Source organism: Podarcis pityusensis, assembly GCF_964106645.2.
Source record: "Podarcis pityusensis genome assembly, chromosome: 15".
NCBI lineage: Eukaryota > Metazoa > Chordata > Lepidosauria > Squamata > Lacertidae > Podarcis > Podarcis pityusensis.
The window spans coordinates 34,848,990-34,919,708 of NC_138040.1; the positions used below are offsets into that span (position 1 = coordinate 34,848,990).

Here is a 70,719-nt window from a genome sequence, read left to right on the forward strand (position 1 = left end):
ATTATTTCCTCTCTTTCCAATGTTCAGAGGTGATTGCGGTTTCCTGTGTAGACAAAACAGTACCATTCGTGCACAAGGAGGAAGTATGAGCAGATCTGGGGGAAATCCAAAGTATACAGAATATTTAGAAAATATTTAGAAGAGGAAGAACCTAATGAAGACATGCTCCATGGCCATGCAATATTGACTGACTGTGTGGCTGTATACCTGGAGAAGGGCACGTCTGACCGACTGAAGTGCTGAACTGAGCACTCTGCTGCAACATTTTGTTACAGGCCCAGTGCTTTTTTTTCTTGGTGTACTCAAGAGTACGCAGTACCAGCACCATTGTGGTTTTTTAAATTAAAACAAAAAGGTTAAAAGTGTGGCATTTATTGCAACAACTTCATGGTGAGTACCGGCACCCTTTTCTCTCTTTTTCTTTTTTTAATAAAATCTCTGTCTTTTTTTTTTATAGAAAGAGCACTGTAGAGGCCCCACTTATTCTAGTCTAAAGTCCAAGTTCAGTCCTCAGTATCTCCAGCTGAAGGGATGAGAAGGCCTCTCTGTTCAACCACCTCTGCAATCATGGTCATGTTAAATGTTTATTGTGACCCTGCATAATATTTCATACAATTCAGTTAGTTTCTAATGCTTAGCCTAGGGATGGGAAACCGGTTAGCCTTCTCAAGGATGCTGGACTCCCACCTCCCATCAGCCTAAGCCAGCATGCCCAGTGGTTAGGCCTGATGGAGGTTGTAGTCACACCCCCCATCAGCCCTAACCATTGGATTACACTGTGATTGGGATCTGCTTTCTCATCTGAGTTTCCAAATGAGTGGGGTGTGTTTTGGGAGAGAGGCTTCCTATTTCTCAAGGTTTGAGGATCGGCAAATGTGGGAGGGAGTAGCTTTTCCGAACAAAAATCTCAACAAGATCACAGAGGATCTTTTTATTTTTTATTTTTAATGATGAACTGCATCCTTCCAGGATGCATAGCGGGTGCTTTCTGATGCTTTCAGAATACTCACCCCTCTCTCTGTGTCCATTCATTTCCATTCATAAAATACTTGACCATTTACTTGACAACCACAAGGAACAGAACATGAAAATAGCCCCTCACAATATTAATCTGAAATTCGCTTCCTCTGAAATCTTCCAGCATCCCATCTCTAGGCTATTAAGGAAGCATAAAAAAAAAAAACCCCGAAAGAGGGAGAGGGAGGGAGTCAGCAGCCAGAGGCAATAATAGTTAAGTGCAAAGGCAGGAGATGCTTGCAGCTGTTTATTAAGTTGTGCAAAGCAGATTACAACCGCCGCCAGAGTCTCTGCAGAGCTAGCTGGGCTTGGCTTGGATGGAGTGGGATTGGATGGGGAGGGGTCTCAGCTGCTGAGATTTAGCCCCACGCTAGGAATGGGTGGTTTGAGCAGCCCTGTTCCAGAGAGCATCAGCCGGCAGATTCCCTCCACTGAAGGCAGAGCAGAATTGGAGCAAAGTTCTTCTTGGGGGACCAGTCAGGAGGAGGGGAGCTTGTTGGCACTTCTGAACATGTGAGTAAGAGCTCCCGTTTTAGGATCCTAAGATGGTAACTTCTGTAAATCCCCAAGCGCTTCCAGTTGGAAGAGGCGAATTGGAAAGCGAATCCTGTGGGAATGAGGGAAGGGGGCTGGGGAGCCTGAATGGCTGCTTTACTTCTTGGGAAATGATCACACACCCAATTGCAGGAGTGATATTTCTGGTCAAGGTGGAGGGGAAACATCCCTCTCTAATAGACAGTTTCTTAAGAGTATCAGCACTGTGTGTACCAGCCTCTAATGAATGAGCCCCTATGTATATTAAAAACAACTACTACTATATACGTAAAAGTCTCAATAGGTTTGGCTTTGCAACAAGCCTGTGAAATCAGTCATGATGCTGTTTTGCAGATGGGAAACAGAGGCAGACAGATAGCGACAGGGACTCCGCCTTAGATCTCCTGGATGCATGGTCCATGAATCTGTGCTGGAATTTCTGGCCTTTATGAACAGGGACGATTGTTTCAGAATAGCGATGACCCGCTGAAACAACACCAGGTACCTGTAATCCCAGGGAGGGGAAAACTGACTGGAAAAGGCCCCACCAGGGGTAGCTAGAGGAGTGCTGTTCAGATGTTGTTGCCCTACTCTAGTTCCCATTAGTCCCACTCTGCACAGACATCTTGAGGACTCCATGCTGGCTGCCCCAGTGTTCAGTCTCTGAAATCAGGGGTGCTTTGCCCACCCACTGCTAAAAGCTACAGGGCCAAGCTAGGTGTCTTTGTGTGGCCTCTAGTTCTGTTTTCTTGTAGTTGGGGAGCAGAAATGACACGGGTTGGTAGGCAGGCAAACAGTTCTTTTGCAGTTTCTGCCAAGGATCAGCTCACCTGTTTTTTGGGACTGGCACAGACTGTGCAGAGTTGGCCCTAACAATTCATTCACTCATAATCTTTAAGTGTTTGTGTAGTTGTGTGTGTACGACTCTGCGGACACAGTGTGGGCACTTTCAGACTTTTGCTTATTTGCCGTGGGATTCAATTACATCCTAGCAAATTCAAATTGCTCGGTTTTTTGATTGTGCAACAAATGTGCTTCGCATAAGATGGGACGTTTTAACACTTAAGAAAGGTGTTGGGGAAATACACAGGACCGTGTTGGAAACCACTTCCTTTGACGCAATCTCATCTAACCTCCCCACAAACAAATCAGAGCAATTGCTCCCTGACTATTTAATGCCATCTAATCTCCCTGCAAACAAATCAGGATGAATGCTCAGTAAACAGGTTGCCTGGGAGCATGTGGGCACGCAGATAGGAAGGGGTCTCAGCTTCCCTGCCCACCACACCCTGAATCTCATGGCTCCAGGCTCAGTCTGTTTGCCTTGTCTCCGGTTTTCTCTTTGTCCATCTTTGCTGGTACGACGGCAGCAACAGGCAGAACAGGACAAAAGCAAACCGCTCTCTCTTCATAGGGTCCTTGTTGACTGTGGACCTTCCCCAAACTCTAAAAACAAAACAAAATAAAACCAAAAGTGGAGGTTTATTGGCAGTCCTTTTTTACAGCCTTAAAAAAGATTTTTTTAAAGGAGCACATTGTTGCTTTGTAAAATAAGCTAGTTATAACAACATTTAGTAGACATAAGAGAGTGTGAAAAGCACAAAGGATTTTGTTGTAACCAAGTCCTGATATTTTATCATGTGTTGTTACTGGATGCTGCGAAAAGTCCCAGTGCTGCTGGATAATATGCTAAGAGCTGTGCTGGCACCTCTGATTAAAATTTCCTTGCAGTTCAGCAGCTTTCTCTCTTGTAGTTTTCTTCCCTTATAAATCTCCCCTTTCTCTACACGCTACCCAGTCCAAGCCAAACTAAGCACTCTGCTCTCAAAACGCACAAGGCCTTTCATGAAGATCATTTTGATTGAAGGCTCATCCACACTTGTCCTGTACCTAAAAATCATAAGTGTGAGTGGTTTTCTGTTTGCCTCTTTGCTTCCCCTGGGAAAACCCACTCTGTAGCTACTGCTGAACCAGAGCAAATATCAATTTGCTCAGATTCAGAGGTAAGGAGCAGGTTTTTCCAGGGGAAAATGGTGGAAAAAATGGGAGTGTGGACAGGCCTTTTTTTTTTACTTTGTATTCCACACTTCCTCACGCCGCTAGTTGTGAAGATAAAGGTGAGAATCACATATTTGCTGCCCTGGGCTTCTTGGAGAAAGGCTGGGGATGCAGGGATAAGTTTGGAAATGTTGATGTTGACTGCTAGAAAGAAGTACATAGCCTAGTCTGGTTTACTTGTTGAACGATTCCATAGGAAGACTCTGACCTCTCTCTGTTTCAGCCATTTCCACCATTGAGGCTCTGGCGTGGGAGGTGACGTTTGCAGCTGAAGAAATGCATTTGTGCCCACGTCCCACCCCCAGGAACGAAACGGCAGCTTTCCTAGATCCCCAGCCTGGAATTGGAGCTGACAGCAAGGCCTTTCAACCAAAATCAGCAAGATTGGCTGGATTGTGAAGGCTGCTTTTGGAGCCGTTCATTTTAGACTTGGAAGAATTGGTGAGCCAGGGGAGCCTACTCAGTTAGCGTGTTTTGCTAACTGGATGGAGACTGGGAAAGGGCATTTGCCCAAGAAACGTCCCATGAAGCAACGCTGTCAGCAGGAGACAAAGCTGTTACCTTTCCCTGGGTTCTTGGTTCTGCTCCTGCTGCTGCTGCTTCTGGCTTTGCCATCATTTGCCCATCCCGGGCCCACTCCCACCGATGAGAGCGGAGAGATTGTGGTAAGTCGTTCCTGGGGTATGGTGCCCCAGATCCAATGTTCTCTGCCAGCTAGCATGAATTTTAAGGTTGTGCAGCAACCAAAGAATCCAACGCAACATTTGCTCGAACGAAAATTTGTGCAACAGACTGAAAGCCGATTGATTACTGATTCTTTTTAAAACATGCACTCCCTGCTTTTCCAAGTAAACCCTCTCAAGGTAGGTGTTAGGTTGTGGGTGAACATATCAGACGACACAGCGGTTCTTCAAACAGCTCTTGTTTATTCACAGGCCTAGAACAGAACTGAACTAAAGGGTTCAGCCAACCTGCTTATATAGAGCTCCACTACAAAGCAACAGTAACAACTTTCTGTAACTATCCAATCACTGAACATCACTTTCAATTCCTTATTTGCATATGTGGACCTGAGTGAAAACTATCTACAGTATCCCCCTGCTGGGCCAGGGTGAGAACTTCAGTACATGACAGTAGGGTTCCAATAATCCGGAGCCCCAAAACCCGGACAAGTTTGGGGCACCTCCCCACCACCCTGCAGCTCCCTTGCTTGCCCCCTCCCTGCCAATTACCCCTCCCTCCCTCTCGCCCGCCTGCTCACCACCTCCTCCCCTCCCCTCTCTTTGGTCTCCTGCCCTCTGAAAGATGAGAGGTTGAGCGGCCCCGGGAAGACTGTGCCAGGAAAGCCCTCTGGGGACTCCACTGGGCCTAGTGTCGCCCACGGAGGGCTGTGGAAGGCCCGGTGGTTGCCAAAAATCCTACCAGCCACCCCCCTCCCCACCCAAAAATTTTAAAAATAAAAATAATTAGAAAATACAAAAATCCATTGGGAGGGGCAAGCTGGCCACCAAAAGAGGACATGTCCGGGAAAACCTGGATGTATGGCAGCCCTATCTCAAGGTGACTTACATAGTAGTTTATGAATCAAAATACACCAGTGTTTATATACATATATATGACAAGATTATGATTATGGTTTATTGAATTTATATACCGCCCTATACCCGGAGGTCTCAGGGCAGTTCACAGAAAAGATCAACATAAAAACCACAATATATATAATCAAAATAAAAACAACAACCCAATAACACCTGCTCCGCCCTCCCCCAAAAGAGCCACATTTTAAAAGGGCATAGGATGTCAATCAGATCAGCCAAAGGCCTGGTTAAGAAGGAACGTTTTTGCCTGGCATCTAAAGGTGTATAATGAAGGCGCCAGGTGAACTTCCCTGGAGAGAGCATTCCACAGACGGGGAGCCACTGCAGAGAAGGCCCCGTTCTCATGTTGACGCCTTCCAGATCGCTCAAGAAGGACGACCTGTACAAAAAAAAACACACCCGTGGGGCATAGGAAGGTGGGGGTAGTGGGGGCATACCGCCCCAGGTGTCTTTGCTGAGGGGGGTGACATTCAGTGTGCCGCCCGCTTGCAACTCTCAAGCCGACCCCGAGTCGTCGGGGGGAAGGGGGGAGCTGCAACACTTCGACGGCAGCATTCTCCTCTTCCCCCTTTGTTTTGACGGCTTGGGAGTCACAGGCGGGCAGCGCGCCGAATGTCCGCCATTGGTGGCTCACTCCTTCCCCATGGGCGACTTGCTCCACCCCTGGCTGAAGGGCATACGCGCCGCTCCGAGCACCCAAGCAGCTATCCTGCGCCTGGGAGGGCACCTTCCGTGCCTCACCCCCTTCGGGAGTACGCCCGCCCTGGGCAGCGAGGGCATATGCTTTGCTGCTTCAACCCAGGAGTAATAAATACACATTCAGCAGATACTATGAAATTTATTTTCCACAAATCCAACTCTTGTCAAAGGGCATCATAGCAAAATAGGTATCAATGGGCAGAACCACTTGAAACAGAGAAGTCTTCAAAGCCTTCCTAAAAGACTGGAATGTGGTACTTTCTGGGCTTCCCATAGCTGGCCGCTTTGAGAACAGGATGCTCGATTTGACAGGTCTTTTCTTTATTTTTTTTTGCCTGGTGTATTCTAGCCTTTTCTGACTTGGTCCCCTCCAGATATTTGGGACTACAACTCCCATCAGCCTCGGCCTTCTTGGCCACTGGGCAGGGATGACATGACTATTGATTTCAGCTCCCGGCAAATGAATCCGTGAATCAGACAAATAACACAAAGGGACAGGACTTTGGCACGCAGTGGTTCTCAACCTGTGCGTCCCCAGATGTTGTTGGACTACAACTCCCATCATCCCTGAGCTCTGGCCTTGCTAGCTAGTGATGGGAGTTGTAGTTCAAGAACATCTGGGGACCTACAGGTTGAGAAAGGCTGGTTAGAGGATTTGATATCTTGGAAAGAAAGGTGAGAAAGCTACATTGACCAGAGATTGTGTTTTCCCCTAGGAGTGGCTGACCCAATATGGATACCTTCCTCCAGCGGATCCCGTAACAGGCCAGTTGCAGACTTGGGAGGCAGTAACCAGTGCCATTCGTGTAATGCAACGTTTTGCAGGCATTGCGGAGACTGGGATTCCAGGTATAGTTCTATTTTTAAAAAGCAACTCTTAAGAATTCTAGTTCCTGTTATTTCTCACCGGCTATGTTCATGCTAGACTTGTATTGAAGCACTAACCTTGTAGCTCGTACCAGCATGCTGGCCAGTATGTGAAGTTTCAGTAGAGACTCTTGGTTGTGAGTCCCCCCTTGGTTGTTCGAACCCCGCATTGGGTAAAAGATTTCTGCATTGCACGGACTTGGACTGGCTCCTTCTTTGGCACTTACTTTATGGTCTTTCAGGTAGGAGATTAAGACCTCCCTCCCAGCCCAGCCCTTTTAAATTCCTAATTTTAAAATCTAAAATCAGTTTTCATTGTTTCCTGGGGTTGCTGTGTGATTTCGTTACCCTGATTTTATTCTCTGCTTTATAGTTTGTTATTTATAGTCATTGATTGATTGATTGATCGATCGATCTCCCAACTGGGATAGCTCAGTCAGTGGAGCATGAGACTTTTAATTCCAGGGTTGTGTGTTCAAGCCCCACATTGGACAAAATATTTGAGCATTGCGGGGCGTTGGACTTGATGACCCTTGTGGTCCCTTCCAACTCTATAATTCTATTCAATAATTCTGTTCTATTATATAGATAAATAGTTGCCCAGAAAACTTTTCTGTTGTTTATAAACAAACAGATAGATAATGAACAGCTCTAAAGCTGGATTCCAAAAATCTCCAGTTGTATCCCGTATATGTGAGCTCTGCAGATGTAATCCCTTGAGTCTGGAATTGATCCAAGTACAGATAAGACCAGGATTTATGCCCAGAAAGGCTAGACTAAAGTAGAATTCCAGGGGGTGGGGGTCAGAATATGCACCCCCCAAAAAAACAAAACCTCTAATCTTCTAAGGCAGGCGTAAATGTGATTCCTGGCCCGCCAACTTTTGGGACTGCAGCTTCCATCATCCCTGACCATTGGCCTTCTGTCTGGGGCTGGTGGGAATTGAAGTCCCAAACCATGCTGCCTAACCCTGTTTGAATAAAACTACACATAGTTTTCCACTGTTACTCCAAGTCTGCAAGGTACTCTTGAGGCCAAGTTGAATTGATGAGTTTCAGAGGGCTTTCAGAGATGACCAGAATCTTAAATATCATGGCATCCAAATCCAGACTTGTGGTCTGTTCCCCTCCAAAGAAACCGTGGCTGGAACGCAAGTTTTGTTCTTGGCTTATTGCTTGTGGCTTGTTTGGAGGAAACAAGCCCAGATTTGGATACCAGAACACACCAGACTCTGGGAGCAAAATGAGCCGTGTTTGAGCACACTGTATGAGCACACCTTAAACCTGTGCCTTAAACCACAGTTTACATTTTAATTATGGTTCAATGTCTGCATGCAAGCCAACTCTGTGCCCGGGTTGTGCCACTTCAGATTTTACGTGGGCGTGCACACAACAAATACTCCTCATTCCCAAAATGTAACCGTGAGCATTTGCCTGCAGTCTGATGTGGTACCGTAAGTCTCAGGCACTGATTCCCTACCTTGGTAAAAACTAGGCTCAGGTAGGCAGCAGGGAGACCTCCTGATGAGTGCATTCCCAACTGCCCCAGCCGTATGTGCATATGCATGATGGGAGCTGTAGTCTATTAACATCTGGATGGCACCATATTGGTGACCCTTAAACTTGAGGGATGCAAGATTCTGGACTAGGAACATAGGAAGCTTCTACTGAGTCAGTTTGCTGGCCGTAACCAGTGAAACACGGTCCAGGATCCAACCAGAATCCGAAGGTTCTGCTAGGAGTCAGTCCAACAGGGCCAAGGCAGGGCATGAGGCAGGAAACCAGGCAAGGACAGGTACAGGATCTCAGGCAGGATCTAGCATACAGCAATGTTGCTCTTGCAACCTGGGGCGGAGTCCGACAGCCTTTTATCTTTGTTAGGGTAGCGGCCAGTCCTAATCCCCCGGCAACTCACCTCCCTGTTTTGCCCGAAGGCGAGCACTCCTCCTGCAAGTACTCAGGTCTCTCCTTCTCTCAGACCTTAGTCTCTGCAGCTTGGGAGACGTTGGTGGGTTACTAGACCCAGGGGCCACCTCAGCCTCCCCTGACCCAACTGGTAGTGGAGCAGCTGTAAGTGATGACAATAAGGTAATCCCCGCATCTGGACCCAGGGCAGGCTCAGGCCCCTGACTTGGCCCAGCTGGTGTTTGTTGCAGGGGAACCTGTGCAGACTGGAACTCTTCAGGACCAGGCCCCAGACTTGGTTCAGATGAAGCCTGAGGCAAAGGATCCAGTTCATACTGAGTCTCCTCTGGTTCTGAGTCCGAGCCTGAGTCCTAGGCCATCACAGTCAGACTGTTGGTTCATCTAACTTAGTATTGTCTACACTGACCGACAGCAACTATCCAGGATTCCAGACAAGAATCTCTCCTAGCCCTGCCTGGAGAGTGACCCTTGGACCTTCTGCATGCACTGCGGATGTCCTACACTCTGAGCTACATTTCTATCAGCGCCGGATTTAGAGTGGCGCAGGTGGTTCCCCCGCACAGGGCACCAAGCCCAGAGGGCACAAAATAACAACAACCATCTATATTTATATTGGTACCTACTCAAAGTGTGTGTGTGTGTTGTCCTCATTCATGGCACCATATTACAGAGCCCTCCCCTGTTTCTATTTCCCTTGAACTCAAACAGACGATGCCACGTTGGCTCTGATCCGAATGCCCCGCTGTTCGCTTCCTGACGTTATCAGCACCTTCCCAGAAAAGCTTCCTCTGCGGAGGAGCAGGAGCAGGAAAAGGCGGAAGAGAAGGAAGAGTCGGAGCAAGCGGAGCGCAGGCTCGGTTTGGACAAAGCGGAACATTTCCTGGAAGTAGGTATCGGCATTGTTGTTTCCAATGTATTTATTTGCTCCATTTCCCACTAGCAATTGTTGTTGCACTGTGTCTCCCATCAGCCCTGGCAGAGGCTGATAGAAACCCAGCAATATCTGGAAGGCTTCAAGGTCCCCATCCTTGTTTCGGTATGCCTGAAAGATGAAGTAAGCTGGTGGTGCATGACAAATGTGAAAACAAAGAAAGGGTTTCTGCATGCTAGATAGTCTACCTGTTGGGCTGAACTGAGGAGAAATGGTGGGGACCGTCTCCCCCTTCTCCTGAACCTTCATGAGAACAGGAGGACAGTATAGATTTAGAACAGTGGTTTGCAGAAGGGCATACTGTAGTTCAGAAGCTGGGAAATGTTGGAAGAGGAACAGCAGGAAGAAGAAGCACCAGGGGAGAGACAGCTGACAGACTCAGTGTCTTTGGAAAGTATTCCTGACCCCCTTCTCCCAAGACCTGGTGGGCATTGAGGGTAGTGGGAGGGATCTAACTCCCCAAAGCCTGACACTATCAGGTCGCTATGTGGGCCTTCACTTGTAACTTGTAACTAGCCTTTATTGGCTGAAGTTAAAACAGCAAAATCATAAAATCATACAAAGTCATCCAAATTCATTAATAATCCAAATACATACAATATATCAAAGACTAAATAGCAACCACTGAATAAATCAGGCAACTTTAGGTTTCAAGATCTCAGCTAAGTACTCCAAAACAATCTTGGTAGTTTCGGAAGTATCATCCCTCAACAAATATTGGATTACAGACTCCTTGCAAATCATTTTTTTTGAGCTGTGAGGGGGTCAGGAGGAGATCTCTGCAATGGGCCTTCACCAATGGACCTTCCCTTAGACGAGTTTTTGATTTGATCCAAGAAGGGTCTCCTCACCTTCCATTCTGTTTCTGGTCCAGGCCAAAGAGGTGAGGGATCTGGTTGCTTCCCATCTGTACATTGTCTCCAACATAGAGTGAAGACCTACCCACGGGAAGCCCGCCTCAGCCGAGAGACCATGCGTGTATTGATGTATTACGCCTTGAAGGTATGGAGTGAAGCTACACCCTTGAACTTCCACGAGGTGGGCGGCCACACGGCTGACATCTCTGTGGAGTTCCTCCGCCTGGACCACCACGATGGCTACCCTTTCGATGGGCCGGGTGGAATGGTCGCTCATGCCTTCTTTCCTGGAGACCCTCAGAGGGCTGGCAACGTCCACTTTGATGGCGACGAGGAATGGACATTCCGTTCACCAGGTGACTTGGCTTTCTTTGCATGGTGGGCTGGGGATGGAAGAGTCAAGGTGCGTTTCACCATAAAGAGAAGGGAAACAGTGGCAGTGGAGGCAGGGCCACTGCCACAACTAGAAGAGGGATTTGTCTTCCCAGTTTCCTTTTGGGATATTTAGTCACTATCCACTTGATGGTTGAGGCTTACAAAGTGCTTTGCACTGGGCTTTGCCAGCACTGACCATCAGTGGACATCATCGTAACGTCATGAGATGGGCCTTCTTTGCAGTGGCTCCCCGTCTGTGGAATGCTCTCCCCAGGGAAGTTTACCTGGCACCTTCATTATACACCTTTAGACACTAGGCAAAAACGTTCCTCTTTAACCAGGCCTTTGGTTGATCTTACTGACATCCAACACCCTTTTAGAATGTGGCCCTAGAGCTGGCGAAATAGTCATCCACTTAGAATCACTTAAACTGCCTGGGTATTTAATTTGGTGCTGAAGTGATAGCAGAGTTTGGTGTCTGTTGCACTGGGAAGGTTGATGAAGGCTTCCTTGCACCATTTGCTCTGTAGACACATTTTCAGCAGTTCATCTGCTCTTGATTGTTTTGCACCTGTCTGGGACCCTTCAGGTCTTCCACTGGTGCTTGTGAGGACTCTGAGCCCCTTCCCCACCACTCTCTTAGTGGTGACAGTTACCTTTTCTTTCCTCGAAATCACAGAGAGCTTCCTCTTTCAGCCCTATGCGCTTTTCAAGGCTCAGATGCCTTCTAGCACAGGGGAAGTTAGTCTCTGTGCATTGCTTTCTCTCTTTCTGTTTTTCAGGGGTAGGGGGCTGCTCTGGGGTTAGGGAGCAGAGAAATAACCACATGGTTATGACACTCATTCAAAAATCTAAACGTGCCCACAGATCTGAAAATGTTGGTGACCCCAGCCATGGTTAGATTGGTACTGAATGGACATGTATGCCTTGTGCAAGCCATTGGGCTAAATGGACTTCTTTCTTTCTTTCTTTCTTTCTTTCTTTCTTTCTTTCTTTCTTTCTTACTTTCTTTCTTCCTTCCTTCCTTCCTTCCTTCCTTCCTTCCTTCCTTCCTTTCCAGTTTCCATTTTTTTTATTTATGCTTTTCAAGTTTATACATTTCACCAATTTTATACATTTCACTAATTTTACAATCATTCTGACATTTCAAAACTTGACTTCCTTCCCCCTCTTTCTGCAGTTCCTCAAATTTATTTTTAATATCTTCTGCATATCCAAATTAACTTAATTTACTCATTTATTTATCTTCTTTAAATATATACTCATAGAAACCTGCAGGGTAATACAGTGGTACCTCAGGTTAAGTACTTAATTAGTTCCGGAGGTCCGTACTTAACCTGAAACTGTTCTTAACCTGAAGCACCACTTTAGCTAATGGGGCCTCCTGCTGCCGCAGCGCCGCCGGAGCACAATTTCTGTTCTCATACTGAAGCAAAGTTCTTAACCTGAAGCACTATTTCTGGGTTAGCAGAGTCTGTAACCTGAAGCGTACGTAACCTGAAGCATATGTAACCTAAGGTACCACTGTACAATAATCCTGCCAATGTCCTTATCTGTTTACAGTTTGTTTGTAAATAGTCAATAAACCATTTCCATTCTTTTATAAAAAGTTTGTTAACTTGATTTCTTATTCTTCCAGTAAGTTTTGCCATTTCTGCATATTCCATAAGTTTTTGTATCCATTCTTCCTTTCCTGGGACTTCTGCTTCTTTCCATATTTGGGCAAGTAACATTCTTGCCGCTGTAGTTGCATACATGAATAAGTTTCTATACATTTTAGGTGGTTCTGTCCCTATAATTCCCCAAAGAATGGGCTGTTGTTTTTAACAAAGGTTATTCTGTGGTTGGTTTGCCTTGGCAATGTGTTTGTAATTCTCCTGATAAGTCACGCTCTTCTTTTGGCAGATGACTTTGGCACCGACCTTTTTGCTGTGGCAGTTCACGAGTTTGGCCATAGCCTTGGGCTGGCACATTCACCTTCCAAACATTCGATCATGCGCCCCTACTACCAGGGACCAGTGGGAGACCCACTGCAATACCAGCTGCAAGCAGATGACCGGACTGAGATACAGAAGCTTTATGGTATGTGCAGTGGGTGGATTGCTGAGCAGCATGGACCTACTCTAGGGAGGACTTCATCTAAGTCTCTCTAGATCATTGGGACCTACTGAGAGGTCTCTGGGTGATTTGTAGTAGATTGGCAAGGATTCCTGACTCCTGGTTGCTGACTATTTTGCGACAAAGGCCACATTTGCACCACACATTTAAAACGCTATGATACTGCTTTAACAGCCGTAGCTTCTCCCAAGGAATCCTGGGAACTGTAGTTTGTTAAGGGTGCTGAGAGTTGTTATGAATCATAGAATCATAGAATCATAGAGTTGGAAGAGACCACAAGGGCCATCGAGTCCAACCCCCTGCCAAGCAGGAAACACCATCAGAGCACTCCTGACATATGGTTGTCAAGCCTCTGCTTAAAGACCTCCAAAGAACGAGACTCCACCACACTCCTTGGCAGCAAATTCCACTGTCGAACAGCTCTTACTGTCAGGAAGTTCTTCCTAATCTTTAGGTGGAATCTTCTTTCTTGTAGTTTGGATCCATTGCTCCGTGTCCGCTTCTCTGGAGCAGCAGAAAACAACCTTTCTCCCTCCTCTATGTGACATCCTTTTATATATTTGAACATGGCTATCATATCACCCCTTAACCTCCTCTTCTCCAGGCTAAACATGCCCAGCTCCCTTAGCCGTTCCTCATAATGCATCGTTTCCAGGCCTTTGACCATTTTGGTTGCCCTCCTCTGGACACGTTCCAGTTTGTCAGTGTCCTTCTTGAACTGTGGTGCCCAGAACTGGACACAGTACTCCAGGTGAGGTCTGACCAGAGCAGAATACAGTGGCACTATTACTTCCCTTGATCTAGATGCTATACTCCTATTGATGCAGCCCAGAATTGCATTGGCTTTTTTAGCTGCCGCGTCACACTGTTGGCTCATGTCAAGTTTGTGGTCAACCAAGACTCCTAGATCCTTTTCACATGTACTGCTCTCAAGCCAGGTGTCACCCATCTTGTATTTGTGCCTCTCATTTTTTTTGCCCAAGTGCAATACTTTACATTTCTCCCTGTTAAAATTCATCTTGTTTGTTTTTGCCCAGTTCTCTAATCTGTCAAGGTCGTTTTGAAGTGTGATCCTGTCCTCTAGGGTGTTAGCCACCCCTCCCAGTTTGGTGAGGGGTGAGACCCCTGTTCCCCTTGCAGAGTTGCAATTCCCAAAGTGGTTTAACAATCAATCTCTGGGAATTGTGTAGGCGAGGGTCTCCTAACATCTCTGTAATGATAACTAGAAGTATACAAAGGTACAGTTAATTTTCACGATCTTTACCTTTAAGTAGATAACAAGCTTACCCAAATTGATCAAAACAGATGTCTTCATCTGCCTGTCCTGGATAGGGTTGCCATATTTTTTAAAAAGTAAAAAACAACTAGGACACCCTGAAAGTTTTTTTACTTTGTTTTTTTAAAAAACTCAAAGGTTGTTCAGCTTTTTTTAGACAAATCCCAAGGTTGTTTACAAAAACGCCCCAAAACCGTGATTTTTCAGTTTACTTGCCAAAGATCCAAGACAAACCATCGCCCGTGTCCTGGAGAATGAGGCTGGATCTAGACACATTAAAGAAGCATTTCAGTTAAAAGCGTTGTAAACTTTGTAGGAGAAATCGAGTTAGCAAAAACAGACCTCCACAGCGCCATCTGGTGTCACAGTGTTAGAATGCATAAGCGTTTTTTCTTTGCCATTGTAGCTGAGTTCTGACTTCTTCTTCTTCATCCCTTACTGCCAGCACTGGAGCAAATCATCCCACTGCTGCTTGCAGAGGCAGACAGAGGCAGAAGCTATAGATCCATTCCAGCCTTTTTATTCTGCCTGCATCTCTCTCATGTCTGCTTCCTTCCTCCTGCCTTCATCTCTCCCCCACTGCTGCTTCCCTGCAGGTCACGACCACTGATGGGGGTGGGTTGCCCTTTGGCACTCTCTCCTCCTTGCCATGACCCCTGGCTTTTTGAAACATTACGGTGTGTCTGGGTACCCCCAGCACTCACCAGTGCATGTTTATGTACACCGCTTAGAGACTGTTAGAATTCCTGCTCCGTGATTGCAGTCATGGGATTGTTGTCTTTCACATGACGGTATATGTTTTGACTCCACAGAGTGGGAAGTGACGGAGACAGGATGTTTGTGTTACTGTGTTCCGTGAAGTGGGACAATTGTCCTTTGTTCTTTCTCTTTACTGTCTGATTCTAGAGAGAGAGGGAGCCATGTTTAAGTGCTTTGTGTGTGTTTATATGTAAATAAAGTAGATTAGCCAAAATGCTGAGTTGCTGAGGTCTGTTACGCAAATTCTGCGGATCCCTAAGTGTGCAGATGTCTGTTGGCATTGGTCGCTGTGATGTTCGGGCAAAAGAAAGCTTTTGAAGCTCCCAAACGATCAACCAGGAGGGAGGGAAAATGCCAGTCGGGCATGTATCTCTGCAGGGGTCCTACTCGAGTGTAGGACAAGCTCCTGACAGAGACTTCAGTAACTGAGCAGTATATTTACCTAAAATAAATACGGTACATCTTGGGGTTCTGGGAAGAAACAAAACAGATCTCACTGGACTGAAGCCTGTCCTCCCCTTCTCTAGATAACATATTGTAGCGGGTCAAATAGGCCTCTTACAGAGGATTAGGGCCAAAGAGTGTTAATCTTGCACATCTCTGATCCGTCAAACTGTATGCCCGTATTTGCTCCAGCTGGGCAAATTCCTAACAGAGCCGCACTTAGATTAATAGACTTACCGTTTTTTCCTAAGATCCATGGAAAGGCCTGTTAGGATTGCCCAGTCTGTCCTTCTATAGTCAGAGAATCCTGACAGCTCCTTCGGTGAGTTGCAGAAAAACATGTGCAGGCTGGGAAAAACTAGTCCTGAATCTGGTTTGGAAAATGAAATCCTTGGGCTTTTGCAAAGACGTCTTTAGGGATGTGAAAAAGCAGAGCCGTGCTTGTATTCCAGAGTCAACTTCTCGTACTCTGGCAGATGAAATGGGATATTTTTACTTTGGCTGTATCTTCTTCTTTGGCGATCACCCATAGCCGAGTAAGATTGTCTTCCATAAATACGGTCTTAACAGTGAGTCCGTAAGTGATTGTGGAGGCCAATTCTGGATCCACACGTCCTTCCACAGTGGGGACATGGGTTTCCAGGCAGGAGTTGATCACGGTGTGGATTTGCCAAGCGTGTCTTCCTCTTAGCACGTTTCTCCCTTTCGTCCTGAGTTCGAGCATCTTCAAAGCCCATGACAGCTGTTCTCCTATTGGAGCACTCCCAGGCCAGTGTTTCCCAGTTGTCAGTGTTTATGCTACATTTTTAAAAATTTGCCTTGAGAGAGTCTTTAAACCTCTTTTGTTGTCCACTAGCATTACACTTTCCATTTTTTTATTTAATAAATAATTTTTTATTAATTTTTACACATATTTTCCAGCATAACATCCTTTTAAACATCATTTTGAATGTTTTGGCTATTACAGAATGGGGCTGTGTACCAGCAGATAATACGCGCTTTGGGTGTGCCTGGTAAAAGCACCTCTGAAACCACCCTGTGATAAATTCGTAACTGTTAACGCTGCAACCAGCCTTATATTCCCAAACAAAACAAAGCGACCCCTCACATTTTGAGATGCAGACTAAAAGCAGTATGAATTTGGACAATAAATAAGCAAGTCATGAGCCATAACCGATGATGGGCAGTGCTAGAGTAGGCAACATTTAAAGCTCTGCAGGACTGCAGGATTTAACCTTTGCCAACCCCTCTAAAGCAGGCTTCCTCACACTTGGCCCTCCAGATGTTTTTGGCCTGCAACTCCCATGATCCCTAACTAGCAGGACCAGTGTCAGGAATGATGGGAATTGTAGTCGCAAAACATCTGGAGGGCCGAGGTTGAGGAAGCCTGATCTAAAGGTTTCTGAATGTTTTCCAGTGCTGGGCTGGCTGATGGGACTTGTTGTCCAAAACATCTGGAGGGTGCCAGATCACATGATATTAGGCCAAGGGCCTGCATGCAGGTCAGGATGTGGGCCACCCACTCCAGATACCCCTCACTCCAGTTTGGTGTAGTGGTAAGCTTGGCCATGAAGCTCGCTGGGTGCCCTCAGGCCAGCTGCCAACACTCAGCCCAAACTAACTCACAGGGTTGTTGTGAAGATCATATGGAGCTGGGGGGGGGGGATGCATGGCACTCTGACCCCCTTGGAGTAAAGGTGGGATAGAAGATGCCATAATAAATAAATAAAATAAAATAATTTATTATTTATACCCTGCCCATCTGGCTGGGCTTCCTCAGGCACTCTGGGCAGCTTCCAACAAAATATTAAAATAGAGTAATGCATCAAACATTAAAAGCTTCCCTAAACAGGGCTGCCTTCAGATGTCTTCTAAAAGTTTGGTAGTTGTTTTTCTCTTTGACATCTGGTGGGAGGGCGTTCCACAGGGCGGGTGCCACTACCGAGAAGGCCCTCTGCCTGGTTCCCTGTAACCTGGCTTCTCACAGCAAGGGAACCGCCAGAAGGCCCTTGGCACTGGACCTCAGTGTACAGGCAGAACGATGGGGGTGGAGACGCTCCTTCAGATATACTGGACCAAGGCCGCTTAGGGCTTTAAAGGTCAGCACCAACACTTTGAATTGTGCTGGGAAATAAATAAGCAAGCAAGCAAATTGTGTATTTACGTTTGCACATCCATGTTCTCTTTCTCTTTCTTTCTCTCTTTCAGGAAGTCGAGTTCTTCATTCTACGGAGAAGCCAGAGGTAACCTCGCTGCTCCCAGATCTTCTCTCCTTGCCGCACGACTTCCCTGCCCTCAGGTTAGAAAGGGCCCTTTCTACCACATACCTTGGGGAAAGGGATAGACAAAGGGTTCTTTACCGCATATGCATGCACTGGACCCCACTCGACACCGGAGATGTTGTTCCCAGCAGCTATACATCTGCAGTATCGAGTGTGATGCTGCAAATGACATCACAGAGCAGGTGTGGGGAGCTTTTGGCCCCCCAGATGTGGCTGAGTTACAGTGTCCATCATTCTTGGCCATTGGCCGTGCTTGCAGGGACTGAGTTGTATTTCAGCAACATGAACTACATATAAAACATGTATGGCTAACTTGCAACCCAAGTATAGCTCCCTAATTGATTTCTGGCCCTCATTCACACACAATAATTCAGCTGCTGTGCTGGCGACACACACACGCACACACACACACACACACACACACAGTGGAACCTCATGCCGTAAACCCAGAAGTAAATGCTTCCATTTTTGATAGCGCTTCGGAAATCGAACTTCCGAGGCGGCTTCCGTATTGGGTTTTTTGTGTTAATTTTTCTGTTTTGAGGCTTCCATATTGAGTTTTTGAATGTTTCGGAACTCAAATGGTCTTCTGGAACGGATTACGTTAGAAAACCGAGGTTCCACTGTACACACACACACACACACCAATTCTTTGTACAAAAGTCAAACTCACATTTGTTGCTCTGCCCACTAGGTTTACTGTGTGAAATGTCGGACTGCTGTCTGTTGAGCACATGGCATATAAAAATAAAAATAGGCATTGCAATGTTTTTCATTGGGTAAGCATCTTCCCGTTTCTTGTGTTAACAGAGAATTCTGCATCATAAATCTTCCTCCTGTCTGAGGGTTTTATGCAGTTCAAAATCATACCCATTAACAAAAGCGGACGCAGGCTTTTTACTTGTTTTTTGTTTGTTTAGAAAATCACCTTAATAGTCTGTAGCTTTCCCCAGTGGAATAATCCTTGTTTCCTGCAGTAAGGTGCTGTGTACGGGCAACTTCCTAGGCTCCTCTCAGTAGACCGGGAAGATGATCAACTGGGCACTTTTCAAATTCCAGCTTTGTCCAAATTCCAATGTGCCATTGCAGCTTTATGCCTTTTGCACATGCTCTGCAGCCCCTGTGTTGACCCCATGGTCACTGCTAACTTTGGTGTAAACAGGCATGGCAGAGTCATCAGTACATCTGGACTGTGGGAGGCTGCAAATCTATCCTCTTCCCTTCAAAACTGCTGTATTGATTCACTGACTGACTCGCTTGGGTAGATCAGCATTCCTTTCATAGCTCTGCGGTTTGGAAGATCAAGATGTTGCTGCATCCCTTTTTATTGCCCCAAATTCTTTCTTGGCCTGGATTTTTTTTAAAAAAAAAATTAAGTGTGCAGGGTGAAATAGCTTCCTCCATGTGGGGATCACTTTCTGTCAGCCTAAACTCCCTCGCAGGGTTATTGTGAGGATAAAACAGGGAAGAACAATGTATACCCCTTGAGGTCCTATTGCCCACTGGAGGGATGTGAACATGAATGCAGAAGGAGAGGCCAACTTTTCCTCCTTGAAGATAAATTTAAAAATACCGCACTGAGAAGTCACATCGCTGCCTTTCCCCCACTTCTTCGTTTCAGGTCCGGGAAGGAATTCCCCGATCGCTGCGCCTCCAACATTGACGCTGTTACTCAGATCAGAGGTGAAACGTTCTTTTTCAAAGGTCTGTGGCATTTTCTGTGACCTTGTTCTGTGAAGTCATTTCTTCCAGCAGTAGCTGAGTGGTATCAGAACATGCTTGCTTTGCATGCAAAAGAAGAAGAAGAAAGCCCCAAATTCAAAACCTGGCAATGTCAGGGCCGGCAGGAAAAGAATCCTGTCTGAAATCTTCGAGAGCCAACCTCAGTCAGCAAACTCTGGAGCGGCCAATGTGATGTTGCTGGACTCCGATGCCCAACAGCCCCAATGAGTATGGCCTTTGAAGGGACGCGGGTGGCGCTGTGGGTTAAACCACAGAGCCTAGGACTTGCTGATCAGAAGGTCAGCGGTTTGAATCCCTGCAACGGGGTGAGCTCCCGTTGCTCAGTCCCTTCTCCTGCCAACCTAGCGGTTCGAAAGCACACCAGTGCAAGTAGATAAATAGGTACCACTGTGGCGGGAAGATAAATGGCGTTTCTGTGCGCTCTGGCTTCTGTCATGGTGTCTCGTTGCGTCAGAAGCGGTTTAGTCATGCTGGCCACATGACCCGGAAAACTGTCTGCGGACAAATGCCGGCTCCCTCGGCCTGAAAGCGAGATGAGCGCCACAACCCCATAGTTGCCTTTGACTGGACTTAACTTTACATTTACCTTACCTACTTGTGCACACTATGGGGCAGGCATGCTCCTGTGTTGCATGGGTGCTCCATAGCTTGCGTGCATGATGTGAGCATGCCCTGTGCCATGTGTGTATGGCTGCCGTGGAACTTTGAGGGGGCCTGGCCCCTTCAATGAATTTTATTTTTGGGGGGTCTGCCCCATCTCTTACTTGGCATGCCTTTTGCAACTTCTGGGAGCGTGTGACCAATAGCTCAACAACAGGCCTTGCAAATGGGCCCTTCCAGCTCTACGATTCTATGATATGGAAGGCATCTTTTATGGCTACCCCAGAGATAGGCGGAACTAAGCTAAATGGACCAATGTATGCAAGGTGCATTCTGATGCTCCTGCTCTTTATGAAAAGCATGGATGGGTCGTGCCTTTCCTTGCCCTGGGCACATCGAATCATCGAGTTGGAACAAGAGACTCTTCTCCCAGTAAGGATGTGTACTGTATGTCATGTAATTCTACTCAATATGATCCAGAGCAGAACTCCAACATATAGTTAGCAGAGTAAAAACTTAAACACGTTGCATGACCAGAGGCAGTTGTATTTCATCCAGCAGAGCTTTACTGCTACTGAAGGCAAATGAACATAATGGTCACAAATCCAATACATTCAGGATTGGCATTGTCCATAAGAAGTCCAGTTGCAGCAGACTTAACTTAAACATAAATAACTTATAATAAGACTAAAACTTAACACTAAGCATACTATATGCAGAACACCACACCAGAAAGGAAAAGAGGTAGAAAGAGAAAAGTGAAAACCAGGCTCCTTCTGGCCTTACTATTATAGTCAGCATGACTTAGACCAGCCTTTTTCAACCTGTGGGTCCCCAGATGTTGGACTACAACTCCCATCACCCCTAGCTAGCAAGGCCAGAGCTCAGGGGTGATGGGAGTTGTAGTCCAACAATATCTGGGAGCCCACAGGTTGAGAACCGCTGACTAGACAGAAGAGATAACTGGCAGAAGAGATAGCCTGTGGTACTCAGCTTCTCTGAAGGAATAACCCAAACATCATGAACCTTTTGCTTGTTCTGCTGTTCCAGAACCCTCTTGAATTAATTAGAATAGGAAAAATCTCTACACATCAGATCAATACTTTCTGTACTAAGAAATGCAAACTCACGGTGTGTTGTGTCTGAGGAAATCCTAGCTGCTCTCTCGCAATCTGTAGCAATGAGAATGGTGTGTGTTTATGACAGAGTGCTTGGAATAGTGGTAGGTCAGCTCACAACATTCTGTCATGTTGCAGAGTGACCAAGAGATATCAAGCTGCTTCTCCTAGCTGGGATGTGACATTGTATTTTTCCTACCCCCCCCCCCACCATATGGCAGGTCAGTACTTCTGGCGCCTGACTCAAGGTCGTCACCTCACTTCTCTGCGCCCAGCCTTGATCAGCGGCTTCTGGCGAGGCCTCCCTTCCACGCTGCGCAAAGTAGACGCCGTTTATGAGAGACACATAGATCATCGCATCCTCTTCTTCAGCGGTAAGGGGTGGGTGTTCCTGTGTGCGAGGCAACTGGGCTGGCTTGCATAAGAAAGTCCAAACTAGGTCCATCTCCTAGAGCAGGGACGTCCATCTCCCAATAGACTGCGATCTACTCACAATGTAAAAAAACTGGCAGTGATCTACTCATTGTCGTAAAAAAACTGGCAGTGATTTTAGGAAGCCAAAGTTGTGGAGATTTGGGTTTTTTCCCTTTTCTGCTTTTCTGTAACGAAATTGCTAAGGGGCCGGAGCTCAACCAGGATCTACTAGGAACACCCCGCGATCTACCTGTTGGACATGCCTGTCCTAGAGCAAGTAATTCTTTGAAGGAGAACTACCTGAACATGATTGACAGATGGTATTTGACTCCGAGTAGGCTTGCTAAGATTTACAAGACAGAATCAGATAAGTGCTGGAAGCGTAGAGAGGTGGAGGGAACATTCCTTCATATGTGGTGGATGTGTAAAAGGGTAAAAGAGTATTGGGAAATGATTTATAATGAATTGAGAAAAATGTTTTAAAGTATTTTCCCAAAAAAACCCAGAGTCCTTTCTGCTGGGGATAACTCAAACTGAAATTCCCAGGTGTCAGATAAGATAATTTATGTATGCCACAACTGCGGCCCATGTTTTGTTATCCCCAAAATGGAAAATGAGCAAGGTCCCAACCAACGAAGATTGGCAAGTTAAGTTGACAGAATATGCACAACTTGCAAACTTAACATATAGAGTAAGAGACCAAGAAGAACATACATTTAGAGAAGATTGGAAAAGGTTTATGGCATATGTGGGGAAAAATTGTGTACAGCTGAAAACGCTGGCATCGTTAAGATAATTCAACAGTATAAATAAGTTTTGATGGATGCAATAATGGAAAACCAATTGGTATAGTTTTTGTAAAATATTCAGGGATATGAGATATGTAAAATGATCAATGGAAAGAGGAGAAGGGAAGTCATTGATATCTTAAGATGTAAAATATTTATCTGTAATTGTAAAACAGAAAATTTAATAGAAAACCATTAAAAAAACCTAGGTCCATCTCACATCCTGTTTCCAACTGATGAGAGCTGGATTTGCCGTAACAAAATTGTTAGTTTTTGAGACACTACAACTTGTTGTGTTTACTGGGACATTCAAGAAAATTTTATTTATGTATTCCCTTTACATCCCATGATTTCGTCAAGCAGCTCAAGGGGCTGCATGTGGTTCTCCTCTCTCCATCCTCACAATAACCCTGTGAGGTAGGTTAGGTTGAAAGAGATGGACTGGCCCAAACTCACTCCATGAGCTTCATGGGTAGGTGGGGATTTAAGCCCTTGTCCCCTAGGTCAACACACTAGCCACTACACAACACTGCCTTGCTATTGATGTCCTCTCTTTCTCTCCCCTGCTCAAGGACCTCTGTACTGGGTATTTAAGGACAACGGTGTGGAAGAAGGCTACCCCCGCCCTGTCACAGACTTTGGGCTGCCCCAGGGAGGCATCGATGGTGCTTTCTCGTGGCCTGTTGACAGGAAAACCTATTTCTTCAAGGGAGATCTGCACTGGTGCTATGATGAAGCCACAGCGCACATGGAAGAAGGATTCCCCGTCCACAGAGAACCCTGGGAACACTTCCCCGCCTCCGTAGATGCTGTGCTGAGTGAGAACGATGGTGAGCTTGTACTTAATTTATATATATATACCGTACTTTTCCGTGTATAAGATTAGGTTTTTTTCTGTTAAAGTTATGCTAAAAAGTGGGGAGGCCGTCTTATACATAGTGTGGGTGTTTGATTGCTTGCTGCCATGGCTGTCAGCGGCTATTGGGCGTGTTATTGGTTGCTGCATCAATGGCTGGTGTTGCTTGGCTGATTCCGCGGCAATTGGGCGGGTGATGGGCAGCTTTTGCTGGCGATGGGACAGACGAGAGGCGGCTTTTGCAACGCATGCGGGGAAGCGATTTTTGGCAATCCTCCCCAAAAGAAGCTCAACAACTCTGTGCCATCTCCCCCCCCCTTTTCTTAAATTTGAGTCTCCCAAAATAAGGGGTGTCTTATACATGGGGGAATCTTATACACAGGAAAATACGGTAATTTTTATTAAATTTTCTGTTTTACAATTTAGAATACTCATTTACACTTCCTTAAAATATAAATGACTTCCCTTCTTCTCTTTCCATGGTTCATTCTGCATAATCACAAATCCCTGCATATTTTACATAAACTAAACCATTCAGTATTCCATTATTACATCCACCAAAGCTTATTTACACTGTTGAATTTATCTTAATTCCCAATGTTTCCAAGTGTGCACAAATTCCTCCCATATATTCAATAAACATTTTCCAATCTTCTCTAAACGTATGTTCTTCTTGTTCTCTTTTTCTATATTCTGCGCATATTCCATCAGCTTAAGTTGCCATTCTTCTTTAGTTGGGACCTTGCCTGTTTTCCATTTTTGGGCTAACGAAACACGGGCCACAGCAGTGGCATACATAAATAACCTTTTTTGACACCTGCGAATTTCAGTCTGTATTATCCACATCAGAAAAGACTCTGGGATTGTTTTTTGGAAAGTACTAGCTTGTACTTACCGTATTTTTCGCTCTATAACATGCACCCGACCATAACACGCACGTAGTTTTTAGGGGAGGAAAATCCGTAGGCATGCCACCCGTAGGCATTTCCTCCATAACACGCACAGACATTTCCCCTTACTTTCTAGGAGGAAAAAAGTGAGTGTTATGGTGCAAAAAATACGGTAATTTTTCTCTGCATTTGACTGGAGTTGCCTGCAGTCCTGTCTAGTGGCTCCCAAATGGTGAAAACACGTTCCGATAATAATGCAATAGCATTGCCAAAGCAGCGCAGAACAACTAAGGAAGTGGAATGATCAATCCGCTGCTAATGCATTATTATCGCGTCAATGACATGTTGCAGAATAAAAGGTAAAGGTAAAGGGACCCCTGACCATTGGGTCCAGTCGTGGCCGACTCTGGGGTTGCGGAGCTCATCTCGCTTTATTGGCTGAGGGAGCCGGCGTATAGCTTCCGGGTCATGTGGCCAGCATGACTAAGCCGCTTCTGGCAAACCAGAGCAGCGAACGGAAACGCCATTTACCTTCCCGCCGGAGTGGTACCTATTTATCTACTTGCACTTTGACGTGCTTTCGAACTGCTAGGTTGGCAGGAGCAGGGACCGAGCAATGGGAGCTCACCCCGTCGTGGGGATTCGAACTGCCGACCTTCTGATTGGCAAGCCCTAGGCTCTGTGGTTTAACCCACAGTGCCACCCGTATCCCTATGTTGCAGAATACAACCCACAAAAAACAGAAACCCTGTCTGGCGGGACCCTTTGTCCTGTCCTCTTAAATATCCCGCTTATTTGTTGCTGATGCTCCTTTTTGTCTTGTTGCAGGAACACTGTATGCCTTTAAGGGCATGGAGTACTGGAAGTTTGAGCCACACAACCTCAAGCCCCAGACTGGCTACCCTCGATCCATAGCTAAGGACTGGCTGGATTGCACAGGAGAACTGTACCCTCCCCGGAGCCTGCCTACCAGCCCTGCGTCAGGAGCCGAACATCGGCCGGATTTGCGGGGTCCACAGCTCGAGGTGGAACGATGTGTGTGCTTTTGCTCTGCCTTTCGTGTGATGTCGTGGGGCTTGCTCAGCTGCCTGCTGGTGGCTCTCCTGGCACTGCAAGGATTTGCCTAGGAAGGACACAGAACCTCATCTGGTGATCACTTTGCTCCACAAGGATCCTCAGCAGCACCGACCCCAATTGCCACGTTGCACGTCCGTGGGAGGGAAGGAAAAGAATAGGAAGAAAGAGGGAAAAGGGAGAGACATCCCCAGGAAAGCACAATGTGGGGAAGCAACTTGGATGCAAGGATGAGATTGCAGTCCTTCAGTGATAGGGGCAGTGGCTCTGCCTATGGTTAAAGGAAATTCTTCAAACGGGAATCCTTTGGTGCAAATGCAACAGGAAAGGGGACACAATGCAAAAGGTTTTTCAGGATCCGGGAGCATCCTATGTGGAACGCCTGCAGTGTTGACATCTGTCTATCTCGAGAGACAGCGGAGTGCGCTTCCAGGGTGAAGTCAAACCACTATGTTAGCAGCACTGAAGTCAGGGCACAAGTCAGGGCAGTATGTATGGAGGTCCTGGGCTGTCCCAGACGAGAAGGCCCACCCCGCCACCCTCACTGGTGTGGTCCAAAGGAAAGCAGGGCAATATGTTGGGCACCAGTTTGGCTGCAGGAGTTGCCAAAAGAAGGCATGCAAGGTGCCATGCAGCCATCTTTGGGACTCCACTCTGTAATTGTGTAGGGTTTACTCTTGAGCCTTTTTTCCCCTCCCAAAAATGTCCCCCAAGGCAGTGGAGGTTTAGGACCAGAGTTCTCCTAGATGGGCTACCTTCCCAGGTTGACAAGCCCCAGGCTGACCCCTATAAACTGTCAATATTTTGCTGGGGGCAGGGATTCAAGAGCCTAACTGGGAAATTTAAGTTTGCTCAATTAAACTGGATTAAACTGTTCTGTTGCCTGTCTGCAACATATCCGCTTTAAAACAACACATCAAAACAGACTTTTTGCCATTTGGAAAGCGGTTGGGAAAGCAGGGTGAAAATATGATTAATGGGAAGACTTTTAAACACAGGGCGAATGCTTATTGACGTATTAACGCCCCATAAACAAATCAGAACAAATACTCAATAAAGATTGGCTATAGAAGCTTTGTGAAAGCAAATGAGGTTGTGTGGAGGAGCCCTTAGAGCTTGAAGATGACCATCCCTAGCTAGTCTTTCGTAGAATTTTTTTGTACGTCAAAAGGCAAAAAGGTGGCCTCCTTCTGTGATGATGCCTTCGCCCCCAAGCGCTTCACTGTGAGCCACTGGCACCAGGGACAGAATTTGTTGTTTTGGAAAGGAAACCATGAGTCACTTTTCACTCCAAGGAGCAGCTCATCGGCAGCCTCTTCCTGTGGTTGGGCCATTAGCGCAGCTGTGGAATGATTCAGAACCGCTTGCCGGGGCCTGCCGGGCTGACTGACAAAGCGTCATTGTAGGCTGAAAACCACAGGGACTCTGTTGAAAAGAATAGGGCTGCCTAAGGCGAGGAGGGGTGAGGGGAGTGTGTGTGCAGGATTTGCTGTTTTTGAAACAGGAATCCCAAAGGGACGGAAGGCCATTCAGCACCCGAGTCACTAGGCATTCCAGACTCTGTTGTAAATTGAGACTTTTAAGAGCTGCTTTTAAGAGGATGTAGATCTGGTGTCCAATCCCCTGCACCTCAAACTCACAGAGACCTGTTCTCTGTAGATACCCCCAGCTTGCCCGTTGCTCACCTTTCTTGTACAGTGGTACCTCGGGTTACAGACACTTCAGGTTACAGACACTTCAGGTTACAGATGCTTCAGGTTACAGACTCCGCTAACCCAGAAATAGTACCTCGGGTTAAGAACTTTGCTTCAGGATGAGAACAGAAATCGCGCGGCGGCAACACAGTGGCAGCGGGAAACCCCATTAGCTAAAGTGGTACCTCAGGTTAAGAACAGTTTCAGGTTAAGAACGGACCTCCAGAACGAATTAAGTCCTTAATCCGAGGTACCGCTGTATTGGATGGGCAAGGTTCTGCCTTGCCAGAGGGACAAAATGGGCACAAGGAGCCTTGGACATTTATCGGCAGTAATTAAAATTAATATCAAATCATGTCATTGTGGGGTTTGTTTGTTTGTTTGGTTATTGTTCATTTCAGTTCAGGAACAATCTAAGCCTGTTTTCATGGTATTTTATGAAAAAAAACATTTGACACTCCTGGAAAGCAGAAGGGGTGGGGTGAGGGGAAACAACCTCAGGACATTAGTGTGAATTTCTATTTTTGTATGCCTTTTTACCTAATATGCACAGTTTAGCAAAACGATTTCTCCCAACGCCATTCATTTTGTATGCTGTCCTCATACACTTCCCCTGACTATATTCTTGTACACATTATTTGTCTGGACAGCTGCGTTGCAAAATTCAGAGAAGGGCAACTTTTGAAGGCTTGCCATGTTTCAGTTCCTACATTGCTTCAGGAAGTGTGGGTTAGAATGATTCACCCTCAAATGCAAAGTGAAATAAAATCCCCCCCCCCCCATTCCCAGCAGAGTCAGACCATTGCCCCAATATTATTTACTCTGACCAGCAGATGCTCTCCAGGGTCTTGGGCAAGTGGAGGTCTTTCACTTCTCCTTCAGAAGAGATGCCAGGCACTGAACATGGGAAGTTCTGCATGCAGAGCATGTGTCCGGTCACCAAGCAACAACCCTTCCCCCTTTTCTGTGCCTGGAATGCTGTGAATGAGCGAAAACATAACTTCAGTCCAAAGAAGAAGGTTAGGCCACAGTGGCTCCATTTTAATAAGGCATAATGGTCGATAACAGGATATGTAAGGCACATGCACCAAATATTTCCGGCTCATGATGTCGACTCGGTTTCACTTCCAGTTTACGAAAAATTGTTTGAAGAGAGGGCTTTCACGGCCTTGGGGCAAGATTTCCACCTGGAAACAGGATAAAGGTGCATGAGAAAAGGACACCCATGGCAGGCACCCATCTATTATGGGTCTCCCACTCCTTCATCCCTGAACACTGGCCATACTGGCTGGGGCTGATGGGAGCTGGAGTTCGAAACATCTGGAGGGTACCAAGTTGGATAGCCCTGGTGTAACGGTACACATAGGGACGCGGGTGGCGCTGTGGGTTAAACCACAGAGCCTAGGACTTGCCGATCAGAAGGTCGGCGGTTTGAATTCCCGCGACGGGGTGAGCTCCCGTTGCTCGGTCCCTGCTCCTGCCAACCCATTATTTTGAAAGCACATCAAAGTGCAAGTAGATAAATAGGTACCGCTCCAGCGGGAAGGTAAACGGCGTTTCCGTGCGCTGCTCTGCTTCACCAGAAGCGGCTTCGTCATGCTGGCCACATGACCCGGAAGCTGTACGCCGGCTCCCTCGGCCAATAAAGCGAGATGAGCGCCGCAACCCCAGAGTCGGCCACGACTGGACCTAACGGTCAGGGGTCCCTTTACCTTTAATGGTACACAATCATTAGCTTTATTCCAAACCCTCCCCTCTTTTCCCCGGCAATGCCAAGAAATGGGCCAAGCTGGTTCTAGGTTTGAGGGGGCCAGGGCAAGTTGCCCTCTGCTGGGCTCCCTCCTCTGGCTCTGGGCCCTGGCAGTTTTACCTTGTTGCAGTGGACAGCTGCAACGCTCTAAGCAGTGCCAACTTGTGGCGTCTTGCAGCTATTTATATTTCCCGCAATGCCTCTTCTGTAGCCTCTAATATTATGAGAGAAAGCTCTTTCTCTTTCTATACCCATTCTCTCTACATTACGGATGATTTCCTCAGCCTCTATTATGTCTACTGCCTACACCACATTTTCCCAACCAGGTTCCTTCCAGACATTTTGGACCACCACTCTCATGGGCCCACGTGATTTCCAGATAAGGCTGCATCACAGAATTGTATCAAAACATTGTGGCGCTAGGCATCTTTTCCCTCTTCAGTTTCAGTAAGAGTCTCTCTCATGCTGTTTGCCCTTTTCACTGCCAGTGCACAGTGAGTTGATGTTTTCATTGGGCTAACCCAGCACAAACTCAAGATTTTATTTTCTGGTTAATCCTCACCAACTCAGCCAACATGACTGTATATGTGAAATGAGGGTGTTTTTCAAGCATCCTTTTCAAGCATGGCGTCCTTGGGCAGCTGCCAGGGTCCTGGGACGGTCCACTACTGAAGCCTGCTCTAGGATCACCACTTAAAAAAAATATTTAAAATCTGACCTGGCACTGTACACATTGCCCGTCAACTGTGTATGGGTGCCATTTCCCACAATGCTCCAGGAGTGATGCTATGGACGAGAGGATTAGATAACTTTACGGACACAGCATATCAGTGCCTACCATAGCTGTCAACCTTTCCCCTTTTTTAAGGGAAATTCCCTTATTCCGAATAGGATTCCTTGCAAGAAAAGGGAAAAGTTGACAGCTATGGTGCCTATCAGCCTTGGAAGCTAAAAGCAATCTTCATTTCTAAAAGGCCAAAAGGCTGCCTCCATGGGAGAAAGGAAAAGTAGGGCTTGTTCCATCAGCTCTGCTGAAAGACAGGCTCCATCAGGCACCTCCTGCCCCTGAGCTCTTTCTATGCCCGCTGGTGATTTATAATAACTACTCTTCAAAAACTGGTGCCTGGGTTTCCTTTTTTCCTCTTCCCTCCCTGTCCCCTTTCCCTTGTGTGTCACATTTTTTTTTAGACTGCCTGCAGGCAGGAACTGTCTCGTTTTAATTGGCTGTATGTAAGCAGAACTGAGAGCCTTTTTGGCTTTAGAGTGCGGTGAAGGTAAAGGGAACCCTGACCATTAGGTCCAGTTGCGGACGACTCTGGGGTTGCAGCGCTCATCTCGCTCTATAGGTCGAGGGAGCCGGCGTTTGTCCAGAGACAGCTTCCGGTTCATGTGGCCAGCATGACTAAGCCACTTCTGGCGAACCAGAGCAGCACACAGAAACACCGTTTACCTTCCCGCCGGAGTGGTCCGTATTTATCTACTTGCACATGACGTGCTTTCAAACTGCTAGGTTGGCAGGAGCAGGGACCGAGTAACGGGAGCTCACCCCGTCACGGGGATTCGAACCGCCGACCTTCTGATCGGCAAGTCCTGGGGGGGGGAAGGGGGGTCTTCACCTGAAGCACATTGCATGTTTGTTTCCCCACACCTGCAAACCCCCCCACAGCTCCTCTTCACAAAGATGTCGCCTGCATACATGCAAAAGCTGTCTCAAATGTGCACACCTCAAGCTTAACGATGGCTTTCGTTTTCAAATCAGATAGAAGGAGGTTTGAGGGTAAATGCATCCAGCAGCAGCATTCCTCAATAAACTACAGGATAGATGTGGGTTGTGGCTAACGTCATGTGTGCGTGGCCTCAAATGTCCGTGGTGGGAGCGCACTGGAATCAGAGTAAATGGCAATGAAATTGCCATTCATTGCCTAAGTTTGGGGATATATATTCATTGCCTAAGTTTGCTTGCTTACCTGTGTGTTCAGGGGATACTTCATCTGAGTGATGAAGTCCTCAGCTACCTTCAGGGCTGCCTGTTGTTCTTGCTCATTTGCTCGGAGGCCTTTTTGAGGAAAGATGGAAAAGGACAGGTCAGAAGAGCTGAGGGAGAGCATGTCTAATGCTGAGCAAGCAAAGAAGAGCTGGTGTTTACTTGGAAGGATGGGGGGGACTAATATTCTTAGGAAGAAAGAAAACCTTCTCCTAAATCTGAACCATCTGTCATTAAACCATCATGGCTTCCTCCAAAGACTTCTAGGAACTGTGGTTTGTTAAGGGTGTTGAGAATTGTTAGGAGACCCCTTTCCGACTCACAGAGTCCCAACACCAAGTGTTGAGGCTGTTCGCATAGCAGTATGTTGCGTGTCTCACCTTTCCAAACGTAGATTTTCCCACATAACCCATTGTCCAGGATGAAACAATCATCTGTGATGAGCTGGTCCTGAGGGAATGGACTGGACTCTGAGACCTTAGTCAGGCTCATTTTCCCCGTCATGTCTGATACCTGGGAGATGAGAAGAAAAGAGGAGCAAATGCCTTCGTTGACATCAGACCATTCATGTGTGGCAGGACTTCGAGATGGTTGGACCTACTTTGTTTATTACTGGAACCCTAGGATCCACCAAACAGAGCAAAGTGCCCAATGGCAGCTGGGATGGTGGTGGAGCTAGATACAAAATGGCAGCTGGGAAGTAATGGGATAGCCAGAGCAACAGCTGACTGACACGTTGTCATTAGATAGCATTCCAGACTCTCCGTCTCCCAGCGAGCCTTAAAAGTAGGAGAGCAAAGAGCTCAAAGACAGAGGGCAGGTAGCAGCACCCATAGAGGAGATGACGAGAATGATGAATGAGGAAGTGGGAAAGACGGGGGTGGTGGTGGAGATTCACTTGGGACAACGCCGTTATCCAAGAGGCTGGGTTCTATAGCCTCTCTCTGTAAAGTTTGAAATAAAAAAGGACAGTAAGAAACTTTCCCTTGTCTTTATACTTTCCTGGGCAACTATCCAGGATCTGCTAACAGCAGCCTGACAGGTTGTTACCTTATAAAGTACAGCGGCAATTGCATTTTTCCGATCAGCCATGACATCTTCCTCTGGACTGCCCTCTTTCAGAGCTGGTTTAGGACCCAGGACCTAGAAAAAGACAGCGGCAGGTAATGCTGATACCCAGCTTCCAGACGTTTCATTTCTGGGCTCAGAACCCCACCTCTGTGCTTTGCTTGACAATTACAAAAGGATGAGTCGCAGTGGCAGAGAGGTGGTCTTCTGTTCAATCCCTAGCAGGAGAGAAGGAGGGGTGGGATCCTGGAGACAGTACTAAACTAGATGGACCAATGGGCTGATCTAGTATAAGGCAGCTTCCTAAAGTTGGGGAGAACATTGTTTGCACACAGAAGGTTCGGGTCCAATCCACTGCATCTCTAGTGTTGTTGTTTGTGAAGGATCCAACTCCCATCAGCCCCAACAAAGCATTGCCAATGAGGAGGAATGATGAGAGTTGTAAATCAAACATATCTGGAGGGCCACCAGCTCCCCACCCATGAAATAGCAGATAATAAGAAAGGCCCTGCTCTGCTTCAGATGTTGGAAAGATGCTACCAGCCAAAGTAGACAATATTGAGCTGGGTGGACAGACAAAGCAGCTTCTTATCTCCTTTGTCCACACATGAAGGTCATTGCCAGATGTTGCAGTGATGAGGTGTTCAATAGACTCTTAGGGTACCTCAATACCTGTTTGGTGCGCCCTGTTGGGAGACCACTTCCTTGATCCTTTCAATATGAAATTAAGAAGCCAAAACACAACCCATATCTCAGACCCTCCTCTGGCAGGGGCTTTTATGTCCCACCAAACCAAGACAGGTCCCAGCTCCAGCTTGATGCCGAGAACTTAGTCAATGCCCATCTGCTTCCTAGACACCAACCCACAGCTTCCCCAAAACGTTTGCCTCTCTTGCAAGGAACTTACCGCTATCATCTCAGCCGGCTCTTCGCCATCTGCAATTATCTCCACTTTGGCTTTCCCCTTCCTCTCGCTATCCCGAATTGCTGTTGCTAAATCCCGGGCTTTGTTGCGCTCTAGGATGTTGGATTTGCTGCCACACCAAGTGAAGATGTTCTGAAAGGAGAGGCCAAGAGGAGAAACCTTCTCAATCCATGTGCGGCCAGAACACCTTGCCCCACGTCCACCCCACATAAATAAATAAATACATAAATAAAAATTATATCCCACCCTCCCCAGCCAAAGCCAGGCTCAGAGCGGCTAACAACAGCAAAATAATACAGCATTCTAAAATCAATTCATTATAAAATCAGTTCAAATCAAATTGATGGCAACCATTGGGCTAGAGTTCTGTGAGGATTACCAAAGGAGGGGGTCAGGCTGTGCCCTGGCCAAAGGCCTGGTGGAACAGCTCTGTCTTGAAGGCCCTGCGGAAAGATGTCAAGTCCCGCAGGGCCCTAGTCTCTTGTGACAGAGCATTCCACCAGATTGGGGCCACAGCCAAAAAAGCCCTGGCCAGCCTAACCTCTCTGTGGCCCGGGACCTCCAAGATGTTTTTGTTTGAAGACCATAAGGTCCTCCGTGGGACATACCAGGAGAGGTGGTCCCGTAGGTACGAGGGTCCTAGGCCATATAGGACTTTAAAGGTTAAAACCAGCACCTTAAACCTGATCCTGTACTCCACCAGGAGCCAGTGCAGCTGGTATAGCACCGGGTGAATGTGATCTCGCAGCGAGGACCCCGTAAAGAGTCTCGCCGCGGCATTCTGTACCTGCTGGAGTTTTTGGGTCAGTCTCAAGGGCAGCCCCACGTAGAGCGAGTTACAATAATCCAGTCTGGAGGTGACCGCCGCGTGGATCACAGTGGCTAGGTCAGGGCAAGAGAGGTAAGGAGCCAACTGCTTAGCTTGGCGGAGGTGAAAAAATGCCGCCTTTGTTATAGCTGCAATCTGCGCCTCCATGGAAAGGGAGGTGTCGAAGATTACACCCAGACTCTTAATGGACATCCAGAACACCCACTGTGATCCTACACAAAGGTGCACATTTCTTTCCGCCCAATGTTCATAGTTGTGCACTCTCCCAACTAAAGATGTTTGAGAATTCTGTTGGAAATGGAAACAGGAGCGAGACTTGCTGCAATTCTCATTTTTGTCAGGGGTCAGTAATGAAAATGACCCAAGCGAGTAGGAGCATATGCTGTCGTTTTCTTAGTTTGTAAACATCATATAAATAATTACATTGTTTTCTGTATTGTCTTTGATGCTTCCCTTCCACTGAAATTGATTTATGCTATTAATTGCATCAGTTTCAGATATAGCAAATAGCTAGACAGACTATGTAGGTCTTAGGGGAAGCTGAATTGCAGTGGAAAGTGCTCTGACATCGATGAACACAGAACTGGGATGCAAAGAGCTGTCTCCTTCCATCCCTATTCACAGGGCATTAGCAGAACATGCTAGCCCATATTCCAAACTTGTATGTTCCCCCCCACTTCCCCACAGCACCATCAATGTTATGTACTGAAGTTCTCACCCTGGGCCAGCAGGGGGATACTGTAGATAGTTATGCAAATAAGGGATTGAAAGTGACGTTCAGTGATTGGATAGTTTTAGTAAATTGTTACAGTTACATTGTACTGGAGCTCTATATAAGCAGGCTGACTGAACCCTTCAGTTCAGTTCTGTCCTGGCCTGTGAATAAACAAGAGCTGTTTGAAGCATCGCTGTGTTGTCTGATATGTTCACCCACAACTTAACAATCAACATTGTCCATGATGGAGGCAATAATGTTTCTGAAAACCAGTTGCTGGAAACTGCAGGAGGAGAGATTGTTCTTACACACCGGTCCATCTTGTGGGTTTGCCAGGGGCATCTGGGTCACCACTGTGAGAACAGGATGCTGGACTAGATGGGCCACTGGCCTGATCCAGCAGGATCCTCTTATCCTCTTAACATTATATAATTTATGTGCCACTGAAATGCCAAAATAGTGGTTTGTGTGCGAAAAACAAATGGAGAAAACATTAAGAGATAAGCAACCGAATTTAACACCCACCCACATACTCACACCCCATGAAAATGTTAAAACATAAACGTTTGTAATTAAAATACAGTGGTACCTTGGGTTACAAACAGTCCTACTTTCAAACGCTTCGATTACAAACTGGGCAAATAACTATTATTATTATTATTATTATTATTATTATTATTATTATTAATTTTTTATTTATATCCTGCCCTCCCCAGCCGAAGCCAGGCTCAGAGCAGCTAACAACAATAAAAGTAACGCAATTTACATAAAATCACAATCAATTAATTGAAATTTATTCTAAAATCAACTCATTCTAAAATCAATTCATAGTAGGTGCTCAGGGTTGCGAACTTTGCCCCAGGATACGAACGTAATCTGCTTCCGGGGCCACGGGAGGCCTATGTAGGGAATGCGTGTTGCGGGTTAAGAACCCTTCAGGTTAAGAATGACTTCCGGAACGAATTAACCCGAGGTACCACTGTATGCAAAAAAACCCACCAAAACCACACATTAAAAACAACACAGCAATTATAAATAGGAGACACAGGTCGAGAGAGGCTTCCCCTCCTCCTCTTTTCAGGCTCACCTCTCCTAGATCCAGGATGAAGCAGTCGCCGGTGTTAAAACTAGCCCAGCTCAGTTCTTTTTCAGTGGCCCGGATATTCTTTTTCCCCTTCACCTGGTAGAGTTTGCGGATGGGGCTGGGTTGCTGGCTGGCCTGGGTTCTGTTAAAGGCCGATTCCACACCTCCTTCCTGTGGAGCACAGACAAAAGAGGTTTGAGGTCTACAAGGAAGCAGGAGGATGCTGGAGTTTGGGGTGGTGAAGGGGATAGGTTCCTTGAGATAAGCTGTTTATTTGTTTATCGCAAGAGGCAGTGACTGGCCTGAGGTCACCCAGGGAGCAAGCAGGGATCCAAAACCCTGGTCTCCAAGGTCCAACACTCTACTACACCACACTATTTTATGTCTTTTAAATTCCAAATTATCTAATGCCACATTCTAGCCTTTTTAAAGAGGCAATTTCTGAGTCGTTTACAGGTGGCACTGCTGTTACACTATTCCATCCACCCTGAATTTGGCAGATTTGGCTAGAATAAGGGTACTGCTTTCCATAGTTTTGTACGTTGTGGTTTTTGTGATATTACTAGACCACAGAAGAAGACCAGCTCCTGGTCAAAATGTATCCGTTGTTTGTCATTTCTTCTAGAGAAGTGTTTCCCAACGTTGGGTCTTCAGCAGTTTTTGGACTACAACTCCCATCATCCCTAGCTAGCAAGACCGGTAGTCAGGGACAATGGGAATTGTGGTCTGAAAACAGCTGGAGACCCAAGCTTGGGAAACACTGCTCTAGAACAACCTTTGCCCCCTTGGACCCCTCCAGGTGTTTAGACTAAAACTCCCATCAGCCCCAGCCAGTGTAGGGAGTTGTAGTCTGAAACATCTGGATGGTGCCAGGGTGGCAAAAGGCTGCTGTAGACACACAAGAAGCTGCTTGCTTTTAAGGTTTGCGATTGTAAGCTTTGTCATATGAGTTTGTGCGGTATTTGTGAAATTTGTTATTTACTTACTTTGATTTCGCACACCCAGTGCTCCACCCCAGGGGCACTCAAGGGTATGCAGTATGACCACTAGGTACAGTCGTGGCCGACTCTGGGGTTGCGGAGCTCATCTCGCTTTATTGGCCGAGGGAGCCGGTGTACAGCTTCCAGGTCATGTGGCCAGCATGACTAAGCTGCTTCTGGCGAACCAGAGCAGTGTACGGAAGTGTACTTTGACGTGCTTTCGAACTGCTAGGTTGGCAGGAGCAGGGACCGAGCAACGGGAGCTCACCCCGTCGCGGGGATTCGAACCGCTGACCTTCTGATCACCAAGTCCTAGGCTCTGTGGTTAACCCACAGCGCCACCCGCATCCCTAAGGGTATGCAGTACTAGCACCCTTTTTCCCCTACAAGAAAAACACTGTGTACAGCCCAACTTTTCTGTTTCTCTTGAGCATCTTTATGGCCTGCCTGCCCTCCAAAGATGTCAAGGTGGCGGATCTGGGTTTCTTGTCCTCCTCATTTCATCCTCACAACATCCCTAGGAGGTAGGTTAGACTGAATTACTGCTTCTCATATGCCTGGCTTTCAATCTGAACTTAGCCTGATCTTTTATTCCTCTTCCTTCCCTCCCCCTCCCCTTTTTATGAAGATTACCTGCTCTGGGATCCCACAGCTAATTCTCCCCTGGTCTCCTTGCTGGCCCAAATAGGACTAATTTAGCCAGCTAGCCCTGGTGATCATCTAATGTTTATTGGATGGATTTCCCCCCTAAACTGATTTTTGAATTCTGAATTTATTGTTATTCACGTTTTATACTGTATTTTATAGGGACGCGGGTGGCGCTGTGGGTTAAACCACAGAGCCTAGGACTTGCCGATCAGGAGGTCAGTGGTTCAAATCCCCACGACAGGGTGAGCTCCCATTGCTCTGTCCCTGCTCCTGCCAACCTAGCAGTTTGAAAGCATGTCAAAGTGCAAGTAGATAAATAGGTACCGCTCCAGCGGGAAGGTAAACAGCGTTTCCGTGCGCTGCTCTGGTTTGCCAGAAGCAGCTTAGTCATGCTGGCCACATGACCCGGAAGCTGTACGCCGGCTCCCTCGGCCAATAAAACAAGATGAGCGCCGCAACCCCAGAGTCGGTCTCGATTGGACCTAATGGTCAGGGGTCCCTTTACCTTTACCTTATTGTATTTTATGCTGTTTTTTGTTGCATCAATTAAGTGTTTTAAATTTGTTGTTAGCCGCCCTGAGCCCAGTTTTCTGAACTGGGAAGGGCGGGGTATAAAAAATTATTATTATTATTATATTTATCCGGCCTGGGCAGATAAATGTGGAACAAATGAGCACGTGATTTGTTGCCTAAGCTTTCTTTCATAAAGTGACTGTGCTCACGATTGGCAGCGGTGCTCCCAGGTGATCAAAGCAGCAACCTGAAAAACTGGTTAGGTCAGGCCTGTCTTACCTGGTATTTGATGCCGTGGGGGAAGTACTCCATGAAAATGTCAGACTCATTGCCCTGCACCTCCCGGTACTGGATAGGTTTTTCTTTCAGGAAGAAGTTGAGGTTGGTGGAGAGCAGAGCGCAGGCTCCCTGCTCATCTCGGGAGGAGTTCTGGCCTGGGTGACAGGGAGAGAGCAGTTATTTGATAGGAATCGTTCCAGCTCCATTTCTGATGGATATTCCCAGGATAATTCTCATGTATACCACTCCCTCAAATAGCAAACTTGGGTGTTGAGCACTGACAGAAATGAGACCAAAATAGGGCCACTGGAAAACAAGAGAGTAGCATGAGCATGCTCAGATAAACCTTCAGGACTGCAGAAGTTCAAAGGGAGCATTTGAAAAACCCCAAGGGGGAGGCAACAGCTCATTGAGAACTAAGAAGAAGTTGGAGGAAAAAGTCCTGTTACACAAGCATAAATTCTTGTGCTGACAGGACATGTTGGTTGGACGCTGCCTAATAATAATAATAATAATAATAATAATAATAATAATATGGGAGAGAGATTTCCCTAAACTCCAATAGGTACAACCTGTGTCACACATGTCAAAGTGTCTTAAGCTCTAGTGTTGCCAAAAACAAAACAAAACAAAACAAACAGCTCAGCAACTTTTTGGGCGATCTTGAAATATGGCAACCCTATAAGATCACTTTTTTTCATATCCTGATGTGTGTCACTTCCTCATGTTTTAATATTTGGCTCAAGAGAAAGTGCGGATGGAGGCTGCTTTCCTACTGAATCAGCCCACAGATGGGTTCTGCATATGGATAATTCGTCTCATCTCTGCCAAGCCTTGCTGCTTACCAATCCAGATGTGCACACTGGACTGCTCATCAGGTCCATTGTGAAGAACCAGGTAAGAATCCCCAGAGTAGAAGATGCCTTTCATCTCTTCTGGTACCGACACAGGCTTCATCTTCTCCACTCGCCAGATGTGGAGGCCTGGCTCCTTTACCGAAGCATCGAAGGGTGAGCCACTGCCATGCAAAAAAGGAAGAAAGCAATGGATTGCAAGACAGAAGGGCCAGGATAGGATGAGACCAAAGGAACAGGCAGTAAGATGCAAGTAGAGAAGTAGAAGTGAAAAGAAAGAGAGACTTCAAAGAGGACAAGATGAAAAGGGATGGATCAGCGTTGGGGAACCTGTGCTCCTCCAGATGTTGTTGGACTACAACTACCCATCATTCTTAATCATTGACCATGATAGCTGGGACAGATGATGTTGGAAGTAGAACAGCAGGGATTATTCAGTTTGTCACTTAAGGGTTAATTCTGTTGACAATCTGGCAGATGAAGATGATGGACTATATGGAACTTGCCGAACTGACTGGGAGACTCCAAGACCAGAGAGAAGAGACAGTGGAAGAAGATTGAAAGAAATCTAAGGAATATTTGAAAAAAATGTTAATATTTAAATCTTAGAATAGCGTTGGAAGTGGATATAGGCTGTAGGGTTAGAAGTAGAAGATAGTGTATTTTAAAACAGTATTATTTGTAAGTGATAAAATGTGAAGATTTTTATGGTTAAAGTAAGCGTGATAAAAAAATGGATAGAAATTATGATATATGCAAACTGCTAAAGATGAGGTAAAATTAAAATCACATAGTGGGGACTTGGGGAAGCCCACCTAACAATGTTTAGAAAAAATAAGGATAAGACAAGAATTATTGTTTGTTTTTCTGTTTGTGTTGTTTATTTGTGTTATAAAATGAATTAAAAAAATTGGGGGGGGGGGAATAATTCTGTTGACAGTCAGCCGACCAGGGGGTGATGGAGGAACTGTGCCTTGCAACCAGTCAGAATGGCATGATCCTTGCTGCGGTCATTTGTGCTCTGTCTGTGTAGTTCTGAGGGAGTATGCCCTACTCTGAACAAGGCCTGTAAATAAGGCAAGAAATCTTTGTTTCTTTCTTCCCATCTTATTTACTGCTTTTTTGTTGTTTACCCAATAAAGTATTATCAGTTTCTTTTCTCTCTGGACTCCATCTGCATTGTTCAAGTAACTCTGATACCAGATGAGAGCTGGAATCAAACTATGACTGGATGAAGACACACACACACACAAAAAAAGTTTCAGAAAAACCTAATGGGAAATCACGTTGGAGAAAGACAGAACTCCACAGCGCCATCAGGTGTCACAGTGTTAGAAAGCATTTAAAACCCTTTTTCTTTACTAATGTAGCTGAATCACAGGTCTGGAGAAGCAACATTTCTCTGCCCTTAAGATACAAGGTGAATCCAGGTGAGGAGAGAGGATGAGGGAGGAAAGAGGGAAACCAGACTGTTTACACGATGCATGTTGGGATCTACTTTGTTGTTTGTTTAATTACAACAACAACAGCAATCTTTATTACAGTCCAGAGACCCAACAAATCGTTACAAAGCAGTACACAATTCATACAGCCTACCTCCAAGTTAAACAAGCATTTTGTTCAGAATAATAGGGATCAGTGGTTCTTGCAACCACCGATAAAAACTTTGCCACTGCTAATGTTCTAGCATTTGTCCGGTCTTCCAATAGGAACCTGACATAGTGAGCCTCTGATTTTCCTGGGAAAGGTACCAGCAAGGGTAGTATCAGTTCAGCCCTGGCTTGCTCATATTTTGCACAGTGCAACAAAATATGTTTTATGGAATCGATGTCTTGAGCACACGAGCAAAGTCTGTCCTGGTAGGGAACTCCTCTCAACCTGCCATCCAACACTGCAGAAGGAAAGACGTTTAGTCTGGCTTTGGTGAAAAGCCTTCCATAGTTTGGTACTGTCAGGTTTTTAATGTAAGATGTTAACTTAAAGACATGCCCATATTGTACTCCTACTGCCAGCGGACTACAGACTGTGTGTGATCGAGATCGCAAGTGTTTAATTAGCATCTCAAGGTCCTTGAGCTGGAGTCAGATGCAAAATGGTAGCACAGTGGTAATAGAGCCAATTACCTTCTGAACCTCAAACTTGGGAACCTTCCACTGAGGAACAAACTATGGGTGCTTCCTAATGACCTGTTTATTGAACATTCATCCCAATTTGTCTGCAGGAAGATTTGATTAGTATTTCTTCTGATTTGTTTGCAGGGAGGTTAGATGACATTGTGTCAAACATTCCACATTTTCCAGGGCATTTCCACATCATTTTCCTTATTGCAAGAAGTCCAGTATTTCGGGGGAGTGGGTTTGTTGCGCAAGACCTCCCAACCAATTATAATTGTGCGACTTAAATTTACCCGGTTTGTGATTCCATCCCACCCGAAAAGAGCAACAGTCTGGGAGTGCCCTACATAGTAAACAAGCTTTTTAATATTATTTTTATTTTTAAAAAGGTGTTTAAACTAGCCGATTTTACATTAAATAAAACACAGTTCCAGGGAGCCTGTCTGGAACTGTCTGGAACTGTCTGGATGGGCAGTGAAAAAAGTTCATTACCTTTTGGGGATTGCTGTGTACATGGTTCCGGGATCTGCAGAGAAAGAAACATTTCAGGGTTATCACGCTTGGAACAGAGTAGTCCACCCACAGATTGCTATCTCCCTGAATGAGACAGAGGGGACATAGCTCAGTGAGAAGTGCAAGGAGAATATCGAAGGTTGACTGTTGAATCAGTGGTGCGGTTAAGCAATTTTTGATTTTGGACCACATGTCTCTTTGGGTGCATTTGAGATGACAATGTGTTATCAAATATTGGGGGGGGGGGGAGAACCCCACATCCTTCCCTACATTCCCTCTTGCATGTTAAGATCAGCAGGGGGTACCTTCTCATAGTTCATTTGCCCTTGAAAGCTCAGGGACGGCCAACCTGGAACAGGGCCTTCCTTGTGGCAGCCCCTTAGCTGTGGAATTCCCTACCTACAGAGTTGTGCCTGGTACCTTCACTATACAGCCTTTGTCAATTTCTGGAGATACAGCTCTCTTACTGGCCTTTGACACCTAACAGATACAGTATATACAGTATGTGTAAGTGTAAACTGGTTGCAAATTGTTTCAACTGATATTATAGGTAAAGGTAAAGGGAACTCTGACCATTAGGTCCAGTTGTGGCCGATTCTGGGGTTGCAGCACTCATCTCATTTTATTGGCTGAGGGAGCCAGCGTACAGCTTCCGGGTCATTGGCTGAGGGAGTCAGCATGACTAAGCCGCTTCTGGCGAATCAGAGCAGTGCACGGAAACGCCATTTACCTTCCTGCCATAGTGGTACCTATTTATCTACTTGCACTTTGATGTGCTTTTGAACTGCTAGGTTGGCAGGAGCTGGGACTGAGCAACGGGAGCTCACCCCATCACGGGGATTTGAATTGCTGACCTTCTGATCGGCAAGCTCTAGGGCTCTGTGGTTTAAACCACAGTGCCACCCACGCCCATATATATATATATATATATATAAAATTTCTGTTTGTTACAATATTGTAGCTTTATATTATTGTAATTGGGACCTAATAGTGAAGACCTGGTAAGAAATCCAATTGATACTGATGATACAACTGGAACATCCCAGGTTCCCCATCCTTGGTTGAGTCTCTTTCTTGATCTTCCTTCCTTCCTCCGTTATGTAAAATATTCTGTGCAGCATGGAATACCCGGCCACTAATGTAGAGACATTGCTGGCAAATAAACTTATGGAAAGAAGTGAGGGCCACTGGCTCAAAGGGCTATCTGATGGGAATTAGACAACTTCCCGGAGTATTGGTTTACTTCAATTAATTAATTCATCATTTATTCATGAATCGCTTCCCATGAAACATCCCAAAGCGATTCAACAATTAAAAAAACCCCCATCCACAATAAAAACATATATATAAATACAGTTCCTAGCCCGATGAAGAAAAAAGCTGGGATAATAAATCTCCACTGGTTGGAGAAGGTAGGTCCAAAAGGCACCAAAAAGACAAATATGGCCCTGTCTGTGATATAATGAGAAGGAGTTCTGAAGGGTGGGTTTCACCACACTAAAAGGTCCCATAACTATATCATACAGAACAGGCTTCCTGATATGATGGTATCTGAGGTGGCCTTCTCTCCTGCAGAGTGCAGTGATCAGTTGGGTACACAGGGGATGGCATTTTAGGAATCCTGCTTCTGAGCTGTATAAGGCTTTGGGTACCAGAGTTAGCACCTTGAACTTAGCCCAGCAAGAAATCGGCCACCAGCGTGCTTTCAGCAGTGCTGCAATATTCTGCCCCAATGAGCTGTCAGAACATGCAATTTTGCACTAGGTGCAGCTTCTGGGTCAACCTAAGGGGCAGCCCCACAGAGGGTGCACTGTGGCAGTACAGCCTGGAGGTTACTAGCACACAGATGACAGTGGCCAGGTTTGTTTGTGATCACTGGCTAAGATGGCTAAATGTCAAGGTCAAGGGGAGCATTTTTGCACTCCATTGGGGGGGGGGAATGATCTTCCTACTACCCTTCGAATTTCCTTGAAGCATTTGACTGGTTGCCGTGGGAGGCAAGACTCCGGGCCAAAAAGACCTTGATCTAATTCAGTAGGGCTCATCTTCCTAAGTCCTCGTTTAAGTACTGCCTTTCAGTCTGCTGAAGCAATTTATTTGCAAAGTTAGCAGCCAGCTGTGGCTGATCATGTCCCAGTGGCATGGAAATGACTCAAGCAGCCAGCCTTGGGTTTTGTAATGCGCTTTAAGCTCGGAAAAGTATGCTTAAGTCACATGCCACCCATTGCCACATTGATAGCTTCTGATTGGGGGGGTGCCAATCTGTTGCAATGGGGAAGGGCAGTTGGGCCAGTTGATGTTAACTTCCCCATTTTAAAGCAAGCAAGCTCTCAGCTGGAACAGATGCCTAGATCAGGGGCAGATCTCATGCTCTGTGCATTGTATTCAGGCAAAGATCCTCTTCACACCTAATAGGGGAAGGGTCTCTGGAGGCTGACACATTAGGGCAAAACTCTTTCTCTTCATCTCCTACCTGATCCTTTTAATGCAGCTGGGAAAGGCCTCAAGGAATAGGAACGAAGAAAACTGGTCCCACTTGATCCCATCTGCAATGGGCTAAGAGGCTCCTCTTGTTCCAAGCTACTGTTTGGAACTGGGGATATACTGCAAATTGTTGCAGGTCCCCACTTGTTTCGATCTTTTCTGAAAACGGGGAAGCTGTGATGAATCAGCCAGCCACAAAAATGGAAATACAGATGGAGGTTATGCTAGTACTTGAATTACCAGGGGCAGAGAAATGACAGGGGTGGGCAGCCCCCTTTTTGTGATGGTCCCATTAGCTACTGTTTTTAGAAAGCTTAAAGGAGGGAGGAATGATTGACTACAACTGAAAGGAGTTGCAGGGTGGCTTTCGCTCTGTAAGACGCACCAGACCATAAGATGCACCTAGTTTTTGGAGGAGGAAAATAAGAAAAAAAATATTCTGAATCCCAGAAGCCAGAACAGCAAGAGGGATCTCTGTGCAGCGAAAGCAGCGATCCCTCTTGCTGTTTTGGCGTCTGGGATAGCTGCGTAGCCTGCATTCGCTCCATAAGACGCACACATATTTCCCCTTACTTTTTAGGAGTGAAAAAGTGAGTCTTATAGAGCAAAAAAATATGGTAAATTGCCCCACCCTAGACACACACACACCTTTCCCCTCAGAATATTGACTGAGGATTTGCTGAAGGAGGGAGGCGTTGGATGCACCAAACATTTAAAGTGCACCCCCTGCAATGAATCCTGGGAACTGTAGTTCACTCCCCCCAGAGGTACAATTTCAAGAATGCTTGACAAGCAACTGTTCCCAGGATTCTTGCGGAGGGATGTGCAAGGTGTTGAGAGACAGAACAAAGCGGCCAGGAACTGCTTGTGCAAATTCAGGCGGGCTGTTTGCAAATATCTTTGCCTGCAAGCCTAATCTTTTCCACAGCCACCCCGGCACAAGCAGCCTTCCAGCCCTAGCTTAAGTTTTAAACATCTGCACGGCGCAGGAGACGAGGTTTGCATCCACTCACCAAGACGGGTCCACTCCCCGGCAGCCTCTGCTAAAGCAAAACTTTTCAGAAGAGGGGATGTAATGTTAGATTTCCTGGGCGGGGACTTTCCTGTCTATTGAAGCTTTTCATTGCCTCACTTCTTTCGTGGCTGCAGGGGAAAGGGAAAAAAATGCGGTCGAGGAGATGAGTGACTCACTTCACTTCTGATCTGCCATCATTCTGCTCTTCCTGTCCTGCGTCCTTGGGCTTTGCTTGCTTTGCTGATGCCCTTTGACCCTGCCAGCATCACTTTGCCATAGGGCAGCCGCGGACAGTGGTCAAGGGCACCTCGAACAATGTCCAGCCGCAAAGCCTTGTTGTTTGCTCGAGCACAGACTGGGGCTCGCCTCTTTATGCAGGCCACCAAAGTGGAACAGTTACAAACATCCTGCAATTTTTATGCTGGGAAATGAGACACTTCTCCCTCGCAAAGCCAAGAGCGGAAACCCAATCGGCTCGCGTTTCAGGTCTCCTCTTTAAGCGTCATCACATTCCAGGGTTGTTGGTTTTTGGCACACCTATATTCCGACCCGAGCCCCACCGTAGATAACATGAAAATATTTACAGAGAGCCCGTGGACATAGCCAAGAGGGGGAATATTTTATTGAAAATATTATTGAAAAAAATGAAAGTACTCAATAATCTGAGGTTCTGTGTCCCCCCCCCCCAGCAGAAACCTGCTCCCCACAATGTCCTATTTATTTTTACCTGTGATTTCCCAGGAAAAACTCAACAACTTTGGCTGCCCCCCCGCCCCATGAGAGAGCCTGGTCAAAGACACCACCAGGACTCATTCATCGCCTCGGGAAAGTTGACTTATGTTTCAGTAGTTCCTGCTCACACAATAAACTAGAGGTCCAGTAACAAGAACTGAGCCCACAGAAGGTATTGACTTACGTGTTTTGTTGTGTCTCTTATTTTCTGGGCTCAACACCACATCAGCATTTGCTGCCCAGGGCTGGTTCAAACTATTTTGCTGCCCAAAGCTAAAATAATGGGTTGTATCCAACCCATTTCATACTCTGGGTAGACCTACTAAAATTGATGGACACTACTAACTTAGGCCTATTGGTTTCAGTGGATTTGCTCTGAGCAGATGTTAGTTGGATACAGCTCTGTAATTTTACTCTCTTTCATCTTGTTTGTGAGTAAGTGTCAGGCCTGGTGTTTGGGGTGGGCCAGAGCAGGCACGGATCAGGAGCCCCAGGAGCTGCCCAGGTCACCTCCCTGGTCTGACCACCTCCCTGGGCCCCCAGAAGCGGCGTAGGGAGCCCTGCCAGCACCTGGGGTGGGCAGGCACACTGCACCATGGGGATGGGGCACGCATGGGAGTGGGGTGCACACCAGAGCAACTTAGCATTCCTTAGCTCGACTGGCGCAGCTACGTTGACGGGAAACTGTCACCTTTGTCATCATCATCAAACCTTTTATAGTCATACCTCGGGTTGAAGTAGCTTTGGGTTGAGTGTTTTCAGGTTATGCTCCGCTGCGACCCAGAAGTAACGGAACGGGTTACTTCCGGGGTTCACCGCGCGCACATGCGCAGACGCTCAAAATGACATCACACGCATGCGCGGAAGCGGCGAATCGTGACCCGCGGGTTGCATTTGCTTCAAGATGCGAATGGGGCCCCAGGACGGATCCCGTTCACATCCAGAGGTACCACTATATTGGCTTCACATACAAAGATCCAAAACAAATCAATACAGAATTACCACTTCCCCAGTGGTAAAAACATTTGCTAAAAGAAAGGAGGCAGAGCAGTCTATTGTCACATGTCTAGGTCTCCAGAGAGATCAGACATCTGCAGTGTATTTCGATGACAAATAGAGATATTTAGCCACTAACTTGGTGAGCTCCTGATCATTCCCCAGTAATAGAAAATGTATGGCCTCCAACTCTGGTTTCCATTTGGGGATACAGAGTTGATCTAGAAATTGCTGACGGAGATCAGCATATAGTTTACAATTAAGAACCATATGTGTGAGGGTTTACACCAGGTGAGCGACCACATCATGACGGAGTGTATGTCGCCTTTGTGGGCATGGTGAGGGTTGCATTTGCAGCACAGCAGAGAGACTGGGTCAATCTCAAACTTGGGTCTCCAGCTGTTTTTGGACTACAACTCCCATCATCTATAGGTAGCAGGACCAGTGGTCAGGGATGATGGAGACTCATGTTTGAGAAACACTTCACTGAGCCAATGACTATCTTTGTCTGAAAGTTCTCCTGGTGATGCTTGAGGAAGTAGCAAGGGACAGTCCAGATTCTGCTGCCTAGACTCCTTTTGTCGCTGTGATTTATGACAACAACCCACAAATTTCTATGGCTTTCGGTTGCCGCTGGTAGGAAAATGAATGCTTATGTGTTTCTCAACACCATGAAGGTCCAGATGCTAATCTGATTTGCTGCAATGATATCAGGGAATCAAATCTCTTGGGAGCCATATATATATCTGTAGCTTCGCGCCAAGGAAACCACACAGTTTTAACTGTAAATGTTTATCTGATATAATGTTATCTAAGTTTTTGTTTTTAAAATTTATTTCTGCATTGCAGGCACCCACGACTTGTTTCTGCTCCCAAGATAAGGGTGAGGACTAGTACCAGAGTGCCTTTTGCATTGTGCATAATGTGGCACATCAAAGACTCTGTGACAACTTTGTTCCAGGCCAGCTCTTCCAGTCCTCTCAACCGAGGGTGGGTACCAGTAGTGCAGTGGCAAATTCAGAAATGCAGATAATTGCAGCCATGCTTCCATTCTTCTTCTTCTTCTTCTTCTTCTTGTTGTTATTACAGTGGTACCTCGGGTTACATTACTTCAAGTTACATACGCTTCAGGTTACAGACTCCGCTAACCCAGAAATACTACCTCGAGTTAAGAACTTTGCTTCAGGATGAGAACAGAAATCGTGCTCCGGCGGCGCGGCAGCAGCAGGAGGCCCCATTAACTAAAGTGGTGCTTCAGGTTAAGAACAGTTTCAGGTTAAGAACGGACCTCCGGAATGAATTAAGTACTTAACCCGATGTACCACTGTAGTAGTATTATTATTATTATTATTATTATTATTATTATTATTATTAAAATTTATATACAGCCCTATACCTAGGTATCTCAGGGCGGTTCCCAGAATAAAATCAAGATATGAAACCACAAAATACATAATAAAAGTAAAAACAACAACCCAATTAGCCCCCCCCCCCCCCCAGGTTATACAACCTTCTAAGATTTATACAATAATCTTATAATTATACAATAATACTTATTGTTTGGGATGCATCGCAATGATCAGTGCAGATTGCCATGCATTGCTCTTTGACTCGATCTACTATTTTCTCTGCACATAAATGCACAAATGCTTTGGAGTGCTCCTGTCTCATCTTCTTCTTTTGAGTAAATTAAGTTGCATTTCCTTTGACGTTCCATTGTACATAACAGAACTTGCGCACCATCCACTAGGCCCAAATCTGGACGGGAAATCATTGCCGCACACTTGAAACGGTCCAGTCTAAATTCTTAAGACAGATTCTAGCCGTTCCACCATGCGCACCAAATGCGGCCCTACGGCTGGAGACTGGCCTCCTCTCCGTCGAAACCCGAACCTGGTTAAGAACATTCAACTATTGGCTTCGCTTAAATTTAAACCCATCCGGACTACTACCTCTAGTAGCACGAGATGCTCATAGAAGTAGGTGGTCCAAAGTAGTGCATCAAAAACTACTTACATGTGGCCTCCAAGCACAGCATCTCCTGAAAATGGGGCTCCCCAAGGCAAAAACCATTATTGACCAGCGTATGAAGGATATTGAGCAGCAGAATAATCTGGCCCATATTAAGAAATTTAGTGCTTGGTACGCTTATCTGCCCCCCTCCCACTTTGATTTTCGGGCACCTTATTTGTCTACCTTAACCATTCCAAAACTCAGGTGGGCCTTTACATTGGCCAGACTAAATATGTTACCCTCAGCTGTTCTTGAAGGTAGATATCAAAAAATTTCATTCGAGAACCGGCTCTGCCCCTGTGGAGCTGGCTACGTGGAGACCGTGTCACACCTTCTCTTGTCTTGCTCCCTATATAAAGATCTCAGGGACGAGACCATCACGCCGCTCCTATCTGCCATCCCGGGCCGCTCTTGTGAAGCCAAATTGTTCTCACTCCTAGCCGACCAGAACAGCTCGACAACAGAGAAGGTTGCCAAATTTATCGAGAGAGCAATGAGACCGAGAGCTGCTATCTGAATGACATCAGTGTCGTCACCCGGATTCCTCGCCTAGGATCTTATTATTATTATTATTATCATTATGTTTTATTATTATTATTTTATTACCTCCGCCAAGTTTTAAGTACTGAGATTATTAATTTATCTGCATCTGGTTATTCCTATCTTTCTCCCTGTCCTGACCATCCCTCTGAGGTTATATTTATATTTATAATCTTTCAATTTGGCTGGTCTATTTACTTAACCGACCTGGAACAATCTACCAGAGAAAAGGCCGCCACCCATGGGACAGAGGGTCATTGATGAATGATAATCCAGCTTCCACCTAGGGTTTTAATAGGTCATAAGATTTTATGGTAACTATATTTGTAATGTATTTTTGTCGGTGTTTGTCCTTTGATGCTATGGCCTGTCGGCTACGCAAATAAAGTCTATTGATTGACTGCCATCCACTAGGAACTGAAACATCTCGTTTTCAGTGTTCCTAAATGCTGACCTTTGGAGCATACACAACAACAGCTCCTTGGTGTTCTTCCTGCGCTCCTTCTCCAGAATGACCCCAGGAGCCAATTCTCAGTGGCTGACTCACTTCCTTTCACTCTGATTCAATCAGCACAAAGGGTGCAAAGACTCCCTCTTCGTGGCTTCAGAGCTCTCCATTTGTGCTGACCAGGTGGCTCTTGGGTGCTGGAGCCAGGGACCATTCTGGAACCCTTCTGCAGAAATGGTAGTGGGTCTTTGAAAGGGAGAGAAACTAAAATCAACAGATTTGTCCTTCCCTATGTTAAACAAAGAGGGGAAAGTTTGTAAGGCAGAAAACAGGTCCCTGGACTTGCATGTGGATCGGAACGCACTTAACAATTAAACTGTGTCCTGCTCTGAATTTTGCAATGCACATTCAGTTCAAAAATACAAAAATATGTGTTGAAGTGCATAGAAATGTACCGTATTTTTCGCTCTATAAGACACACCAGACCACAAGACGCACCTAGTTTTTGGAGGAGGAAAACAAGAAAAAAAATATTCTGAATCCCAGAAGCCAGAACAGCTGGCTTTCGCTGCGCAGCGATCCCTCTTGCTGTTCTGGCTTCTGGGATAGCTGCGCAGCCTGCATTCACTCCATAAGACGCACACACATTTCCCCTTACTTTTTAGCAGGGAAAAAGTGAGTCTTATACAGCAAAAAATACAGTATATTTTAGGAGAAAGTGGGTACAAAAATGTGTACAACTGAAGTGTGGGTTTTTCCCCTTTCCATTTTTTTTTAAAGCTGAAATTGCTACAGGGCAGACTTTTGATTGATTGCAGCCAAAGCTTGCATGGAACAGAAACATGCTGTTCTAGCCATCCCTGGCCTTGTCTTTAACCTGAAGCCTCTAAATCTTGAGAGGGCGATGGAAGAAACACTTGCAGTCTTAGTAGGACAAGACCTGAGCCTAAGCCTGCTTCAACCACAGAATAGTAGTAATAGTAGTTGTTGTAATCGTCTAACAACATCTGGAATGCTGCAGGTTCTTCACTTCTTGTGTGGGCACAGACTTCGGAAAAAGCAGCCCAGGAGGGAACAGTATTCAAGAGGTTCAGCCCCCAGCATCCCCAGGTTGGGGGGGGGGAATGATACCCCTTCTGAAGCCCTTGAGAGCTGCTGAAAGTCAGTGCTGCCAGTACAGAGCTAGGAAGCTTCCTAAGGCTTCTCCCACATTCCCCATCCTACAGCTGCCTTGCAGTTCATCACGTCACATTTCCACACATATGGTCACATGCATTTCTGAGAAGGAGGGTAAAGGTAAAGGGACCCATGACCATTAGGTCCAGTCGTGGCCGACTCTGGGGTTGCGGCGCTCATCTCGCTTTATTGGCCAAGGGAGCTGGCATACAGCTTCTGGGTCATGTGGCCAGCATGACTAAGCCGCTTCTGGCAAACCAGAGCAGTGCATGGAAATGTCGTTTACCTTCCCACTGGAGCGGTACCTATTTATCTACTTGCACTTTGTCGTGGTTTTGAACTGCTAGGTTGGCAGGAGCAGGGACCGAGCAACGGGAGCTCACCTCGTCACGGGGATTCGAACCGCCGACCTTCTGATTGGCAAGTCCTAGGCTCTGTGGTTTAACCCACAGCGTCACCCACATCCCTGTACATTGACATGCTTTCGAATTACTAGGTTGGCAGGAGCAGGAGGGTAAAACCACATAATTATTTCCTCCCCTTTAAGTGTAGTGAAAAGCTGAGCGACCACATCATGACGGAGTGTATCAGAACAACAAAACATACTGGTGGCCCATCTCAGCTGTGGGTATGAACTTGTACAAAAATCAGGCACAAAATTCAGTCCTCTCCCCAGACATCTTTAAAAGCGCTGTTCACATTGTGGCTCTGCTACTATCCTTAAAATATATATATATATACTTTTCAGATTTATACATTTCACTGATTTTACAATCGTTTGAACATTTCAAAATTCAACTTCCTTCCCGCTCTTTCTTTAGTTCTTTAAATTTATTTTCAATATCTTCTGCATATCCAAATTAACTTAATTTGTTCATTTTTTTCATCTTTAAAGATGAAACTGCAGGTTGTTACAAGAATCCTGCCAATGTTCTTATATGTTTACAGTTTATTTGTAAATATTCAATGAACCATTTCCATTCTTTTATAAAAAGTTTGCTGTGCTACTATACCCTGTGACCACAAGGTGTCGCCCTCCTCCTAAGGAGAAGAGCTAGACCAGCGAACTCGATATTGCCTGATAATGTCAGGACTGTCTGTGTGATGGATGCGATAGAAGAAGACTCTGTCTCTTTTGCATTTGAGGACTGTTTCTTATATTACCTCAAATCCACGGTGTCTCTCCTCTCTTCTCCATGACCCAAATGCAGCATCTAGTGTGGCTCGCTATTTGAAACCTCTGAACGCAGATCTGGGTGAGCTTATTCAAATGATTCCCAGTTTTCTTGCATGCAAGGCCACCTGAACTGTCTCATGTCTACATGTGCACTGGATCACCTCAAACCTTTGAAATTTGGGGATCCTTCTAAACATAAAGGTAAAGGGACCCCTGACCATTAGGTCCAGTTGCAGACGACTCTGGGGTTGCGGCGCTCATCTCGCTTTATTGGCCGAGGGAGCCGGCGTACAGCTTCCGGGTCATGTGGCCAGCATGACGAAGCCGCTTCTGGCATACCAGAGCAGCGCACGGAAATGCCATTTACCTTCCCGCCGGAGTGGTACCTATTTATCTACTTGCACTTTGACGTGCTTTCGAACTGCTAGGTTGGCAGGAGCAGGGACTGAGCAACGGGAGCTCACTCCGTCGCGGGGTTTTGAACCGCCGACTTTCTGATTGGCAAGTCCTAGGCTCTGTGGATCAACCCACAGCGCCACCTGCGTCCCATCTTCTAAACATAGTCTGTCTTTAATTCCTCTTCCATGCAGAAGTGTGCATAAGCACTTCACCGCAACATTATTATGGTTAAAAGAAAAGGAAAGGCCCCTGGACGGTCAAAGGCAACTATGGGGTGTGGTGCTCATCTCGCTTTCAGGCTGAGGGAGCTGGTGTTTGTCCACAGACAGCTTTCTGGGTCATGTGGCCAGCAAGACTAAACCGCTTCTGTGATGGAAACCAGAGCGCACAGAAACGCCGTTTACCTTACCACCACAGTGCTACCTATTTAGCTACATAATTTTTTTTAATAGCCTTTAATAGCATTTTTACAGATCGGTGTAGATCCAGCCCAAGACATCTGGCAGGATAATAGGAACCAGATGGGAACAGAGCAGCAGCGGCAGGGAGAGGGGTCTGGGTTCTCACAGGTCCAGCTGCAGATTTGGGATTAAGAGCAGCTGGCATGGAGGGGGATGCCATGTGGACAAGAATGGCAGGAAATTAGATGGCAAGTGGTCTGGCTGGTCAGAGCCGGTCATCTGAGTGTCCCATTATATCTGGAGCCCATCTCAGGAGGAGGACGCTCATGCAAGACAATCCACCCAGGGCTTGAACATGACTTCTGCTGGGAGATCTGGTTCTCTCTCTAGCAGGGAGAGGGGGAAGGGAGGGCAAGCAGCAAGATGAATCTCTTCCCACATCACATGCAGAGCGGCATGCTGGTAAGGAGGGATGTGGGCATGGAAATGTTTCATGTGGCTCAAGCCGAGATGCCAGCAGCCTTCATTGAAAGCAGGAGCAAACAATGAGTGTTAAACCCCAAAGCAGCTTCAGGGCTGAGATGGAACCAGCCTCCTCAAAACAGAAACGTAAGCGGACCCACTTATACCTGTGGCAAACATCCGAAGCACATTTCCTCCCCTCAAGGACTTCTGGGGGCTGCAGTTTACCCATCACAGAGTTACAACTCCCAGCAATCCTTAACAAATGATAGTACAGTGGTACCTCGGGTTAAGTACTTAATTCGTTCCGGAGGTCCGTTCTTAACCTGAAACTGTTCTTAACCTGAAGCACCACTTTAGCTAATAGGGCCTCCTGCTGCTGCCGCGCCGGAGCACAATTTCTGTTCTCATCCTGAAGCAAAGTTCTTAACCCGAGGTACTATTTCTGGGTTAGCGGAGTCTGTAACCTGAAGCGTATGTAACCCGAGGTGCCACTGTACCCAGAATTCTTTTGAGGCTGGGAGGTAGCAGCTCAAATGTTCTTTAAAAGCATGGTGCTTTAAAGGCAGCCTTGCCTACTGAGTGCATCTAGCTCCATATTGTCTGCACGGACTGGCAGGAGGCAGTCCATGGTTATAGACAGGGGGTGTGAATGAATTGCTGAGGCTTGGCTACCTGTGATACTGAAGGTAAAAAAAAAAAAAAAGTAAAGTAAAGGACCCCTGGACGGTTATATCCAGTCAAAGGCAACTATGGGGTTGTGGAGCTCATCTCACATTCAGCCGAGGGAGCCGGCGTTTGTCTACAGACAGCTTTCCAGGTCATGTGGAACTAACTAAACCACTTCTGGCACAAGGGGACACCGTGATGGAAACCAGAGCGCATGGAAACACTGTTTACCTTCCTGCCACAGCGGTAGCTATTTATCTACTTGCACTGGTGTGCTTTCGAACTGCTAGGTTGGCAGGACTGGGACAGAACAACGGGAGCTCACTCCATGGCGGGGATTCGAACCACCGACCTTCCTATCAGCAAGCCCAAGAGGCTCAGTCGTTTAGACCACAGCTCCACCCGCTGGTGATACTGAACCACCACCTTGATCCCCTGCCCAGGTTCTGTCTGGCCTGCCTGTGGAACCAGGAATGTCTGACTTCCCTATCACCTCTCCTGGATAGTTGGCATCCCTAGGACTCTTGTGGACTTAAAGGGACGTCTTTTTCATTGTTATCCTCAGCCCTTTAATGCAGAGTAGCCTGGGTCCAACGCAGACTGGGGAACACCCTTGCAAAGTCTGACTGGGAGGTGACCTGTCATGAGTGGCACGCCTTTGCTTCTAAAACAGGGGTCGGCAAGGTTTACCTTGCCTGGGCTGGTTCACTCCAGCAGAGAACCTTCCGTGGGCTGGATCGTGCACGTGCATGAGTGCACACCCGCGATTTCTGGCGCAGACACGGTTTCCAGCGGAAGCAAGTCCTGGTTTAGCGCAGCACATGGGGACTCGCTGAGCGAGTAGCTCGGTTCTGGGGTGGCTCGGGGCCAGTTAAACAACCCTGTGGGCTGCTTGTGGCCCATGGGCCTTAGGTTGCTGACCCCTGTTCTAAAACCTCCCATTCCCTAGTAAAAAGAGCCATATCTGCATACAGTGGTGCCCCGCAAGACGAATGCCTCGCAAGACGGAAAACCCGCTAGACGAAAGGGTTTTCCGTTTTTGAGTTGCTTCGCAGGACGAATTTCTCTATGGGCTTGCTTCGCAAGACGAAAATGTCTTGCGAGTCTTGAGATATTTTTTTTCGCTCCCCCCCCCCTTTATCTAAGCCGCTAAGCCTTTAATAGCCTTTTAGCAGCTAATCCGCTAAGCCGATAAGCCTTTAACAGCCGCTAAACCGCTAATAGCGCTAATCCGTTAAGCTGCTAATAGGGTTGCTTCGCAAGACGAAAAAACCGCTAGACGAAGAGACTCGCGGAACGGATTAATTTCGTCTTGCGAGGCACCACTGTATTTCTTCTGCCTGCAAGGACTTTGACTTTGGCTTTGACTCCAGAGGGATCAGGGGGCACTGTGAGCTTTCTGGGAGAATGAGCCAAAGCCATCTTGGCCAGCTGTTATGAAAACAAACATCAGAATGCAGAGAGCGGCAGGAGGTGGCATCGCCGTTGCCTCTGACCAGCACTGCAACAGAGCAGCCAGCTAGGATGCCTGCTCCAAGCAGCTCTTGACATTTCTCTTTCAGACCTTTCGGCTTATTCATAACCACCCAGAGGACACTTGCTGTGATGCATCTCAGAGCCAACTCAAATGTTACTCTTCTTTAGCAGAGCAGTTCCTGCCCCCCCTTGATTCTAATTCCCATGACTGCATACATGGAAAAATGTTCTGCATGAATTCGTGAGACACGCGACTGAGTCATTCACAGATCCTCGTGATTTCTCAGCCCGTTTGGAGATGCAGATTTCTGCAAATGTGTCCCATGTGAGTCTGGCCTAGGGCTGCTCTCTTTATTCAAAGGTACCCAGTAATGCTGCTTTGGGCTCAGGGCTCCACTCAGCAAAATGAGCTGGAGGGCCCTGCAAATGGAGAAGGGCTGGCTTACCGCAATTTGAAGTGAGTGGAGTACTGGTACAGTGCTATCTAAAGAGGGAGACACTGGTGGAATCTAGACACATATAAAAAAAACGCTGTGAGAATGCATTAAAAAAAAAAACACACCTTGAAAAATATATTGAATTTGCCATACTGTATTTGAACTCACCACCGCCATCTAGTTTCACATTCGAATAATGCACTTAACACACACTTAAAATGTTATATTTGCAGCTGTAGAGCTGAGTCCCCCATTGGGAAGGGGACTTTGGAAGTCTGAAGCCCCAAGGAGGTTAGATTGGCCTCAAGCAGGGCCAGGGCCTTTTCATTTCTGGCCCCAGCCTGGTGGAACACCCTACAGCAGGAGATCAGGGCCCTCTGGGATTTGACACCTTTCCGCAGGGCCTGCAAGACGGGGCTGTTCCACCTGGCCTTTGGGCTGGACTCAGTCTAACCCCCCCTTAATAATTATTATTATTTTATGGAACCCCTTATATGGGATTTGTATATAAATTTTCCCTTGGCTCTTTTTGCTGGCCCATGTTGGACCAGCATGGATAGTTGGCCCTGGTGAATATTTGACGTTTTCTCCCCTTCTGGCTTTGATCTATGGGCTACCACTAAAACGAGGCTGCATTTTAAGCTGCATTTCAAACTGTATTCTAACTTTTATTTTAATCAACTGTTTTGGGTTTTTTTCTGGTTTTTAAAAAAATGCTTTTACTGTATTTATATTCAGTGTTAGTTGCCCTGAGCCCGGTCTTGGCTGGGGAGGGTGGGGTATAAATAAAATTTATTATTATTATTATTATTATTATTATTATTATTATTTATTGAGATCATCTGAAACAATCGAAGCCTTACACCGAGTGCAGGAGACCTCAGGACTGGGGACTAAATGTGACCCTCCAGAGCAGGGCCGGATTTTGGTTTGATGAGGCCCTAAGCTACTGAAGGTAATGGGGCCCTTTATATAGCAGGTGGTGCCCATTACTTACATCATAGGAGCCTACACAACACAAAACACTGTTGCTGTATGTAGATTTTATTTTATTTGTTTTTTATCTTATGGTTTGGAAATGTACATCCTGTTGTTTTTTTTCTTTAATTTTTTTAGGGCGCCCCAAGAGAGTGGGCCCCTAAGCTATATCTTGTTTACCTTATACAGTGGTACCTTGGGTTAAGTACTTAATTCGTTCCGGAGGTCCGTTCTTAACCTGAAACTGTTCTTAACCTGAAGCACCACTTTAGCTAATGGGGCCTCCCGCTGCCGCCGCGCCGCCAAAGCACGATTTCTGTTCTCATCCTGAAGCAAAGTTCTTAACCTGAAGCACTATTTCTGGGTTAGCGGAGTCTGTAACCTGAAGCATCTGTAACCTGAAGCGTATGTAACCTGAGGTACTACTGTATGTAAATCTGGCCCTGCTCTGCCCCTTGGCATTCTCCCTAGGCCACACCCCCTTCTGCAGGCCACACCCTCATTGAGTTCTTTGGCCTGGCTGGAATATAGGAAGTTGCCTTATACCTGGTCAGGCCATTGGTCCATCTAACTCAGTACAGCGGACCCTCCGGATATGAATTAAATTTGTTCCGGCGGTTCATCTGCAACCCGAAAAGTCTGTAGGCAGAGGCGCCGCTTCTGCGCTCATGCGCTGTACAACTGAGCACTTCTGCGCACGCACGCGGCATGGAAATTGCTTCTGTGCATGCGCGTGGGGCGAAACTCGGAGGTATACGCTTCCGGGTTTGCCGCGTTCGTAACCCGAAAGTTATGTATCCAGATTGAAACTATTAGTAGTAGTAGTAGTAGTAGTAGTAGTATTTTATTTATGATTTTCAATTTTATACATTTCAATAATTTTACAATCATTTTGACATTTCAAAACTTGACTTCCTTCCCCCTCTCTGCGGTTCCTTAAATTTATTTTAAATATTTTCTGCATATCCAAATTAACTTAATTTGCACATTTATTCATCTACTTTAAATATATACTGATACTCTTATAAAACTGCAGGTTATTACAATAATCCTGCTGATGTTCTTATCTGTTTACAGTTTATTTGCAAATATTCAATAAACCATTTCTATTCTTTCATAAAAAGTTTGTTATCTTGATTTCTTATTTTTCACCATTTCTGCATATTCCATAAGTTCTTGTATCCATTCTTCTTTCGCTGGGACTTCTTCTTCTTTCCATTTTTGGGCAAGTAGCATGCTTGCTGCTGTAGTCACATACATGAATAAATTTCTATACAGTTTGGGTAGGTCTGTCCCTATAATTCTGAAAAGGAAAGCTTCTGGGTTTTTTTTGTTTACAAACGTTATTTTAAACATCTTTTTCAATTCATTATATATCATTTCCCAGTAAGCTTTAACCTTATTACAATGCCAAGGATTGAAACTGAAACCTTCTGCATTCAAAACTGGTGCGCTAACATTGAGCTAGGACCCTTCCCAATTAATGTCTTTCGTTGTCATTGGAATTCTCTGACATCCCTTCCAAGAGCTGCTGAAAAGATAGAAGAATAGTATAATTCTGTCTCGGCTCTTTCAATCATATACTTTATCCCACCCCTCTTCCACCCCTCTTATCCCTTGAGCCTGGTCATTCTGTCTTGTTCTTCCATTGGACAAAGGAACATTAGCACAGATGTTCAGTTAGGCAAGCAAACAGCTCATGGTGTCAATGAACTGTTTATAGACAAGCAACGTTGCTGGGTTTTTGTTTTCTGGGTGGCGGTGGATTCCCTTGACATTCCATCCCTCCCAAAGAGCAACATGAAATGTTATGTTTTTTTAAAAAAAATGCTGCTTCCTGCTGTGAACAAAGCACATCTTTATATTTTTAGGTACTGCAAAACATCTGTCAATTCCAAACATGAGTTTTCTTGGGAAATGTGAGCCTGGACTAAGAGAAGAATATTGCTGGTGGATCAAGCAACTCTGTGAAGGCTCCTTTAATAATAATAATAATAATAATAATAATAATAATAATAATAATATATTTATGCCCTGCCCATCTGGTTTCCCCAGCCACTTTGGGCGGCTTACAGCACATAAAAAATTGTAAACCTTTAGACATTAAAAATTTCCCGATACAGCGTTGCCTTCAGATGTCTTCTAAAAGTCAGATAGTTGTTTATTTCCTTGACATCTGATGGGAGGGTGTTCCACAGGGCGGGCGCCACTCTGCCTGTGAAGGCCCTCTGCCTGTAACCTCACTTCTCGCAGTGAAGGAACCGCCAGAAGGCCCTCGGAGCTGGACCTCAGTTTCCGGGCTGAACAATGGGGAAAATCTTGGCTTTCTTGGATTATCTTATAAAGTTCTGGCTTCATAGCTTCCTCATTAGCCTGGACAAGTTATTCCTATATACATGTTCTGTGCGTGGTGGGGGAATCTTTGGCCCTGCAGATGTTGGTGAACTACAACTCCCACCAGCCACAGAAAGGAATACCAGTGACCAGGGATGATGGGAGTTGTAGTTCACCAACATCCACAAGGCCAAGTCTCCTCACACCGGCCATATACCAATAGGCAACCCAGACTGCTCTAACCACTGGACCACCCTGACCTTCCTTTTCTCCTGCTGCCTTGCCTAGGATTGGTCCAGAGTTCACTACTTCAACCAGAATGCTCTTCAAAGTTCAGCAGAAATGCCTGGAACTGATCATGTTCCTTTCTTCTTTTTCTTTCGTTGCTTTTGTTGCATGACAAAGTAAACGGCTTGGACTGCAAGACTTTGGAGCTGAGTGCTGTAAACAATAGGGCAAGGCTCCCGACAAGAATTGCTAGTCAGCAGCTTCCCCCTCGCGGGTGCAGCGGAAGAGGCTGCCAGCGTTGGATCAGGCCCATAGCTCTTCTGGTCCAGCATCCTGTTCTTAAAGTGGCCAATCAGATGTCTGTGGGAAACATCAGCAGGATCCAAGCACAAAAGCACTCTCTCCTTCTTCCAACCCCAATGCAGACGCGCTGCACTACCCATTGGTTGTAAACCCCCCCCCCCAAAAAAAAACCCCTATATACACCAGGAACTCAGTTCTGTACAAAACTTGGAATGAACGAGTTCAGCTTAGCAACTTTTACTTAATTACTTCAAGAATCTGGGACCAGATTTGCCAAAAGATTTCAGGAGGAGAAGGGTGTTGTTGTTGTATTTTTCCAAGGGTGCTGAAACTGCTTTGTAATAATGATTGACTGACTGACTGTGTATTTATTTAAGCAATCCCATCTCAATTTAAGCAGGGCTCAGAATGAGTGAAGTTCGCTGATTTAATTCAAAAATCTCTGAACTACACCTGAAAGTAGTTCCTCTAATTGCCGGGTGAACTGAAGTTTGTTTTGGGGTGGAACTTTCAATGTTTTCTGCTTCATGTTTGAGTTCGTTTTCTTACATGTGTACAGTTTTGACTCTTTTGGCCTTTAAACATACAGAGCATAATTGTTGGGGAACATAAATCAAATAATTCACATTCCACTGTGGGTGTGTTTTGATGTTTTCTTAATCTTCTTAAGCATATTTTATACTTCAGTGCAGCAGTTTCTAGCATTCTGAATGCAGATTTTTTTCTTCTTGCTGAGGATAATTTGGATGGACTTGAATTGAACTGTGAACCGAACATAAACCAAGCTAGTTCATTTTGTAACAGGACAAACATGAACTGGAATTAGTTCCTTTTTGGACGTGTTGAACTTGCGCCAGAACTAGTTTCTTTTAAAATTGAACTTTCTCAGCTCTGGTACTGTAGCAACACCAAAGGGCTTTTTATACACACAAATTCTCCCATCCAGGTCACTTTTCTTACCCAGATGTGCCATTTTGCCTCCTAGATGCTGCCAGTGTGAACTCACAATAAATCCAAGGGCAAGTTCACTATTTCTTTCTTTTTCTTAAATTAGTTTTTATTAAGGATTTTTTTGTGGTACACAACAGATAAACAGGGAAAGGGACATCTACTGTCTCCACTTTCACTTTATAGAATCTTTTTCAAAGTTCGTTTACATTTACTGAGAGACACTTTTGTCATAGACATTTTGCGGTTGGGGGAAAAGAATTACCGAATCTTAGAGTTGGGACCCCAAGTGTCATCTAGTTCAAATGCAGGAATCTCAACTAAAGCATCCATGGCAGATGGCCATCCAACTTCTCCTTAAAAACCTCCAAGCAGGGCTTTTTTCAAGGGGAGCTCACCAGAACTGAGTTCCAGCGCCTCTCAGGTGGGTGACATTGCCAGCTTATGAGAAAGAGGGAGGTGTTCATGGTGAGTTCTGGCACCCCTTTTTCGAGAAAAATAACATTGCCCCCAGGGAATGTCCACAACCCCCCCCCAAGGGAGACTGTTGCACTGTTGAACAGCTCTTACTGTCAGAAAGTTTTTTCGAATGTTAGTCGGAATCTCCTTTCTTGTAACTTGAAGTCCAGAGCAGGAGAAAACAAGATCATTCCCTCTTCTATATGAGAGCCCTTGAGATATTTGAAGATGGCTATCATATCTCAGTTTCCTCTTTTCCATACCCAGCTCCTTCAACAGCTCCTCATCAGGCTTGGTTTCCAGACCCTTGATCATCTTGGTTGCCCTCCTCTGTACATGTTCCAGCTTGTCAACACCCTTCTTAAATTGTGGTGCCCAGATTCGGACACAATATTCCAGGTGTGGTTTGACCAAGGCAGAATAGAGGGGGAAGAGAGGGGGGCAGAGAGATGGGGGGTTATTGTATTTCATTCTGTTGCCTGCTGTTAATGTAGGGGTTTATGTCAGCATCACGTGGGTAGGTGACTCATAGGCAGAAGTCGTGGAAGCTGAAAGTCGGAAGGTTCAGGACAGATAAAAGAAAGTCTTTTTTCATGCAGCGCAAAGTTAAGGTAGGGACGCGGGTGGCACTGTGGGTTAAACCACAGAGCCTAGGACTTGCTGATCAGAAGGTTGGCAGTTCGAATCCCCACAATGGGGTGACCTCCCGTTGCTCAGTCCCTGCTCCTGCCAACCTAGCAGTTCCAAAGCACGTCAAAGTGCAAGTAGATAAATAGGTACTGCTCTGGCGGGAAGGTAAATGGCGTTTCCATGCGCTGCTCTGGTTCGCCAGAAGTGGCCTAGTCATGTTTGCCACATGACCCGGAAGCTGTACGCCGGCTCCCTCAGCCAATAAAGCGAGATGAGCGCCGCAACCCCAGAGTCGGCCATGACTGGACCTAATGGTCAGGGGTCCCTTTACCTTTAAAGTTAAGGTAAAGGACCCCTGGACGGTTATGTCCAGTCAAAGGTGACTATGAGGTTGCTGCGCTCATCTCGCTTTCAGGTCAAGGGAGCAGGCATTTGTCTGCAGACAGCTTTCCGGGTCGTGTGGCCAGCATGACTAAACTGCTTCTGGTGCAACAGGACACTGTGATGGAAGCCAGAGTGCACAGAAATGCCATTTACCTTCCTGCCACCGTGGTACCTATTTATCTACTTGCACTGGTGTTTTTTTGAACTGCTAGGTTGACAGAGCAAAGGGAGCTCAGCCTGTCAAGGGGATTCGAACCACTGACCTTCCAATCAGCAAGCCCAAGAGGCTCGGTGGTTTAGACCACAGCACCACCCACGTCCCACAACAGGAGGCAAGGATGTCCACCAACTTGGGTGGCTTTAAAAGAGCATTGGACAAATTCAGGGAGGATAAGAATATCAATGGCTACTAGCCTTCATGACATGCTCTGCCTTCAGAGTCAGAGGCTTCTGAATACCAATTGCTGGAAACCACGGGACAGTGGGCGGGGGGAGCTTGCACTTGTTCTCAAGTCCTGTTTGTGGATATTTACTGTACAGGCATCTGGTTAGCAACTGTGAGTACAGGACGCTGGGCCATTGACATGATCCAGCAGAGCTCGTCTTACATTCTTATTGTAAGCTTGCCATCATCTTGTGACTAAATGCAGAGTTTGTGGCTTGGATGTCAGTGTCCGTCCCCCGTCCCCCCCCCGCTCCCTCCTCTGTTCTGACGAAGAGCTCTGGAGAATTTGAAACCTTGCACACTCTGTTTGTGACAGCTCCGGTGGTGCTAATGAAGGTGTTGCCTACCTGTGGCTTTTGGCATTTTTCTTACCGAACTGACACAACTTCTTTCGCCTTCTTCTTCTTCAAGCGAAGGAATCTGCTCCTTATCAAAGAGGCCTGCCTGAAGGGGTTTAACTTGCATATTGGGACAACATTCCCAAGCTCCCGAAAGGAAATCATGGAGTGGTTCCAACTGGACCCTGTGCCGATGCTAAGCCAAAGACTTAGTTCCAGGCTCAAAGCCAAAACATCCTCCTCCTCCTCCTCCTCCTTTTTTCCTGGTGCCTCAGGCCAGAGCCAAGCTCTCTCTACCTCAGAGGAGAGAATGGACTTGCCATTCACACCCAGAGAGCCTTCTGGACTCTCGCTCCTACGATTGTTCTGTATTTAAACTGCTTGTGCTTTCTGCAGGGACGCAGGTCCCTGAGTTTCGGCTGCCCCTCTGATTGCTTTAGCTGATGCTCCCGTTTGGCACCAAATTCCTCTGGGGGTCTGGAAGGGACTGGGATCTGCTGCCATTGTCCCGATATCTATTGTTTACATTCCAGCTCCTTGGCAGGGGATCAGGAAGGAATTCTTTTACATGTAATGTAAAGCCAGAAGTCTCAGGCTTTCTTATGCGTTGCTGGGAGAGAGAGGAAAAAAAACAGTCATTTTCTTTCCTTCACTTTCCTCTCTGTGGACAGCAGGGTTGCATCATTCAACTGACACCTCTGGTATAAGCATTGAAAGAGACCGGAAGACACACAGGCTTGCCCTCTCTTGCGGAAATCTCACAGCAAGGCTTGCTGTGACACCTTGAAGTCAAGGAGATTTATTGTGACATCAGTCCACTTCGATAGATACAGAAAGTGTTATGCTGGTGTCTTTTATAATTTATCTTAAAGCCAGCTTGGTGTCCAAATTCATTTATTCATTCTATTGCTCTTGGGATACATTCTATTGGATTTTCAGTAAAGGTAAAGGTAAGGGACCCCTGACCATTAGGTCCAGTCGTGACCGACTCTGAGGTTGCGGCGCTCATCTCGCTTTATTGGCCGAGGGAGCCAGCGTACAGCTTCCGGGTCATGTGGACAGCATGACTAAGCTGTTTCTGGCGAACCGGAGCAGCACACGGAAACGCTGTTTACCTTCCCGCCGGAGCGGTATCTATTTATCTACTTGCACTTTGACGTGCTTTCGAACTGCTAGGTTGGCAGGAGCAGGGATCGAGCAACGGGAGCTCACCCCGTCATTGTGGGGATTCGAACCGCCAACCTTCTGATCGGCAAGTCCTAGGCTCTGTGGTTTAACCCACAGCGCCACCCACATCCCGCAAGATTTTCAGTAGTAATGATCAAATCATCCGTGAATGCTCTTACTTTATACTCCCTCCCCCATCACAATCCCTTTTATATTGTCATCTTTTCTAATTTTATTCATTAATATCTCTAACACCAATATAAAGAGTAAAGGAGATAAAGGGCATCCTTGCCTAGTTCCCTTTGAGATCTCAATATCCCCTGTTAGTCTACCATTGACAATAATTTAAGCTTTTTGTTTGCAATAAATTGCACCAATCCCTTTTTCAAAATTTCCCCCCAGTCCCATTATGTTAATATATTTTCTCATAAAATACCAAGAGATATTGTCAAACGCCTTCTCCCCATCAATTGACATTAAGGCCGCCTGTTTATCTCTTTGGAACTCAAGGTATTCAAGAATATTAGTGATGTTCCTTGTGTTATTTCTTATCTGCCTTCCCGGCAGAAAGCCTGATTGATTTTCATGCATAATATCTTTTAATATAGTTTTTAACCTCTCTGCTAGAATGACCGCAAATATTTTATAATCAGAATTCAACAAAGAAATTGGTCTATGATTAGTTGCCAATTCTAAATATGTTCCGTGTTTAGCTATAAGAGTTATAAATGACTCTGCCCACGACTCTGGTGCCTTCCCATTATTTATAGTGTTATTCATTACTTCTTTCAATGGTGGTGCTAACAGTCTTTCAATTTTTTATAGTATTCTATTGGAAAGCCATCTGGCCCTGGGGACTTTCCTGATTTTGCCTTTTTGATAGCCTCTTGTATCTCCATCGCTGTTATCGGTTCATTTAGCACTTTTATCTTTTCTTTTGCTACTTCTGGAATTTTATGTTGTATTAGGAATTTATTTCTTCTTGTTGTTCTTTTCCTTTATAATATAGCTTCTTATAAAAGTTCTCAAAAATACTATTAATCTCCTTAGGGTCATCTATCAGCCTTTCGTCTACTTTCAATCCATTAATCGTATTCTCATTCCTTCTTTTCTTCAACTGCCAGGCCAGCATCTCACCTGGCTTATTTGCAAATTCAGAGTTTTTGTATCTCCAAAATTGAATGTCCCCTTTATCTCTTTTTCTATAATATGGGCATATTCCAATTGCAATAGCTTTATTTCTTGTTTTAATATCTCATTTCCTGTTTTTTTCCTATATAACTGTTTTTCTTTCTTTTTAATTTCCTCTAATAAATCTAATTTTTTCTTCTCTCTCTTTTTCCTTCTAATTGAGTTTTGTTGTATAAAATAACCTCTGGCCACCGTTTGTCAACATCCTTCTTAAATCGTGGTACCCAGAATCAGACACAGTATTCCAGGTGTGGTCTGGAGTGGTCATGCCTGGGAATTCCCAGATGCCTACTTGTTGAATTTCTATGTGTCACAGCAGGCTCAAGAACCTGGCAGGAAAAATACTGGAAGAAACTCTTGGTTCATTTTGTGGCCTGCTGCCGCAGTTCAGAGTCAAAGCAGTTTAATTTGTTGCTGTCACTGCTGCTGTCACATTTCTGGCTGAAGGTGATCTGAAATAACTCCCCGAGTGGCTTCTGTTTTGACAGAGGCAGCTTAGACGTTCTCTGGAAGTACAAATCGGCCAAATGGATTGCCGGCCTCTGAATTTACTTACATTTCCTGCAACGGAGGCCTAACCCTGCCAGCGTGTGCGGAGAGATGCCTGAGTCATCTGGAAAAGGTGTAAGCTCGTGTCTGCATGTAAAGCACATTTAAAGCACATGGCTTCCTGCAAAGACCATAGTTCACTCCTTACAGAGCTACTGTTCCTAGCACCTCTAACAAACCACAGTTTTGAGGATTCATTGGGGATTCTTTGTATGTACTTTAAATATATAGTATGGATATCTCCCAAGTTTACTGTGGTAGCCAGAGGGAAAACCAAGATAAGGAAGTTATCGGTGGGTATATAGTGGAGTAGCAGATTTGTTGCACAAGACCTTCCAATTGCCTTCAGTTGTGCAACTTGAATTTGCTGGTATGTTGTTGAATCCCACTGGAAAACAGTGACAGCAGTGGAAGCGCCCTCAAGTCTCCTAGAACATAACTGGGCCCCTCCATTCTCACTAAATGATCCGCTGTATTTTATGTTCGAAAAACGCTCTCTGGGCACCAACAATATGACGCACTTACGTTGTACTGTTTCGACTGTTTCGAATAAGTTTTGTGTTTCAGATTGTGTGCCAGCAATAAAATGCATTTACTAGGTTCTATTTTTATTTCACAGATGTCTTGTACTGCAGAACCCAAAGCCCCAGAACTGCAGTCTTCTTTTTTAAAAAAATAATAATAACTACTTGCTGTGGTTTATCAGGTAAATGGATGAAATAAGCTTACTTTAAGGGGAACAAAATAGTGTCCTAATTACTGGGAGGAGGGGGAAGAAGGAGAGTGGTCCCCATTTGTGGGCACTTCCGCAGCAGTTTATTGTGGACTTGGACTGTATACACACAATATGTTCAAAGCGCCTTTAAAGAACATTCTCCCCCAAATCCTGGGGACTGTAGTTAGCCCCTAGCAAAGCTACAATTCCCAGCACTCTTATCAAACTATGGCTCCCGGGATTTTTTTGGGGGGGAGGGGGGAGCCCTAAATGTTATACCTGTGTGCATGTAATTATATTTATTTTGCTTCATTGTAAATAGAACCTCTAAGTGGTTCACAATGATCCAGTTCTTTGCTGGGGGGGGGGGGAGAGAATGTAACATTGGGGGGAGGGATTTGAAGCAGAGTGTATGGGATGCTTTGCCCTTCCTCTACCCACCAGTTTCCCTTTGCAAGTCCCAGCCATGTGTATAGCCTGGTAAACTGGCATTTGGAATCCTAGGGGGGGGAGGGAGAGGTTTAATTATTATTATTATTAATAATAATAATAATAATAATTATATATACCCAGCCAAGACTGGGCTCAGGGCGGCTAACACCAGGTATAAAAACAATTGATTAAAATACAACTTAAAAACAAGATTAAAATACAACATTAAAATGCAGCCTCATTTCAGCAGAAACTCTAATCAAAAACTTTTGGGGGATGAAAGCGTCAAATCTTCACCAAGGCCAGAGGAAGAGAAAGCAGAGGGGGGAAAGCAACTGGTGGGGAGAGGGATAAGCGCCCCTCATTTCCTCCCCCAACTGCTTTTTCTAAGTGCTTCAGAAATCCAGCCCATCTTGTTTTGCGGTCTGTGATGCTGGATGGCAGCCCAGTCAGTATGCCTTCATCCTAGAGCTGTTTCTCCCAGCTGTTTATTGTTGTCTTCCCTCCACCCCCCCCCCATGCTAAAGAAAGCATTCTTTGAACTAAAAAATCAGAGAAACCGCTCTGGGAATTGGGGAGGGGTGAAATGTGATGTGCCAAAAAGTGTATGTGTTTGTTAAAGATTATTTTCATGTCATGAGCCCTGATCTTTTGTGCTCTTAAAAAAACACCCTATTATTTCCTATCCCACCCCATCCTAATAAAGTACAGGGACAAACACCAAAAGGGTTATTACAAGAGAAAGCAATTTCTTACTCAAAGTATGCTTACATTCTCACAAAGGTGGCAAACCTGTGCTTGGGGCTATACCACTGGAGACTACAGGTAGAGACTCACGTTACCAAATGCTACTTCATACAGAAAGTAAAACAAAATCCTTGGACTAGTGTGCCAGTGAGAAGGGTATGCTGGAACCATTTTCCTTGAACATCTAGTTTTCTATGGGCAGGGAAACCACCCAACCTGCAATCTGAAAAACACAGGTTTACAACCTCAGTGAGAACTAGGCTTACTCCTTTTTTAAAAGACTTGACTAGTCCTTTAATTGAAGCGTAGGTCCGATGTATTAATTTTTCCAAGATAAACCCATTCCAGCTTCTTGGGTATCACAGAGCCAGGATTGCAACTGGCGACTGCAAACCACCAACATTTTGTAAACCCCACCATTCTTGCAGTTCTAACATTCCCAGAGGATGTTCTGCACTGGAGGAGTGACCACTGCCAAAATTCCTGCTTCCTTTCTTGAGTGGATCTTGATCTCTGCCCAGTTCTGACTGCATCCATCCATCCATCCCTCAGATCCTCTGCTGCTGTCTTGGTACTCAAGCCTTGTCTTTTTTAGACCAAGGGTAAGGATGCGGGTGGCACTGTGGGTTAAACCACAGAGCCTAGGACTTGCCGATCAGAAGGTTGGCAGTTCGAATCCCCACAATGACGGGTGAGCTCCCATTGCTCAGTCCCTGCTCCTGCCAACCTAGCAGTTCAAAAGCACATCAAAGTGCAAGTAGATAAATAGGTGCCTCTCCGGTGGGAAGGTAAACGGCGTTTCCGTGCGCTGCTCTGGTTCGCCAGAAGTGGCTTAGTCATGCTGGCCACATGACCTGGAAGCTGTACGCCGGCTCCCTTGGCCAATAAAGCGAGATGAGCACCGAAACCCCATAGTCGGCCACGAATGGACCTAATGGTCAGGGGTTCCTTTACCTTTAAGGCAACTGTGCCCCTCTAGATTGAACCCTCCAATCTAGCCTGGGGTTGCCCCAGTGAGCTCCAACCCAAATCCACACATCCACAACCAGCGCCTGTTATTTACCTTTAAAAACCATTCATGGGATTGATAATTGCATGAATGGCATCTCATTGAGTTTGGAACGAGAGAGAAACTAACTCGGGTAATGGATGGCTGTAGAAACTTCAGACCACTCTGACCCCAGGCAGGATTGTGCAAGATTGAGGATTATTTAGCAGACGTAAATGGAAGTTGATGACGGCATCTGCTTCTCTCCCTGTGGTCTGTTTGGGCTAAGGCAACTCTCCACTAAGGTAATTTTTCTTTTTTCTCTTTTTAAGAAGTTTTTATTTATACTTTTCAAGTTTATACATTTCATTAATTTTACAATCATTTTAACAATTCAAAGTTTGACTTCCTTCCTCCTCTTCCTGCAGTTCCTCAAATCTATTTTTCAATATCTTCTGCACATCGAAATTCATTTAATTTACTCATTTAATTATCTACTTTAAATGTGTACTCTTGTGAAACTGCAGATTATTACAATAATCCTGCCAATGTTTTTATCTGTTTACAATTTATCTGTAAATATTCATTATACCATTTCCATTCTTTTATAAAAAGTTTGTTATCTTGATTTCTCATTTTTCCGGTAAGTTTCGCCATTTCTGCATATTCTGTAAATTTTTGTATCCATTCTTCTTTCGCTTGGACTTCTTTCCATTTTTGGGTGAGTAACATTCTTTCCACTGTAGTAGCATACATGAATAAATTTCTATAAAATTTAGGTAGTTCTGTCCCTATAATTCCGGAAAGAAAAGGTAATTTTTCAGATAGGGATGGTGACAATATATTCAAACAGGGAAAACATACCCCCCCCCCAGTCACCCATTCCCCCTGCCCCATCAGTTTCTGTCATCGACTGTGACCCTCACTTTCTCAACAAATGTCCAGAATTTGTCACATTTCCCTTTGTCCTATTAAAGATCTTACCAGAATGCATTCTCGCTGGTAATTTCAAGGGATTTCACACAGAAGAGGACAAATATGAAGATCACATCCACACTATAAATGTAATCAAAATTAAGGAAAAAAATGTCCAGTAGCACCTTAGAGACCAACTAAGTTTGTTCTGGGTATGAGCTTTCATGTGCTTTCATGTGCATGCACAGATACACTGAAACAGAAGTCACAGACCCTTATATATAGTGGGAGGGTGAGGTGGGGTATTTCTTAGGAGGGTAGTGGGAGATGGGTGATTGACTCAATGGTTATGGCAAACTGGTATCTGAAGAAGTGTGCATGCACACTTAAGCTTATACAGTGGTACCTCGGGTTAAGTACTTAATTCGTTCTGGAGGTCCGTACTTAACCTGAAACTGTTCTTAACCTGAAGCACCACTTTAGCTAATGGGGCCTCCTGCTGCTGCTGTGCCGCCGGAGCATGATTTCTGTACTCATCCCAAAGTTCTTAACCTGAAGCACTATTTCTGGGTTAGCGGAGTCTGAAACCTGAAGCGTATGTAACCTGAAGCGTATGTAACCCAAGGTACCACTGTGCCTAGAACAAACTTAGTTGGTCTCTAAGGTGCTACTGGACATTATTATTATTATTATTTCGGCTGTGTCAGACCAACATGGCTACCTACCTGAACCATAAATGTAAAATACTCCTTTACTGCTTCAACAGTCATGACCTCCCCCAAAGAATCCTGGGAACTGTAGTTTGCTAAGGGTGCTGGGAATCATTGCTCTGTGAGGTCTCCTAACAACTCTCAGCACCCTAAAGTAACTGCAGTTCTCAAGATTCCTTGGAGGAAGAGTGCTTTAAATGCATGGTATGGGTGTGACCTCAAGGCAGAGGAAGGTAGATGCAAGTTGATCCTTACACAAAACTTCCACAGTCTTCCACAGTCTCTGAGGTGTTTGGGCTCTCATCATCCCTGACCACTGACCATGCTGTCAGGGGCTGATGGGATTTGGAGTCCAACTACGTTTGGAATCCATCCATTTGGAGAAGGCCATTCTTGATAGAAGAGCAATTTGACAATGGAGCCAGTTACCTGGTGGGCTCTCCTTCGCTCGACGGAGGTCTTCATGCAGAGGCTGGACAGAATATTCTAGCGCTGAGTCTTTGTCTCTGAGCCGGAGGTCAGATCAAATGGCCTTCAGGGACACCTCCAACTTTACAGCCTCCTTTGCAAGTAATAGCAAGCCAAGAACGTTAGCATAATAAACAGAGCTCTAGGATGCGGTCTAATAATTAGTCAGACTGTTGGTCCATATATCTCAGC

General features: G+C 45.8%; 2 protein-coding genes and 1 long non-coding RNA gene across 11 annotated transcripts; 1 reads left to right on the top strand and 2 right to left on the bottom strand.

Annotated features, from left to right (window-relative positions):
* The first annotated feature begins 1,338 nt into the window (after nt 1-1,338).
* LOC308463766 (matrix metalloproteinase-17-like) lies at nt 1,339-26,212 on the top strand. Of its 3 annotated transcripts, XM_080982450.1 has the most exons (12): nt 1,339-1,530; nt 1,906-2,052; nt 3,833-4,274; nt 6,623-6,755; nt 9,407-9,584; nt 10,559-10,842; nt 12,767-12,943; nt 17,667-17,757; nt 19,362-19,444; nt 21,423-21,575; nt 22,976-23,233; nt 24,978-26,212. In XM_080982450.1, exons 3-12 carry the CDS (start codon nt 4,095-4,097, stop codon nt 25,274-25,276), a joined length of 1,836 nt encoding a protein of 611 aa, XP_080838576.1. In that variant the 5' UTR covers nt 1,339-1,530; nt 1,906-2,052; nt 3,833-4,094; the 3' UTR covers nt 25,277-26,212. The 3 variants fall into 3 exon arrangements, with proteins under 3 accessions (XP_080838576.1, XP_080838577.1, XP_080838575.1); XM_080982451.1 differs by lacking the exon at nt 1,906-2,052 and having other exon boundaries at nt 1,339-1,534; XM_080982449.1 differs by lacking the exon at nt 1,906-2,052.
* On the bottom strand, nt 2,709-21,399 carry LOC308463887. 2 transcript variants are annotated; one of them, XR_013979776.1, is made up of 3 exons: nt 21,214-21,399; nt 17,623-17,785; nt 2,709-2,997 (listed from the first exon to the last, which is right to left on the bottom strand). It is a non-coding gene; the product is annotated as an uncharacterized lncRNA (long non-coding RNA). The 2 variants fall into 2 exon arrangements; XR_013979777.1 differs by lacking the exon at nt 21,214-21,399 and adding an exon at nt 18,414-19,324.
* Nucleotides 26,213-27,932: 1,720 nt separating the features above from the next.
* Nucleotides 27,933-45,017, bottom strand: CAPG (capping actin protein, gelsolin like). 6 transcript variants are annotated; one of them, XM_080982576.1, is made up of 10 exons: nt 44,849-45,017; nt 41,153-41,186; nt 38,538-38,710; nt 37,693-37,847; nt 35,276-35,443; nt 32,627-32,776; nt 31,702-31,794; nt 31,032-31,164; nt 30,635-30,723; nt 27,933-28,104 (listed from the first exon to the last, which is right to left on the bottom strand). In XM_080982576.1, exons 2-10 carry the CDS (start codon nt 41,173-41,175, stop codon nt 28,039-28,041), a joined length of 1,050 nt encoding a protein of 349 aa, XP_080838702.1. In that variant the 5' UTR covers nt 41,176-41,186; nt 44,849-45,017; the 3' UTR covers nt 27,933-28,038. The 6 variants fall into 6 exon arrangements, with proteins under 6 accessions (XP_080838702.1, XP_080838700.1, XP_080838701.1 ...); XM_080982574.1 differs by lacking the exon at nt 44,849-45,017 and adding an exon at nt 44,671-44,815; XM_080982575.1 differs by lacking the exon at nt 44,849-45,017 and adding an exon at nt 44,671-44,780 and having other exon boundaries at nt 41,153-41,189.
* Between the last annotated feature and the right edge of the window lie 25,702 nt (nt 45,018-70,719).

Bases quoted from the DNA above. Each gene is read 5' to 3' on its own strand.
- CAPG (XM_080982571.1), bottom strand. From the start codon at position 43,719: ATGGGATCAAGTGGGACCAGTTTTCTTCGTTCCTATTCCTTGAGGCCT. The intron at 38,711-41,152 runs GTAATGAACTTT...TTTGCATGGCAG, and splicing joins TACACAGCAATCCCCAAAAG to TGGCTCACCCTTCGATGCTT. The intron at 32,777-35,275 runs GTGAGCCTGAAA...CTCTCCTTTCAG, and splicing joins TCATCCTGGATCTAGGAGAG to AACATCTTCACTTGGTGTGG.
- LOC308463766 (XM_080982451.1), top strand. From the start codon at position 4,095: ATGGAGACTGGGAAAGGGCATTTGCCCAAGAAACGTCCCATGAAGCAA. The intron at 6,756-9,406 runs GTATAGTTCTAT...GAACTCAAACAG, and splicing joins TGCGGAGACTGGGATTCCAG to ACGATGCCACGTTGGCTCTG. The intron at 21,576-22,975 runs GTAAGGGGTGGG...CCCCTGCTCAAG, and splicing joins TCGCATCCTCTTCTTCAGCG to GACCTCTGTACTGGGTATTT.